The sequence below is a fragment of the Microtus oregoni genome, unplaced genomic scaffold (genome assembly GCF_018167655.1).
Source record: "Microtus oregoni isolate MIOR12 unplaced genomic scaffold, Mior012 000015F_ref0000493, whole genome shotgun sequence".
In the NCBI taxonomy this organism is placed as follows: Eukaryota; Metazoa; Chordata; class Mammalia; order Rodentia; family Cricetidae; genus Microtus; species Microtus oregoni.
The window spans coordinates 3,180,644-3,232,143 of NW_024543074.1; the positions used below are offsets into that span (position 1 = coordinate 3,180,644).

Genomic DNA, 51,500 nt, shown 5'->3' on the forward strand with positions numbered 1-51,500 from the left:
AAGGCATGGGGCAGGGGAGCCCTCATCCCAATCTTTAGCCCAAACTACAGGAGGAAGAGAAGAAAGGTCAGGGGTGGGGCCCTTCTAGAAGGAACAAATGCCCTCTGGAGTCTCAGGGCATTGCAGGCTACCTGCTCAGCTGTAAAACTTTCTCCAGGTGGTGTCATCCTCCCTACCTCCAACTCTACATTCTTCCTGGCCACATTGCCCAGTGGTGGCTGCTCCCCGTGTCCCTCTACCCCTTGCCCCACCATAAGCAAAGGCAGGAAGGTGGAGAAGGCAGTTGGAGGACAGGGTGGGAAGCAGGATTGAGAATGGACTCAGTGTGTATTTTTTTTTCTTCAGCATCTTTACTCATTTTATGTCTAAGAGGAGGTAAACGTGGGTCGCCTGGGTATTCCAGCACACTAGGGCCTGGCTGAGGAGGGACAGGAAGAAAGGGGCGGATGTTCTGGGCCATCAGCTTATTACACAAGTGCCTCTCTCCTTGAAGGGATTCTTGTCTTCTGGGACGCCTCGGAGAAGAGGGTCGGCCCCTGCTTGGGCCTGAACATAATCCTTGATTTCCTTTCCTGTCTTGGAAATCTGTAAGATGACAGACAAAACATGGTCACAGCTCTTGTTTGTGTCTCATAATCTACGACTCGGCGATCTTAGAAAAATGGTAGGGTAGGGCTGAGGTCAAAGAGGAAGAAGGTGGCAGAGAAAGGCGGGCAGAAAGGCGAGTCCCTTGACGGGATGCGTGGCCAGCACAGCCTGGAGACAGGGCTGGACACATTGGGCTCCCCAGAGCTCTCAGCCTTTCCTCTGTGCCGAGGAATGTGAGTGGGGACCCCAGCTGTCTTCTAGATCCCACCCCAGTCCAGAGATAAGTCCTGGGCCTAGCGTCTCCTCCGCATTCCCAACAGAAAGAGATAAAGAAGCGGAGAGGAGGCGTGGCTGGAGGCTCACCGGGTCGCGAGGGTTCTTCACTTCCTTCTTCAGCTGTGCCACCTCCATCCGCAGCAGCTCTTTCTCGCTGAGATCCTGGGCCATCCTGCCCTAGAGGGAGAGCTGTGCCCTGACAGGATCCCGCAGTCACCAGCACTTCCCCTCCAGGCTTCCAGTGCCACACTCTTCCTGACCACACCCCCCAATCAAGGCCCCTCATTGGCTAACATTTCCCTCCACCCTTTGTTCTGTCTAAACAAAGGCTTAGAAGAAGTGACCAGTCAGGTAGGGATAGCTCAGTCTTTGCCCTTGGAAAAGAACTTTTCTAAGGAGGAAACAGAAAAGGAAGGGGAAAATGGAGTTTCAATGGGGAAATTTGGGACGAAGAGTGAACAGGTGATGCTTAGTCTCTAGTTCTGACAAGGGACAGTCAGTATGCCTCATATTAAGACTATGGGTCAGCCAGAGGCCAGCTATGACCCCCAGCTCTGCTGCTCCCTCCTAGTATGACCTAAGACAAGTCACTTGGCTTTTCTGAATCTTAGTTCCTCATCAACAAATGAGTACATAATAGGAATGTTGCTTTTATTCTTTTGAGACAGCGTCTCATGTAGCCCAGGCTGGCTTCAAACTCTCTATGTAGCTGAGGTTGACTTTGAACTCCTGATCCTTCTGCCTCGACCTCCTGAGTTCTGGGATTTCAGCAAGCACCATAGCACCTGGAGTGTGTGCTGCTGAGACTGGAACCTGGCTTTGGGCATGCTAGGCAAGAATCCTATCAACTGATCTACACCCCTAACCCCACTATTACTGTGAGAACTAAGAAGACAATGCATGGCGGTTGCTGGAGAGATGGCTCGCCATGTTGGAGCACTTATTGCCATCGCAGAGGACGAGGATTCCCAGCACCCACCTGGTGGCTCACAACCATCCATAGCCCTAGTTCCAGGGGATCCAACGCCTGCTTCTGACCTCTGTAAGAACCAGGCATGCCTGTGACACACATATATACATGCAGACAAAACACTCATACACATGAAGTAAATGAGAAAATAATGCACGGGAAACATTGTCACACTGTCTGGTACATACTGGCCAGGGCACATTTCCTATTTTTATTTCTGACAATGGTATCATTGCCATCATCACGCCATGGTAACCAGGAGAACCAGCCTCGTGCTTAACCTTAGTTAACTAAGACTAGATCCCAGACCAGTGCCCCCAAAGCCTCCTTACCTGTTAGCACTCTCTCCAAATCACCAGTCCAGGACCAGACGCGATGGTGTTTGAACCTCCTAGTGCCTCATCAGCTGAAAATCTTCAGATAAAGCAGATGGTCAGCCAAGCCTAATCGCTAATGCCTAAGCTGATCATGGGCTCAAAGGGGGGTAAGTCCTGATCCGCCCAGTTCTTCACTCTTCCACCGCAGACACTGGCGTTCCACCCACAAAGTGAAAAACAGGCCGCTCCATTGTAGGCCCTGGACCGCATTAGCGGCTCTCCTTTGGTGACTCCCGCCATGCCATGCTTGCCTCACAGTCTCCCTCCACATGCTCCCATTGCCTGCCTTTCTCCATCTCAGAGCCTGCTCCAAGCCTGTTTCTCCCCAAACGGATCCAGAAGCTCTGTGTCTTCCATTAGGGGGTTCCATAATTTCACCTTACAAGGGTCTGTGGGCTCAGTCTTCATTTGCTCCGTAAAATCATACCCTCACCTCCAATGCTCACTGTTTGATTCCAGGGCCTGTATCACCCTGATGCCATGTCCTGTCTTCTGGGCCTCAAGCCCTCCCTGGCATGTGTGCTGGACTCCCTTGTCTTCAGCTCCCAACACTCACAGACAACCTGCTCTTCCCCTCTGCCTCTCCCAGGGCTACCTGACGACTGTGACATTTATCAGAGCCAAGCTCCTGCTCTGGCTGACATTTGTCCAATAGCAAGGGATCTCTTGAGGGAATGTTAAGGAACCAATGTGGTCAGTGTGAGGGTTCCTCTTCTGCCGGGAGGATGACAAACTGGGAGGGGGAGGGGCTGTAGGAGGCCATCTTTGCCTCAGGATCAAGTCCCACTCACAGCTGGGTGCCCCAAGAATTCAAGTTTAGGACAGAACATCAACCCATCCAACGCCTTGTTAATACAACGAGCCCCACTCAGCACTCTGTCCACCAGTGATGCCTCAAATCCTACACATCCATCTAGATGGTGTTATCCCGCATCCAGGGCCTCCCTGTCGCTCATCTGAGCTCCTCATACTTCTCATTGGGTCCATTTCATCTTCTCCTACCCACACCAGGCACAAAACATGGGTCACAGGACTTCCTACCTGGCCCTTCACAGGCTTGCCCACAGTTCTCCAGGAACTCTAGACATGTCTTCCTGGTGTCTAACCCTGATACTTCTTGCTGCTGCATGGGTTGTTTTCCATTGTTGCTGCACCGCCAGCCCGGCCGCCCGCCCTGTGTGACTTATCTCCATATCCCATCCACCCTCCACTCCCCCATCACTTGGTGACTCATCCCCAAGCTTCCCAAGGAAGCCCCCACCCTCTGCCCTTTCCTCCCCTCTTCCATGAGTGGAAAATCCACCCCCCATAGCCGGCCAGCCCCTTCCTCCTGTCTCTATTACCCCATCCCCCCATCCGCTAGCTTCCTCTCCAGGACCAGGGAGCAATCACAGATGCCCTGACCTTGGCTTCCTTTGCCTGGTGAGATTGGGAGGCTGAGCCCCCAAAACAGACCCCTGGCTTCCCTCTTCTCCTGAGCACGGGGACAGAAAGGCCCAGGCCCGGGACCCAGGGTCTGACTTCCTCTAGTCCCGGAATGAGCATGCCTACCCTTTGCAGGCAGGTTTGGGTCTCTCACGCAGAGGAAACCAAAAGCCGTGAGAGGGAGGGAAGGCAGAGCGGCCAATCAGGGGCAGGGTGAGGCTCAAAACCAGCAGGCTCCCCAGGGAACCCCACCGAGGCCCGAGCTATGGCGGAGCTGCAGCAGCTGCAGGAGTTTGACATCCCCACGGGCCGAGAGGCTCTTCGGGGCAACCACAGCGCCCTGCTGCGGGTGGCCAACTACTGCGAGGACAACTACGAGCAGGTAAGTGGAGGGAGCGCACGCTAAGGCACCCCTGGACGGGACTTGCCGCCCAGTCCCGCTGGCAGGGTCATCTGACAGGTGTCTGTCCTTGCCTTGGCTGAGCAGTCTTCAGGCGTCAGCTTCATCCCTGTTTCCCAAGCGCAGCCACTGCACTTGGTCTCTCTGACATAACCTCGGCGGTAGAAGATTGTGTACACATCACGGTATATACACTCTGCTCTCCCACCTTGTTCCTCTGACTTTTACAAAGACCTACAAGACCCTTTCCTCTCACAGGTGCCGCTACCATCTGCAGGCTGGCTTTAGTGGAGTCGTCAGGAAACTTACTTCACACACACACACACACACACACACACGCGCACACACACACACACACACACACACACACACGAGTTTGTTCCTTGATGTTTGAGGGGGAACAGAGGAGAGTCAGAGCAGGTCAGAATGAGGGAAGAGATCTGGTGCAGAGGCAGGGGACTTACAGTCTGACTGCTGAGAAGTGAGGACGGAGGGAGGCACTACAGAGCAGTCTAAAATTTTTATTTAGCTGGGGTTTTTGAGACAGGGTTTCACTGCATGGCCCAGGCTGTTCTTCAGTTCTCTGTAGCTCAGGCTAGCCCTCTCGGTCGTCCCTCGGCGCTGGGTTTACAGGCTCCCACCACCTCACCTGGCTGTTATTTGTGTCTTGTCATTTTGTTCAGGATGCATTGCGAAGGGCGCCCGGGGCTGTCTGGGAAGTGCTTTTTTGCTGAACTAAGCCCCAGTCCACCCTGGAGTAACCTTGCTGATCTCCTGCTGGTTCCATTGCATTGGTTCCTGGGGAAGGAACAGGGGCAGGGTATGGAGTAACTGCCCACCTGTTTTTTGTCCGCCCTCAGAGCCACCTTGTGAGACAACGGCTAGAATTCTGGGTTTAGAATGTGAAAAGAGCCACTCACTGAGGGAAGTGACTTGTCTAGGGTCACCCGGTTGGAGACTAGCAGAGCCAAGCGTGGCCTCCCTGCCTGCTCACCTGAACTCCTTTCTCTCCATCTTTCTGCCTGTCTGATATAGTGTATGACTTGGGACAGTTTATCTGCACTCTTTGTCCTTGGTTTCCTCTGCTCTAGTAAGAGTGGCAGGCTAGGTCTGTGACCTCTTACCGCTAGCCAAACTGTGAGACAACACGAGGGGCCTCATCCTATAGTAGGCGGGCTGGGAAGAAAAAGAGAGCAAGAGCCTGTGGGAAATGGCAGATGGGGAAGAGGCAATGGTAACTAAGTTTTCTCCATACCTCCCACAGCCTCTTTCTGTCCCTACCCCAGTCCTGTGAGGGGATCACCAGTCCCACTTCACAACGAGGAAGCTGAGGTTTGGAAAGGGTTAAACTGTATTTCCAGAAGCCTCCAAGATAGTCAATGGGACAGGATTCAAACTCAGAATTGTAGTTGGCTGTGGTGTCCTACCTGTGATCTCAGCACTTGGGCAGCTAAGGCAGGGGGATCTCCAAAGCGTAAGTAAGACCTGCCTTATAATCTCTACATAAGTGAGTCCAAGCTGATCAGGATGACAGCAAGACACCACCTCAAGGAGAGCACATCAACAAATCAGAACCCCAAACAAAAAGCAGCCAGAATTCTAACTCAGAGTCCAGTTGCTAACCCTTCTGTGTCATTCTGGTGTGTGTGACGCTGAGTGACCCGCCCGTAGATGAGGTGGCATGTGGTTTCTAAACCAGCTCTGCCCCCCCACAGCACTCAGGCACGCTCCCCTGGCAGGGATGCTGCTTCTGGTGGGTCCAGTCCCAGGTGTACAATTGGTGTGTACGAAGGACCTGAAGCCACAAGGCTGAGTCCTTGGTCTTCCACCTATTGACTTAGGAATCTATGATGAGTTCCCCGTTGGTCTCTCTCTCTCTTTTTTTCCCTTTCTCTCCTTCCTTCCTTCTCTCCTTCCCTTCTTTCTCTCTCTTTCTTCTTTCTTTCCTTCCTTTCTTCTGTCTTTTTTCCTTTCCTTCCATCCTTCCCTCCCTCCTTCCTTCCTTCTCTTCCTCCCTTCTCTCTCTTTCTCTTTCTTTCTTTTTTCTTCCCTCCCTTCCCTCCCTCCCTTCCATCCTTCCCTCCCTTCTTCCTTCCTTCCCTTCTTTCTTCTTGTCCCAGAAGACCGGGATTACAGGCCTGTGCCACCATTTGGGGAAGGGTGGAGTTGCTTCTCCAGGGTGGGTTACAAGTATCACCTGGAACAGGACGAAGTCCTGAAGCATTTGCCGAGGGCCCATCGCCCTGTAAAAGGGGTGGGATGAATGCAGCGATCATTGCTGCTATTACCATTTCAGTAGTGATGGAGCCCACTCTATGGAGGTGACAGCCTTTGCAAACACACTCAGTGTATCAGAAGCCCTGATCTGGGTTGGAATCCCTGGATTCCTTTGTGCAGAGCGTTGGCTCCCAGACCACACAATCAATGACCATCCCTGCCTGTCTACAGAAGAAAGCTTTGGGTGCTGTCTTTAATAAGGTCTCTATCCCATCCTTCCCCCACTAACCAGATGTCAGAAGTCCGTGGGGAATAGCAGCAGGCAGGTGAGTGTAGGGTTCTCAGTCAGGGTTGACTGAGTGTATAATAGGGTCGTTTGCATAACAAACGCTCAGCTTAGATAAAGGATCCCTGATCCTTGCTCCTCCAGACCTGACTGTGGGCCAAGATCAAAGCTAGGTTAGAAACGTCTGGGCTGGAGGTACCCAGAGCTGGACCCAGACAGACACTTCTTGTTTGGGTCGCTAAGTCCTTGTGCTGTGCTGGGGAGGGAACTTTCCAGGAACAGAGGAGCCCTTTCTTCTCACCCTTTAAACAAAGATCTAGAACAAAGCCTGTAATCCTTTCTAGCTTCTTTGCCTGTTCGAGGCTTTGGGTGACATATGCTGATGAAATGTAAATGTTATTGCATATGCAGATGACATGCAAATTGGCACACAAATGAACATCGGTTTCCTGCTGTCAGAACAGAAAAGTGGGGAGGGGAGGACCATGGCATGGGTTTTCCAGAAGGTTCTAGTTCAGGCTACAGGAGAGGACTCCAGAGCTCACCGAGGACACAGCTCTGGTAGTTCCGGTGACAGGGCCTGTGGCATACACAAAGTTCCAAGCCAGGAGGCCATAGGGTGTGCCTCCTCGCCTGTCCCTGTTGGTACACTGCTTCTTCTAATTTTCCTCATCTCTGCCCACCCCTCACCCCTGAGAGGGACAGGCTTTACGGCAGCAAGCTCATGATCAATGGGGAAGGAGGAAGCTGTTTGGGGAACCAAGAGAACCAAGAAGCTTTACCCAGCCCACCCAAGTCTGGTCTGGAACCAAAAAAAGGTCTTGTCTTGAGCCACACTCTGGCTACCTCTTTCCCACCGGCTGGGAGTGTGACACCGGCCAGTGTCTGGCGTATAATAAGAAACCGCTCAGCTACTGTTGGCGTCCCCTTCCACCTGCCAGTCAACAAATGTGTAGCGTATTTATTTACTATCTCCTGTGTGCTGGGGACTGTGTCAGCAGAGACCGCAGGATGGAATGAGCCAGCTCTTTGGTTTTCAGGGTGCTATCTGCCTGGGGGCGTGGTGAAGGGAGAAAAAAAAAAAGAACTGGGCAAGTATGATAAGAAAGATCAGCTGGGTACAAGTTTACGGTGGCGAGAAGAGTGGAGAAGCTGGAATCATCTAGTGAAAAGAACACTGAGAAGTACAAGCACCGCTGGGTGATGGTGGCGCACGCCTTTAATCCCAGCACTCGGGAGGCAGAGGCAGGCGGATCTCTGTGAGTTCGAGGCCAGCCTGGTCTACAAAAGCTAGTTCCAGGACAGGCTCCAAAGCTACAGAGAAACCCTGTCTCAAAAAACAACAACAACAAAAATAAAAGTACAAAACAAGCAAACAAACAAATGCCTCCGAGGTAGGAACGATAATTCTAGCATTTTGGAGACAGAGACAGGAGAATCAGGAGTTTGAGGCCAATCTTGGTTGCACAGAGAGTTTGAGGCCTATACTAACTACATGAAACCCTGTCACAGAAAGAAAGAAAGAAAGAAAGAAAGAAAAGAATCATATTAGAAAGCTGTCGGAGGGAAGGAGAGAATGCAGTCATTTGGTTCTGGAGTCCTTAACTAAGTTCCCACACATCTGCCTGCAGATTGGGACTGAAAAGTTCAGGGTCAGCTAGGGGCTGCGAGACTCCTAGCCTCACTCCAAGGAGACTGGTTTTCAGGTTTAGGGTAAGTGTGTGACGTTTCCTCTCTGCTCCTCACCATCCAGCCTGCAAAGAGGCACTTGCTGAGGTAGGCAGTAGGGTCCCAGCCTCTCAACTCAGGCCTCACCTCAACTCTTGGAGGAGAGGACTCCTCCCCAATCCCTTCAGCCAGTTCTCTCAGGCTCCAGACTCCTTTTCCTGATGTCCCTTACCGCAACATCATCCTTCCAGAAGCTACCTCAAGCGTCTGAGAACCGCAGCCATTCTCCAAGCTGAGCTCTCACCTTAGACTCTCTTCTGGTCCCACCAGACCTTGCCTCGGAAGCAGTGGAATGTGCTGGCCTCAGGCCAAGGCTGTGTGTATTTCAGGCCACAGACAAGCGGAAGGCACTAGAAGAGACCATGGCTTTCACCACCCAGGCCCTGGCCAGTGTGGCCTACCAAGTGGGTAATCTGGCTGGGCACACTCTGCGAATGCTGGACCTTCAGGGTGCTTCCCTGCGGCAGGTAGAGGCCAAGATCAGCACACTGAGCCAGGTAAGGGTCTGGGAAGGGACCCCCCTTTCAGCCCCAGCTCTTCAGTCCCACTCAGATATTCTCTACAACAAAAGTCTCTTGCTTTTCTCCAGAGACACATACCGCCAACTTGACTATAGAATGTTGGCAGTGTCTGAACTCTGGAGACCTCCGTCACGGCTGTGCCTTAGTGGGGTCCTTGCTACCCCATTAGGTGCAAAGTTCTCTGAAAGCAGACTCCCCCCCCCCCGTATTGCCCTTGATATCTAAAAGCTTTATCTGCTGCTCACAGTACCTGACCTGCAGGAAGCAGGAGAGACTAAAGGCCATCATCCTGTTTTCATTGAAACATAGGCAGTGATTAATAAGTGCCCTACACTCGGGCTAGGCAAGCCCCTCTTCAGTCCCAGGGAGTCCCTGCCCTTGGCTCATCAATACTCTCAGCCTTCCTTCCTGGATTCTTGACCCCACAAGGCACATGCATTAGCCAAGTTATGCTTTTGGTCTGACCACAGGTCCCCAAGGGGCAAGTGTATGGGGTGTGTCTTCCTCTTCCTCCTGAAGACCCAAGGTCCCATCCCTCAAGGCCTGAGGGAACATTCCAAGAGGAAGCTAATTTGCACATTTGTCCCCTAAAGGGGAGAGCTGATTAAGTTACAGGTCTCTGCCACCTCCACGCTCTGCCCTCCTGTTCCAAAGGCTGCCCTGTCCTTCAATCCCTTCCCAGCATCCCCAGGGATGTTGTTTTTCCCTTTTCTTCTGTTTCCTGCACAGCTAATAATAGCCCTCATTCTCTTCTACCAGGAAGTTGCTCCCAAGTGGCTCCATCCTCTGCTAGTCTTTTCCCAATTGCTGTATGGCCACAGGGAAAAACTGGCTTTCTCTAGATTTCCCTACTTCCCCTGGTCCCCATTCTTTCCTCCTCCCTTCTTTATTTTGAGACAGGGTCTCAACTATGTAGTCCCAGCTGGCCTAGAACTCATCATATAGACTGAGCTGATCTTGAACTCACAGAGCACTATCTGCCTCTGCCTCCTGAGTGCAAGGTGTCTCCCTCTCTTAAAGGGAGTGGTGCTGGACAGGCTGCCCCTCACTGTCGCCTCCCAACCCTGTCATGCAGATGGTGAACATGCATATGGAAAAGGTGGCCAGAAGGGAGATTGGCACCTTAGCCACTGTCATGCGGCTGCCCCCTAGCCAGAAGGTCATCCCTCCTGAGAGCCTACCGCCCCTCACCCCCTACTACAGAAAACCCCTCAACTTCAGCTGCTTGGATGACATTGGCCATGGCGTCAAGGTAAGGGGAACTTTGCTCTTCCCCACTGCCCACCCTCTCCTGCCATGGGACTCCCTCCTGGCTTCTTTCTGAGCTCTTGGCTCCTGTGTTATCTCACAACCCCTTCCTTTCTCCAACTTCCATTTGGCCAGGAGTCACGGCCTAAGCTCCTCACCCTCCCAAAGTCCCTAGCTGCCCTCCGCCCTGTACTCACTCAGCTTGCGAAGATCACGAGCTGTCCCTGCCCCCCACCCAAGGGTACTGGGTGTGTGTGAGAAGGGGAAGAGGGGGAAGGGAGGGTGTCAGGACATGCATGAGAACCACTTCTCAGCCACATGAGAACAGCAACTTCCTCTGTCTGGGGGTTTGAGGTCACGACTCTAAGAAGTCACCCCAGAATGCTGGCGGTAGGGGCAGGAGGCAGCAACAGAAAGCCGGCTTGGCGGAGGGGACATATCTCATTGTCACTACTGGCACCTATCAGATTAGATTAGAAACTTTCCTGGGTCTTAACCTCTTGATATGATGGCAGCCCCCGGAAGCGAGAATAAAGAATACGTTCCTTCAGTTCCCAGGTCCCGTGAATTCTTTCTGCTGTCCAATATCCTTCTTTTTCTTTTTTTTCTTTCGATGGTACTGTGGATGGAACCCAGGTCTGCTATAAGCCCAGCATAAGCTCCACCCCTGAACTGTACGCCCAGCCTCCACCCTATCCTTTATGCCTCAAGTTCCCTTTATCTTGTCTCTCGTGGGGCAGGGTGAGAGAACATGGGCCCCAGATGCTCATCCTGGGGGAAGTCCCGAAGTTAGAGGTTTCTCTTGCGTTGGGAGTTGCCCCCTATTGTCGACTCTCCTAAGTGTCTTGGGTTCTGCCCTCCCTCTGCCTTGAATTTGGGAAAGTCAGTTCCTTATGTTTATGGAAGCATTGAGTGGAAGGAACGGTTCTGTGTGATGTGTCTCCCCGCACCAGGCGTCTCCTCTGCTTTTGCTGGAGCAGACGTCCTATCAGTTAAGGACCACCAAGCGACACAGATCCTTGCGGGTCTGAGACAGTGTGGGGGGTGCAAGGGTCCATTTAGTCACTGTGGCGATGCAGAGGAAGTGGCACTCAGATAAGCGTTTGTGCTACGGGTTTCTTTCGGTGGGTGGCTTTGTGGGACCTGCTGCAGACTTAAAGATCCTATGGCTCAGGCAATGACACCAGTGTCTGGGGTGGGGGTGGGGGTGTTGGGCGGGAGGAGGGCTGGGAAGTGGAAGTAGGAACTTGCTGAGTCTGGCTAGCCCTCCCAGTTTTCATTCGCCTCCCCCAATTCTTCTTAGGGATGAGGGTGAGGATTGTTCCCCTTGCCTCAGATGTCAACCCTACCCCCTCTAGGACTTGAGCACGCAGCTGTCTCGGACCGGGACCCTGTCTCGCAAGAGCATCAAGGCGCCTGCTGCACCTGCCTCCACCACGCTGGGGTGAGACCTCAAGGCCACTCCTACCAGGCCTGCTCAGCCCCTTGTGGTTCTCAGCTGCTCCCCTACCCCTTGCCCGCAGCACCTGGCGCCCAGCTTCCCTTTTCATGACCCTTTCTCAACCCCACTTCTGCTCAGCAGAGTTTCCCTCTCCTCATGCCACCCTACTTCACCCCAGGAGACCACCCCGGATCCCCGAGCCCGTGCAGCTCCCAGTCGTGCCTGACGGCAAGCTCTCAGCTGCCTCCTCTGTCTCTTCCTTGACCTCGGCGGGGTAAGCCCTTGAGTCTAACGGGTGGGTAGACCGTAGGTGGATTTTTAGAAGGGGCCTCCTGCCACACCTCTGGGGTTGAGAAAACTAAGGACCACTAGATAAGGAAAATAATTTGAGGCCGTATTTTGGGCTGAAGGGCTCCCTTAGGGACTATGAGTGAAAAAGCATCTGTGCCGTGCTCTGGTCTTTAGCAGCGCCGAAGGTGCCAGTGGGATCCCCCAGTCCAAGGGACAGGCAGCATCTGCAACCCCGCCTCCACCTCCAGCACCTGCAACCCCGCCTCCCCCAGTCTCTGCTGAGGTCTTCTTGCCGCCTCCCCCGCTGGAGGTGTCCCAGGCCCCTGCAGGTAAGAAGTGCCCACTTCCTCCACCCCCACCTTGAGATCCTTTTGAACGCCAGCCCTGTGCTCCTCAGGAACCTCAGGGGTACCAGTGGTCCAAGCTTATTTTACACTAGCCCTGTGTTTGAAGCGTCTCATTCAAAGTTAACTTTGACAGGACCTTTACCGGTTTAACCAACCTGCCTAAGGGTTGCCCAGCAGGGTCTGCCTAGCCTGTGCCGAGTACTTCTAAGCCTCACCAATGGGCTGGAGGCATTGTGGGTGATGACACTCAGATCCTAAGGATCCACCTGTCACACACACACACACACACACACACACACACACACACACACATCTTTTCTTCTTCCCAGCAGCAGAGTTGCCCCTGCCCCCACCTCCAGCTCTAGAAGGGGATGACCTGGGACTACTGCCTCCTCCACCACCGGATTTTGGACCAGAAGAACCCAGCTGGGTCCCTGCTGCCTACTTGGAGAAAGGTACTGTCCTCTTGGGACTGAGAAGCACCAGAAACTATTGCCAGGTTTCTGGCCTCTGTGGCTCTGACCTCCACTCTTCATCCCAGAGGCATTCGCTCTCCCTGCCAAGGTGTGACCCTATTTTTGTCCCTTATCCCCTTCATTTCTGATGAACCGGGGTCTGAAGCCTTCTAGGAAAAGAGCAGCTGGCCTGAGTTGGGGGAGGGGGACTGTGAATGCTCAGAAGCTCCCCCTGTGATGGGGGGAACAGAGGGCGCACCTCACAAGATTTCCTTTCCTGCCCCTGCAGTGGTGTCGCTATACCCATACACCCGACAGAAGGACAATGAGCTCTCCTTCTCTGAAGGCACCATCATCTGTGTCACGCGCCGTTACTCGGATGGCTGGTGTGAGGGGGTCAGCTCAGAGGGCTCTGGATTCTTCCCGGGGAACTATGTGGAGCCCAGCTCCTGACAGCCAAATCTGTCCCTGCACCGACCCAGCACTGCCTCAGTGGGCCTCCTGAGCCCCAAGAAGCCAGCGCCACAGTCAAGGCTGACAAAGGACCTGTCTACCTCTTGGGCTGTGAACTGAGTTCAGTCCCTGCTCCACAAAGCAGTGTGTGTGTGTGTGTGTGTGTGTGTATGTGTGTGTGTGTGTGTGTGTGGAGAGGGGGCTAGAGAGAGGTGGTACCCAGGAGATTGCAGCAGATGGGGGAGGGAGCCTACCAAAAACCCAAGAAACTAAAAGCCACGGATTTCAGGCTTCTTGCCCAGAGGACCCCCCCCCCCAGCTCATGAAGAGCAAATTGCCAGCTCTGAATAAAACTGCTGACCTCCTGATACTTGCCCCGCGGGGCTAGAGGGCCAGGGGGCCGTGATGGAAAGGGAGCAAGCTCCAGAACACAGTAGAGCCCTACGGAAGGACCCAGTAGAACCGCTCTCCTCCATCTCAGCCCCTTTTGCTGTTCCCACTAGACCCCGACATCTCAGGCAGCCATTCGCATCTTCTTTCCCCTCTTGCCTGCCTTCAGTCTGGGCTCCTCAACCTCCCCCATTTAAATGCGGCTGAGAGCAAAGGGCACCACTCTCGCCTCTCGCACGCAAGAGATGAGTCACTTGGACCCCCTTCTCCTCCTTTATAGGTCTGAAACACCAGAAGGGGAGGGGCTTGGGTTTCCCTGACTCTGCTTAAAAACATGGCTTTCTGTTCCATAAGGGCGGAGGGGGTTGCGGAGGACGGCTTTGGTGAAGTCCCTAGTCTCTTGCTGCCGTAGTTGAGGACGGAGTGAGAGGATCTGTCACACTCTCCGAGGTCATTGGTTGGTTCTACCTCGTTCCACCAGCAGGAGGCGGCTGCTTCCTCTGGCTTTTTCTTCCTTTGGGGGTAACCGGCATGGGGGTGGGGGGGGGAGAAGGAAGCCAGGCGCAGCCAGCGCAGCGGTAGTGTAGGACTGCGGTGGCTGAAGCGAGATCAAGGATGCCTAGGAGCTGTCTTCCTAGAGCATCACGGGTCTGCGTGAGGAACCCGGTGCTGGCATGCAAATTGGGGGATCCTGAGTCCTGAGAGAAGACCGAGCAGGGGAGGTTACGCAGCCGAAGCAGCAGCTAAAGTAGTGGGAGATGCTCTTTCTCTCAACTGCCAGGAGCCCCTTCCTCTCAGTTCGAGGGACACTGCCTGCCTTCCAAGGGGTGCACACCACTCCCTGGAGGGGAGGCAGCTGAGCTATGATAACTGCATAGATAGGGACGGCTCTTAACCTCCGCTCCCAGCCCACAAGAGAACAAAATTCCAAAACTGCCCAGAGGAGCATAGCGAAGAGGGGGGAAGAAGTAAAACCAGGTGGTCTTAACCAATTCCCAGTCCTGTCCCCGCTCTGCCGATTCTCCCTGGGGACCTCTTGCAGGCGATGGTCTTCAACACATCTTCAGCACCTGTTGTAGATGTTGGCGCACGTCGGTCGCTGTTTCCCAGGGCACCACGTGAGCTCGGAAGGAGCTGGACTCGGCCTTCTGTGCCTCTTGGATGAGGCGGTGCATGGGGTAGCCGCGGCGCGGGAAGGCCACGTCCCCGCCCGCCAGCAGCCCCATGGGGCAGAAATCATTTGCACCGTCACCCACGTAGAAGAGGCGCTCGAAGTGCACGCCTTCGCGGGCCCGCTCACGCAGGTATTCACTGAGCACCTTATGCTTGCACATGTTGGCGGGGCAGCGGGAGCAACTGTGCGTGTGGAAGGGCCGCAGCGTCAGCAGTCCCCGCGCATCCGGCCCGGACGGGTTGCTGAGGATGCGGCGGAATAAGCTGTGGTGGCCAGCGGCACGCAGGGCACTCTCCACGCCGAAGGTGTTGGCATCCGAAATGAGAATAACCTCGAAGCAGGAGCCCTGTTTGGCTACGAACTGCAGCAAATCACCCATGCCCGGCGACAGGGGGATGGTCTCGTAGACAGCACGCAGGTCCCGGGGCCGCACACCCTGCTCACCCAAGTACTTGAAGACACGTTGCATGTACTCATTGTAGTAGCCTTCGCGGTAGGTGGCACGCAGGCTCTCAGGTAGCTGCTGACCTGGCGCAGCGCGCACGATCGAGTCGTCGCTGTTTTCGTCCACGATGGTCTCATCGAAGTCGAAGGTCAGGAGGAAGCGAGGCGCGCCGGGCGCAGCCATCCTACCGTCCTGGGAGCAGGGGGAAGAGGAGCAGGAGGAGGGGGCAAACGAGAGGCGGCGCGGCGGGAGCCGGCCGGGAAGAGCCTGGTTAGCGGGCCACAGCCAGGGTCGCTGGCACATCCAAGACCTGAGGAGGACCCAAGGCTGGTTAAGTTGGAGACGGAACCAATGTGTGGCGCATACCCCGCCGTCCCTTGCCTGTCTCTCACTTAATCGTGCGGGGCCTGACGCAAGGGGGGGGGGCATACTAGTCATGAAGTCAAAGACTTGCTTGGTTTCCATTTCTGCTGCTCTTATGGGGTCCCTGGGGCTTAGCAAGGTCAGCTTAGGAGGAGGGAAGAGTCATTCCTGAACTAGGTTGGAGATTTCTGGTGGCCTGTGTGTTGGGTGCAAGCAATCTGCTGTTCTAACTCAGCAGAGTAGAAACAGAGAGAATCATTCGAGTGCCTGGGGGAGCAGCCTCCCTTCCCTTTGTGGCATCGAGGTCTAATGGAGCAGCCAGGCTCCAGGAAAAGCCATTGGCATCACGAAGGCAGGTGGGCAATGAGTGTCAGGCCTTCCCCGGGCCCTGGATGTCAGCTATAAGTGCTTGGGAGGCCAGGTTCTGGACCTTCCTAGGTCCTGGCCAGAGAACTAGATTTTAACCCTTGAAGTTACCAGGTAAGTATGCAGACCACACAAGACCCAGGGAGGCTCTTTGGGAGTTTCCAGCCAGATGGCACTGGGCAGGGGGCTAGGGATGAGACGTAGCTCCTCCAAGGAGTTTAGAGCTCATCACTAATCACTTGCCAATTCCCTGGGAAGAACGTGTCAGCGGGTGGGGTTTCTGCCAGAGTCCGAAGCAAGCAGGCAGCAGGAGAAGCAATGGGGCTTAGGGAGGTGGGAGCCCCCCTCGCCAGGCCACGGCATACCTGGGAGACAGGTAGGGGAAAGGAAAGAGAGCAGCAGTGGCTAAAAAGGCAGAGGGAGGAAGGGACTGGCAGCTAGCTGGAGGGGATTGTTTGGGAGGAAGTCAGGCAGGGGAGGGTAGACTACTGGAGTAAGAGCTCTAGGAAGTGAGACTTTGGGCAAAGGGGGAACAGCATGAGAGAGGATGGGGGTACAACGGGAGTATTGGGGCACAAAGAAAGGCAAGCACACCACACGGACACAGCAGGAGCCCCCATCTACACGTCCCTGACCCCTTTGTTTGCCAGTAGAGTGACCGGTATCCACCATCCTGCCTGCCTCTCTGCCTGGGCTTCCTGTCCCAACTCGCCCGCATGGAACCTGGTTTGCTGTCACACACTGGCACCCACTTCTTTCTTTTTAAAGAGAGGGTCTCATGTAGCTCAGGCTGACCTCAAACTTGCTGTGTAGCTGAGGATGAACTTGAACTCATGATCCTCCCAGTGCGGAGAGAACAGCTACACCCCAAGCCCTCCCCCACTATTCCTTCCCATGGCTTTGTAAGACAACCACGGTTTAAGTCATTTCAGAACTGGGACTGGAACACGCTCCCTGACTCCCTAAGGGAACTGTCCCTTCCACTTTATCCCCCCGCCCCCCAGTAGTTGCCTGGAGTTTACCATCAACCTATGGGGGTGTCAGTGGCACCAGGACCCACACCAGGGAAATGTCCAGGGATTCACCAGTGGAGAGAGAGCAGATCTAAAAGGGACTGGAAGGGGCTCCTCCTATCTCAGGGTGGAAAAGTTGGGGCTGGAGGCCTCATCCTGAAGGACCCCACTTACCCTAGACAGGCATCGCAGGCCAACAGCTGGAAAACACCCACTCATTGTCCGTAAATTACCCTGGGCTCCACGTCTAGAACCTTGGTTGATCTTAAGCTGTCATCCAGAACTCCTGGGAAAACAAAAAGAAAACCGAGTAAACCCCACCAAAGTCCGCAGCTGCCCTTTTGGAGCGGGTTGTCTATCTTCCGCCTCGGCATTTGGGAGGGGAGGCGGAAGCAGGCGCATCTCTTGAGTGTGAGGCCAGCCTGATCTACATCGTGGTTCCAGGACAGCCAGGGATATGTAGAGAGACCCTGACTCTGTTCCATCAAGCACACGAGCCATTCCCACGTTCTCAGCAAGAGCAAGATCTTAAAAGCACACTCAAGCCATGCTCCTTGCTTTTAACACCCCTGGCCAGTTCCCAGACTTAATCAGAGAGGTGGCAAAGAGCATTCCTGCAATCCAGACAGGCTAAGGGACTTGCTCAAAAAGTGGCTAAGACTTTTCAAAACCAGACTCAGAGGCTGGTCTAGGCCTTCTTTCTCCAGTCTGACCTTTGCCCACACACGAGCAGGGCATGCCATAGTTTACCAATCACCTTTGTTTCCAATCAGACTCACGGTTCATGGGACCCACGAAGGCAGAGAACAGGGATTAACTCACTTCCTAGAGGCTGTATTGTTTAAGCAATGTGGCCCTTGGCTCACAAATGCTTTCACCACTTTCTAGAGGTTGAGGGCCTGGGCTCTACATGAGATATGAGACTTACTTCTGGCACTACCTTGCTCAGGGGTCTCAGCAACCGGACAGGCTGAACTCTCTAGAAGAGTTTAGGTGGCCGGGTCTGATCTTTTGATTGGAGCCTTCATCAGTGCAGCTACACAAGAAACCATCTACGGCTTCCGGTGCCTCCCTACTCCCCTACCTCTCCACCCCCAGACTGAGATACTAGAGAGGCCAGCCCCTTAAACTTAGATATAGCTTGGAATTGGAAAGAATACCAGAGAAAAGATAGCAAAGATCTGGCTGGTTGCTGCCCTCTAGTGGCTATAACGGGTAGCACGGTTAACCCCGACTGTCAAGGTGAAGCTCCCTGACCATTCAAGAGCAGCAGAGAGGCAACTGCCTCCAGAATAAACTAGGGAAGGACCGGGGAGACACAGACTCTGGGACCATCTTTATAGAGATGAGTCACAGGCTACTCTCGCTTTCTCACAGCAAAGATTTTCAGCAGAGATGGGAAGTAACTTTCAGTGCCAGCCGCCCCCCACCCATAGCTGGTAATTGGAAGGGGGCTAAAGATCTCTAGCAAAAGTGGCAGTGTCTGTCGTGGGGGGGGGGAATTCAAATTCAAATCCTGCTGAGATAGTGGAAGAAGGGGATGGGATAAGGGAATGGCATGCAAAGGATGTTAGGGGAACTGTCATGGTGCCTGTCACGGAACCCTGGCTGATATAACCTTTGTCCCAGGACAAGAAGTAGAAAGGTCAGGGGTGCCCCACCCATTGTAAAAAGCAGTCTCAAAGAGAGGGACAGCATCAGGCATGGAGAGGAGCAAGGGGAAGATACAAAGATACAAACAGCAGCCACACAGACCAGCTTTCTTCTCTCTCATTCCATTTCTCCTTTCCCTCCCTCCTTTCCATAACCAGGATTGGGCGTTGACCTTTACAGCATGCCCTTAATCCAGTGTTTTGTTTTTGTTTTTTAATTTTGAGACAGGGTCGTCCAATATGGACTTGAACTCAGGCTCCTGAGTACAGGAACTGTAGGCATGTAATAAACACCCTGCCCTGCTAAGATAAATTTTCATCTCTTGGGGGAGGAGGGATGGTCAATTACTTGCTTGTCTTCTTTTTAAAAAACTATAGCAATCTTATGCTCCAAACCTCTCATGTCTCATAGTAATAGACACAGTTATGTTTTTACCTAACACTAGCGAGCATTTATGGAAATCTTCAATTTTGTTTTTGAGACAGGGTTTCACTACCTAACCCTTGGCAGGTCTGCAACTCTCTATGTAGACCAGACTGGCCTCAAACTCAGATCCGCCTGCCTCTACTTCCCAAGAGCTGGGATTAGAATCCAGCACTGCCTCTCCTGGTAATCTTGTTTATTTTTCTATCTGCAGCGCAGACAGCCAGGCATCCTGGGTTTCTCCCCCAAAAACTAAGGCAGCCTCACAGTGTCACCCCATCCCTGGCCTATGGCAAGGGAAGTACATATATCTAGTTATTATTTGGCTTCATGATGTTTGACAAGGCCACGGGCAGTTGCCTGGTGATGCAGGAGAATCTGAGTTAAAGACAAAACAACCACACACAAAAGTCACTCACGATGATAAAATCTGGGCAATGGTAACCCCAGCACTCAGGAGGCGGAAGCAGCAGCGGATCTCTGTGAGTTCAACGCTAGCCTGGTCTACAGAGCGAGTTGTAGGACAGACTCCAAAGCTACAGAGAAACTCTGTCTTAAAAAAAAAAAAATCCTGTTAGGTGCCGGACAGTGGTGCTGTTCACCTTTAATCCCAGCACTCGGGAGGCAGAGGCAGGCGGATCTCTGTGAGTTCGAGACCAGCCTGGTCTACAGAGCTAGTTCCAGGACAGGCTCCAAAACCACAGAGAAACCCTGTCTCGAAAAAACGAAAAAAACAAAAAAAAAACAAAACCTAAAAACAAACAAACAAACAAACAAACAAAAAGTGCAAAACCAGTGTGGCCAGCAGGGTCCCTTGTGGAGAAAGGGGACAGAATCCAAGTTTCTTCAGCATGCTAGGGCAGGGAGAGGAGGCAGATTTTCTGGGGCAGAAGGTAGTTCTTTTCTAGTCCCATCTAAGATCAACGTTTGTGGCCCTGATTCCACAGATCACAGGCTCCCAGCCTGCACCCTCCCTCCGCTGACACAAATACTCTTAAGTTAAATCTGTGGGAAGGTGGGACAGGTGTGTGTTGGCTTAATCTCTAAGCTTAAACTTCTCCTAACTGGGGAGAGGATAGAGCCCATAGGAAAGTTTGGGGAGTTTTCCACAAGAAACATGAAGGCTGAGAATGGGGGTGAGGACTTCAGAAATATCACGTTAACAACCCCCCTCTGCTTGAAGAATAAATATGTCTATCACTAGGAATCAGATCCGACAATTAAGCTGGGATTTCTGCCCCCAACACTCTCAACTTCACAAACCTCTTTCTTGTCCATTAACCCTTTATAGGGGGATAAAGAGGCCCAGAGAAGTTCGGCTAACATCATGGACCATCACACAGCATCAAAAACAGGACTAGAACTCAGGGGTCTCTACTGCCTCGTGGAGAAACTATCTGAACCTCCCCGTTTGCTCCAGAGACTCTGTAATGGTCCCTGTTCTAACTAGCTAGGGAGTAATGATCTATGCCCTGGTGCCAGTGAGGAATCTGGGACTAGGTATCGCCTCTGGGGTCCCCTGCCTGGGTAGACAAGTAGAGTTTGATCTTCACTGGGTAGGGGCAGGGAGATGGCAGCTGCCGGTGGGGTAGCAGGAGAGATATTTTTAGAGGTGACTGGAAAGCAGGCACTCTGGCACACCCCCAGCTGGCGGGCACTTCGCTCTAATGCGGGCGGGGGGGGGGTGCGCAGCTCGGGGAGAAGGAGGACTTGTGGGTGGCGGGGAGCGATGATAGTCCCCGGAGATGAAGGGACACTGGGCACCATGAACCTGGGAGAGAACGGGGCTCAGTTCTCTGCCCCAGGGATTGCCCCACCACCAAGCGCATGAAACACCCTCAAACTCTACACGGCCCCCACCCCAACATTGAGATCGCGGTCCTCCCGAAGCCCAGGACTCAAGCGGGACAGCGGCGGCTGCGCTGTCCGTCCCGGTTGAGTTCGGAGTGAAAGTAGTGGGAAGGGGGCTAGTTAAGGGATTTGAGGGCAAGATGGAGCAAGGGGTGCTTACGGGAATTGGGGGGACGCGGTCTTATCCACCCCCGGATTTCTGAGCTCCGGCTCACGCGTCCCTCCTGTCCCGAGGGACCATGGATGATCTGCTTCTGTTCCGTCCCTTCCACCTGCCCCCCATCCCCGGGGCCGCCGCCGCGTCCCCTTTAAATGCCGGGGAGCCGGAGCTCGAGCCGCGCCGGGCGCTGCGGCAGCCGCAGCACCCGGGCCCACCGCAGTCCCCGCACGTCACAAGCGCCGAGCCAATCACCGCGGTGCCGGCGCACATCAAAAGGGCGGGCTCCCCGCAGGTCACGCCTCCCGGCTGTCCCCCGTGGCCGCGCGAGCGGCGGTGTGACTGGGCGGGCTGGTCGGGTGGAGCGTGGCGCGTCCCGTCCGAGGAGCGTGGGTGCGGGGCACCCTCTGCGTGCGCGTGGCACGTGCGTGAGTCGCTGTCACACTGCCCGCCTCCTGCCGGGCTCGGCGTGGGGAATCTGCACGCAGTCCCTCCCTCCACCGGCCGCCGATCCGCCCGGTCGCAGAGCTCCGCGGGACAAGCTTGGTGGCCAGAACCGCAGAGCAGCACGCCGTCCACGTGCACCGAGCTTGGTGTCCTCTGACCTTCCGGGAGGAGCCACAGCATCCCGCCGAGTCCTCGGTACCCTGTCCCCAGATTACCGGGTACTCGTGCTTGCCGGCGGAGGGGTTCTACCACCCAGCCCCGCGCGTAAACACGGAGTTGGAGAGCCAACACTGCATAGCGGTGCAGATAAAAAACCCGCTCACTCCTAAATCCTGAAAGTGTTTTCCCGTCCCCATTCCGCTGTCGCCCTCTGGGGAGCTTTCCCATCTTTCCCTACCCTCAGGTGACAACGATCCAGAGAGAAGAGGTGAAACCTGGATTTCTAGAGTCCGTGCTATGTGAACCCCAGCAATTGACCCACGAGAAACGATTAGTCCAAGAATTCAAACACAAGAACACCTACCTCACTTGAGCCATAAAACAGGCTCTGTGGGTGAGAAGCAGGTGCTCCCAGACCTGGGTCTAGCCAGCCCTTCCTAATTCCCCCTGCTCCTGCAACAAAGCCAGTCAACAAATTTCGGTGAACTCTGTGCAGGACAGGCTGGATACCTGAATACCAGCGCTCCGTGCGTCCACTGGTATAACAGCAGCTCGGCAGAAAAGTTGCCGACCTGATTTACCACCCCCTACCTTCAAACCCCGATGATGACTTCTCCAGCACCCCCTCACCTTCTCTATCCCTGATGCTTGCTGAGGTCAGAGGACAACGAACAGGTACCACTGTATTCCTTCCACCTTACCTTGCCAGTCCTTGTTTGGCTTTTTTTGTTTGTTTTGTTTTTTGTTTGGTTGGCTGGATTTGAGACAGGGTTTCTCTGTAGTTTTGGCTATCCTGGAACTAATCTGTAGACCAGGCTGGTCTTGAACTCACAGAGATCCACCTGCCTCTGCCTTCCAAGTTTTTTTTTTCCCGAGACAGTGTTTCTCTGTGGTTTTGGAGCCTGTCCTGGAACTAGCTCTTGTAGACCAGGCTGGTCTCGAACTCACAGAGATCCTCCTGCCTCTGCCTCCCGAGTGCTGTGATTAAAAACGTGCGCCACCACTGCCCGGCCTTCCAAGGGTTTAAAGGCATGTGCCACCCACCCGGTTTTTGGCTTTTTTTATTTTTAGTCAGGATCTCTTATAACTTGTGCTGACCTCACCTACTTATTATACTAGGCCTGGCCCCGAACTCCCAATCCTCTTGCCTTCACTTCTTTGCTGGATTAAAGGCCCGAGTCACCACACCTTGCAATCCTTCCTCTTGCAGAAGCAGTTTCAGCCCCACAGTCTGCCTAAGACCCGCTCACACAGGGTTCAGCATGTGTTCTCTGCACGGCAGTGCCCCTACCCTTTGACACTTTCTTGGAGCCCAGGCTGGTCTGGAACTTTGCTATCGAGTCCAGAGTGACTTTCAACTCCTGATCTCCTGCCTCCACTTCCTGAGTGTTGGGATTTAAAGGCATGGGGTACTATACCAGTCCCACGGGTACTCACAGATCAGTAGGTAGGTGCTGGAAAGATCTGAACGTATTGAGCCACGATCCAATCCAAAATGGTTGCCAGTCAGGCCTATGAGGAAATCAAGGCATGATGGAGTAACTGAGCTTGCTCGGGGCCATGCTGTTGAGAGATGATAGTGCTAGGGTCCCAAACTGCCTTAGCCATGACCTCATACTGTGCCTCTCTCCTGGTGTCAGTCACCCTCTCTTTTAAGTTCTCGCTCTGTATCCGTTTCACTGTGGGACTTTGGTCACCTGACTTGGCAACGATCTCGTGGGGTGAGAGTCATCTGAGGTGACAGAGCTTGCTCAAGTCTCTGGTGACCCTTGACTCGGGTGGCTAGAGTCTCCAAACAGGTCCTCACGCAGAGGTTGAGTCACCGGCGCAAGGTTCCAGTGGTAGAGCCAAGAAGCCAGGACTCCAAGGTCACAACCTGTTCTTCAGGTGACCTCGCAGGAGGGGCAAAGGTAACAGGAAGGAAGGCCCACCTGGGAGAAGAGGACCACTAATCTTTCCAGGAACCGGCTGGGTGTTGGTGTTAGTGTTTCCAGTTTTACAGAGGCAGAAACCTGGGGACATTAAGAAAGTGCCTCGCCTGAGGGCACTATGTGCTCATGTAATTCTGCAATGCAATGACCCAAAGAGGAAAAAGATGGATGGGACCCTCAGGGACCTGGGGGCAGGTGATAGTGGGCTTAGGTGGGAGGTGTGACCAAGTGTGTCCCATTCAGGCATTTCAACAGTAAAGCAGTTGTGACCAGGACCGAAAGCCTCCCTTCCTAACCCCCATAGTCAAGCCTGGACAAAGTGGTTCATTCTGAAATTCTCAGCTCTTCCTTCCCACAGCAGTCCCTCTGTGCCACTAGCTGCTTCCAATTCACACATGGCAAAATATGTCACTTGCCCCAAGTCACAGAGCTAAGAAGTGGCCAAAGACAAGAATTGAAACCTGCTGGTTTTTTACATTTATGTTTTCATTCAGGTGATTCTCACTATGTAGTCGAGGTGGCCTGGAATTCCCAGTCCTTACCAAGTCCAGCTGGGAGCCAAGCCACCCCTCCCCCTCCCCCCCCCCCCCCCCCCCCCCGGCACACTTTGGACAGGATTTCATGAAGCTTAGGCTAGTCTTAAACATGCTATTAGCTGAGTATGACCTCCCTCTCCCTGCCTCCCCAACCTGAGTGCTAGGGCGGCTCTGTGGTCTGCCACACTGGGCTATGTAGTGGTGGGGGCCAGGGCTTTGTGTATGTTAAATAACCAACCCCTCTTCCAGCCGAGCCTCATGCCTAGCCCTGCTCTCATTTTTTGATTTGTTTTTATTTTATGCGCATTGGTGTTTTGTCTACATGTATCCTCCCGTGCTGGAGTCATAGACAGTTGTGAGCTGCGTGTGGGTGCTGGGAATTGAACTCTGGTCCTCTGGAGGAGCACCCAGTGCTCTTAACTGCTGAGCCATCTCTCCAGTCCCATCACCAGCTGCATTTTTAGAAGGAAGTGCCCTCTTCTGGCACAAGAAAAAACATACCAGCCCTAGAGACAGGGAGGCTCATTGTGTTTTTTCTTTTTGTTGTTTTTCTGAGGCAGGGTCTTACTATGTAGCCCTGGCTGGGCTGGAACCCAGCCCTACATTCTTTTTGTCTTTCTCTCCCTCTCTGTCTTTCTTACCCTCTCTCTGTATGTGTAGAGACCAGGGTCTCTTGTAGGCTAAGCCAGACTTCAACTCACTTTTCAGTTGAGACTGACTTAGGTCTCATGCTGGAACAACAGCACTAAGTCTGCCAGGAGGAGGCTCATGTTCTTGAATAAAATACTTCCTTTTCTAAGCACACTGGACCTAGTTTTGTTGTTTGCTTTTTTTTTTTTAACTCTCTATAGAGCAGGCTGGTCTCAAACTCTCTGTGTATCGGACTGTCCTGTAACTCTCTGTAAATCAGGCTGGCTTTGAACTCACAGAGATCCACCTACCTCTGCCTCCCAAGTGCTGAGATTAAAGGCTTGTGCCACCATGCCCAATTAGTTTTGTTTTTGTTTTGAGACAAAAATGTCTCTACAGAGGCCTGGCTGTCCTGGAATGCACTATGTAGACCAGGCTGGCCTGGAATTCCTAGAGATAACCCTGTTTCCACCTCTGGAGTGCTGGGATTAAAGGCATGTGCCACCATGCCTGGCTCCTATTCGTTATTAGGTTGAACACTGTGAGGTTGGACATCCTTAAATTCTGGCTTCTAGAACAGCCTGGCAGAATAAGGACGTCTGCTTTCGAATTTGTGGATCTCTTTGGCCCTTCTTTTTACAACCTGGAAGGATTATCGAGATCTTACAGGTTTTGAGGATTCGCTGTTATTTAATGGAGACCTCCTCTAGCTGCCTGGAGACTACATAGTTCCCTGGAACCCTCAGATTCCAGTCAGGTCCAGAGGACATATGGGTAGGAGCAGAGCAGGGGTGGGTGGGGCGCTCTCCTGGGCACAGGCACCGGCCTGCCTAGTCACCTAGGTCCACAGCCCCAAGAGGGCATGGCAAAGAGCATTTCTGCAATATTCTGGCCTGAGTCCCTGGGCTCACCCAAACACGCAGAAGCCTGTCTGCTGCCCCAGGGCACTTGGGGCATTCCATGAGTCTGCCCTCTACCTCTACCCCCACGGAGACAACGCTGCATTTTCATCCTCTGATCGTGGCTTGTGCAGGCTTCTACACTGTGTGCTTCTCACTAACTTGGTGAACCCGTCTTATTTTGAATGGCCCATCTATGGATCCAAAGAGGCTGTCCCACCCCACTGGTCCACAGAGGAACGGGGCAACAGCATAGCACAGGTCAGGGCTCTAATCTTCAGAGCCAGACACTTCAGAAGCTGGGAACAGTGTGTATTCTTTTGCTATCCGTGCATCATAGCCAAGTTACGCTCGTTTGGTTGTGGTCTAATTTTTTTTTTTTTTAAAACAAAAACTCTTAAGAGCCCTGCATGTTCTTTCAGAGGGCACGGGTTTGATTCCTAGCATCCGCATAATCATCTGTCACTCCAGTTCTGGTCTTCACAGGCACCAGGCTTTCCATGGCACACAGATACACATGTAGGCAAAACATCCATGCTCATAAAAATAGACACATATTTACTGTGTAGGGCGCTTGGGAAGAGGTTTTCAATAGGATATGACCCTGTCCTACAGTCTGAAGGAGACTGGACAGGAAAACAGGCCTTCCAAAGGAGCGTCAGGGAAAGCTAAACCTAGTGGCACAGACCTGTAAGGCTGAGGCAGGATGGTGGCAAGTTCAAGGCCCAGCTGGGCTGTACAGTAAACTTAAGACTAGTCTGGGTAAATTAGCAATAAATAAATTTGTAATTTCTAGGAAGCTGGATGTGGTAGTTTGTGTCTAATCCCAGCCCTTGGGATGTGGCTGGAATGTCTTTTAAGACGTTTTCTCAGCCGGACGGTGGTGGCACACACCTTTAATCCCAGCACTCGGAATGCAGAGGCAGGTGGATCTCTGGGAGTTCGAGGCCAGCCTGGTCTACAAGAGCTAGTTCAGGGACAGGCACCAAAGCTACAGAGAAACCCTGTCTCAAAAAACAAAACAATAACAACAACAACAAAAAAGACGGTTTCTTTGTGTAACACCCCTGTCCATCTCGGAACTCACTTTGTAGATCAGGCTGGCCTCCGACTCACAGATCGCCTGTCTCTGCCTCCCGAGTGCTGGGATTAAAGGCAGCAGCACCGCCACTGGACTAGGAATTAGCAACGCTCCTTCTGCCTGATTTAAAACCGGGGACCTTTCATGCGTGAGGCAAATGTGATAACCACCACACTACAGAAAACAGCTGAGGCACAATTAATAAAAACCCAGGGACAGATTTTGGGGTTTAGCCAGAAAATTAAAGCAGCCAGCCACTGGCTCTCTTACCTTTATCTCAGTCTGAAAATGGCGATCCTTCACCGGCGAATCCTCAGCATGAGACTGAGCCTGAGAGCTGTCTCTTCCCTCTTTATATTCCTCTCTAGTGCTGGGATTAAAGGTGTGTACTAATACCGTCCCGTTTCTATGGCAAACTAGTGTGACTCGGGATTAAAGGTGTGTGTCACCACTGCCTGATCTGTATGGCTGATCAGTGTGGCTGTTTTACTCTCTGACCCTCAGACAAGCTTTATCTATTAAAATACAAATGAAATATCACTACAGTGGAGGGTTAGAAGGTCAAGGTCATTTTGCAGAACTATCTTTTTTCTTTTGTTTGAGACAAGGCCTCACTATGTAGATCAAGATGGCCTTGAACTCACAGAAATCTGCTTGCCTCAGTTTATGAGTCCCCAGCTTAAAGACGGGCTGGTGGTGGCTAATGTCTTTGTGTCTGGCACTAGGGAGTCAGAGGCACGTGGATCTGTCCTCAGGGAGCTGCAGTGGTGGGAGAAAAGGATTGGAGGGGTGGGAGGCTGGCAGATCATCCAGGGAAGGCAGATCCAGGCAGGGGCACTCCTCCCAGGCTGTGCAGCCTTAGCTGTCTTTCCCCATTCTGGGCTTCAGATGGAAATGGATGTACCGCTGTGAACCGGGTCTGCTGCTACCCAGCTCACTTGACAGGCAGGCTGTAAGATGATGTGAGAGAACTGGTGTGGAAGGATAACACCCAACAGTACCACATTTCCCTGGAGAGGCTGCGCTAAGGGACAATGCTTGTTCATACATTCTCCACTAATCAAAGTAGACGTTATTGTTCAAGGGTTGCCTCTCCTGGGCTGACTACAGGCAAGGGCTAGAGATACGCAGGGGAAACTTTGATATTTATTTATTTATTTATTTGGTTTTTCGAGACAGGCTTTCTCTGTAGCTTTGGAGCCTGTCCTGGAACTCGCTCTTGTAGACCAGGCTGGCCTCGAACTCACAGAGATCTGCTTGCCTCTGCCTCCTGTGCGCCACCACCAACCAGCTTTTTTATTTTTATTTTATTTTATTTATTTATTTATTTGGTTTTTCGAGACAGAGTTTCTCTGTGGTTTTGGAGCCTGTCCTGGAGCTAGCTCTTGTAGACCAGGCTGGTCTTGAACTCACAGAGATCCACCTGCCTCTGCCTCCCAAGTGCTGGGATTAAAGGCATGCGCCAGCACCGCCTGGCTATTTTTTATTTTTTTTTTATTTTTATTTTTTTATTTATTTTTTTTTTTGTAGTTTTTCAAGACAGGGTTTCTCTGTAGCTTTGGAGCCTGTCCTGGAACTAGCTCTTGTAGACCAGGCTGGTCTCGAACTTTTTTTTTTTTTTTTTTGATTAAAAAATTTTTTTTTGCTTTTTTTTTTTTTTTTTTTTTTTTTGTCTTTTGGCTGGGTGGTGGTGGCTGCCAGGCCTTTGCATGTGCTATAGCCTCTCTCTGGGGTTAGGACCCCTCACTGAGTTCAAGCTTTAGCTCTTGTAACATCTGTGAGGAAGCTCTCATCCCACTCAGTTCCAAGATCAGCACCTTGTATGTATCCCTACAGCCCCTGTGTTTTCCTGGTGAGTGATACCAAACTGCCCCTAAACAGTCAACCTCGCAGCATGCAAGACCCTTCACAGTCCTACTCTTGGGGTATCTGACAGGCCTAACAGAAGCTTTGATCTATAATAGCCGCTCGATAAATGTTGGGCCGGTAAGATGACTCAGTGGTAAAAGTGCCCACTGAGCAAGTCTGGCCTCCTGCATTAGACCCCCTGAAGCCCCAGCTGAAGCAGGGAACTGCCTCCCACAAGTTCTCTGACCTCCACATATGTACATTGGTGTGTACACAAGCACTGTGCACCCGAAAGTAGACACAATTAAGCAATTCAAACAGGGTCAGCCTTAAGTTCCAGCACTTGGGGGGTGCAGAGATAGGCGGGTTTCTTTTTTCTTTTTTTGGTTTTTCGAGACAGGGTTTTTCTGTGGCTTTGGAGCCTGTCCTGGAACTAGCTCTGTAGACCAGGCTGGTCTCGAACTCACAGAGATCCGCCTGTCTCTGCCTCCCGAGTGCTGGGATTAAAGGCGTGCGCCACCACTGCCTGGCGATAGGCGGGTTTCTGTGAGTTCAAACCCCGCTTGATCTACAAAGTGAGTTCCAGGCCAGCCAAGGCTACACAGTGAGATATTGTTTCAAAACAACAATAAAGTAAAATAAATAATAAAAAGATAAGAAATTATCAAAATAACAAAATCAATAAAAAGAAAATTAAGCCTCCTTCCTTGAAAATTAGAAATAACTATTGCTTGGACTGGGTGGTGGTGGTGCACATGTTTAATCCCAGCACTCGGGAGGCAGAGTCAGGCGGATCTCTGTGAGTTCGAGGCCAGCCTGGTCTACAAGAGCTCGTTCCAGGACAAGCTCCAAAGCTATAGAGAAACCCTGTCTCGAGAAACCAAAAAACTATTGCCAAAAAACTATTTACCCTACACAAGCGGACTAGATGAACAACTGGAAGATTCATTTAGTCTGCTTGTGTAGGGTAAATGAGACCGAAACAAATGTTCTGGCCTCAGTCCCGTTGCAGCCAGTCATTTAACTGGTTGTGCTCACCCAGGGAAGGGCTGGCTGAGCCCTTTTCACACCTTCCCCCGAGCCAGGGGCTCTTCCAGGAATCATCCCTCCCCAAGGCTGGGCAGAATAGATGTTGGTGGTAACCAGGAACCAGCCTTACTGGTGGCTTGGAACCTTGAGGCCTAATTCCAGGTGTGCACCTGTGGCTTGGAAACTTCAGGTCTAATTCCAGACAAAGTAAGAGTATTTTGTATTTTAGGAGGCTTTGTTGCTACCAAATACCTTGTTTTCCCGATGAGGAAAATGAGGCTGAGAGGTGAAGTATTGAGTCCAAGGTCAGGCAGTAAGGAAGGCATACAGGCAGAGTCGGGATGAAAGTGTCAGGGAATCAGCTGATATTCTGGAAGAAGCTACCCAAGAAAAGGGATATGCCGATCAGCAAAGATTCTGGCTTTGTAATGACTTTCTTCTTTGCTCTCACCCGTTCATTTGCTCATTCATTCTTTTTCTTAAACACTTCATCATGATCATATATCCACATCGTACTTTGATTTAATGATTTATTTATTTTTATTCCATGTGCATTGGTGGTTTGGCTACATATATGTCAGTGAGGGTGTCAGATCCCCTGGAACTGGAGTTGCAGACAGTTGTGAGCTGCCATATGGGTACTGGGAATTGAACCTGGGTCCTCTGGAAGAGCAACCAGTGCTCTTAACCACTGAGCCATCTCTCCAGTCCCCATCATTCATTATTTCATTCATTCAAGAGACACAGGTTTCAGCCATTGGAGACCACAGCTCTGCACTGTCATTGAATCTAAGGCTTAGAAATGAGCTGAGGGTGTTAGAGATAACTTTAAAAAATTTAGTGTTGCCCAGGTGGTGGTGGCACATGCCTTTAACCCCAGGACTCAGGAGGCAGAGGCAGGTGGATCTCTGTGAGTTCGAGGTCAGCCTGGTCTACAAAAGCGAGTTCCAGGACAGGCTCCAAAGCTACAGAGAAACCCTGTCTCAAAAAACCAAAAACCAAGCCGGGCGGTGGTGGCGCACGCCTTTAATCCCAGCACTCAGGAGGCAGAGGCAGGCGGATCTCTGTGAGTTCGAGACCAGCCTGGTCTAGAAGAGCTAGTTCCAGGACAGGCTCCAAACCACAAAACCACAGAGAAACCCTGTCTCGAAAAACAAAAACAAAACAAAACAAAACAAAACAAAAAAAACAAAAAAAAAAACCAAAACCAAAACCAAACCAAACCCAAACAACAAAACAACCTTAGTGCTGAAGCCAGGTGTGGTGGTGGCGACATAATTATTCCTCTTACGCTGGATCTGGAAGCAGGAAGATGAGGAGTTCAATAACAGCCTTGGCCGTAGGAGACCATGTTTCAAAGGAAAAAGAAATCATACAGGGGCTGAGGTGATTGTTCAGTGGTTAAGAACGTGTGGTGGAGCCTGATGGTGGTGGCGCACACCTTTAATTCCAGCATGGGGGGGGGCAGAGGTAGAACTCTGTGAGTTCAAGGCCAGCCTGGTCTACAGAGTAGGTTCCAGTACAGCCAGGACTGTTTCACAGAGATACAGTCTTGGGGGGAAAAAGCCTTGCCTGCTTCTTTCTCCAAGCTAGGTGAAGCTCAGAGGGTGTGGTGGTTTTAATGTGATTGGCTTCATAGGCTCATCTATTTGAATGCTTGGTCACAGTTTGTGGAATGGTTTGGTAAGTATTAGGAGGTGTGGCCTTATTGAAGAAAGTGGGGGTGGACTTAAAGGTTTCAAAACCCTATGCCAGGCCCAGTGTCTCTCTCTCTCTCTCTCTCTCTCTCTCTCTCTCTCTCTCTCTCTCTCCTTTGTCTGCCCTGTACTTGTGGATCGAGATATAAGCTCTCAACCACTGGTCCAGCACCATGCTTGCCTGTTGCCAAGCTCTCCACCACAATTATCATAGATGGGCTCACCCTCTGAAACAGTAAACAAACCCCAATTAAATGTCACTCCATGTCAGAGCCTTGCAAACACTCTGCTATCAGGGAGCTGCGTGGGGCATCCCCAGGGAATGAATACACAACTGTGTATCATGGCTCCGCCTGGAGGTGGGTGGAGCCTGCACGGCGGGCTTGTTTACATCTGTATGTATTTTCATCTGCACAATAGGCCAGTGTGTTTAGGAATGTGCCCACAATCACAGTTTGCTGGCTGGGGGTGGCGGTGGTTTAAGGTCCTTCTGGGATAAGTTAATGGTCAAGGCTCCTAAGTCCCCAAGAGAACTAAAGACTAAACTACACATGATGATGCTAAAATGCCTGTCTATACTCTTTTCAATTTAATTAATTAATTTATTTATTAGACAAAGTCTTAAGTAGCCACAGCTAACATCGAATTATCTGTGCTGCCCAGACTTTGACCTCCTCATTCTCCTGCATCAGCCTTCTGAATCCTGGGGTAACAGATACGAGTTACAGTGACAATTCCTATTTTTCATTTTCTCTCTACAGCTGTTTCCTGAGAACCCTCTACGTGCCAGGGATATGTCAGCGACAATGGTGCCAGTCTCTAAGGGGCCCTGACGCGCCCACCTCCTGATGTCCATTCTACCATGAAGTGAAGGGCCATCACCTCCAAGGCTGAGTTACAAGGCTCTAGGGCAAGCAGCTGCTGGGTTGAAGCAGCCCTGAGAGAAGCCCCAGGAGAAGGAACCAAGCCCTGAGGCTGGGGATCCCTAAGCCTAGCTGTTTTGGGGCAACCTAAAAGACCCTGTCAGATGAAAAGAACAAGGAAAAAGGAAGAAAGTAAGGGGGAAAAGGAAGGAAAGAGGGGAGGGAGGGAAGACTGGAGAGGTCAGGAGAAGAGCATGCTGGTGTTAGAAAGAGCAAGTGCTTGAGTCCCAAGGTGCAGACATGGCTGAATCACATGACTCTTCTGACCTTATATATTTTGCCGCCAAGTTTATTGTCCTGGCTGGGCTTAGCTCTGGTCACCTCCAGAAGTGGGAGTAGGTGGGGTGTGGAGGTCTCGTTGTTCTTGTGAGGTCCCCCTAAAAGGCTGAGTGGCTACTCCTCGGCTCCTTGACTTTGTCCCTAGGAGTGGGCTCACGGTCTCCAGAGATGCAAGCTGCTGCAGGAGCATGTCTTCCCAGCCGGTCTGGAACCCATTCAGGGGAAGCTGCAGTAGGACACGAAGCAAATGCGCTGTGGGCTAGGAAATCTAAGAGGTCAGAGCCCTCCAATAATCTACAGGGACAACAGGCACAACAGCCCAACCATAACCTGGTGACTGCCTCACCTCTCTATAGCATCTCTCCAGAAACCCCGGGGTTCCCTTGAGCAAGCCCATGGCCAGGGTAGCTCTGTTTGGCAGGTGCAGATGGACAAAGCGTGTGACGAACCTACAGTTAACACTTCAAGGGCAAAGGGGCAGAACACTGAGGATGGAGGAGGCCAGAGGTGGGCCCTAGAGATGTAGTCCGGTTGGTAAGTCATAGGTTCGGGGCCCTGGGATCACGATCAGCATCACATAAACCGAGGATCGCGGTGCATACCTGTAATCCCAGCACTCAAGCGGATGCAGGAGGACCAGAAGTTTCAGGTCGTCATACTTTTCAGGGCAAAGCAAATTGGAGGTTAGCCTGAGCAAAGTGAGACCTTATGTCATGAAAGAAACAGAACGGAATATAAACACTGAAGCTCAGGCTTTCCTAGAAAATGGAGGGTACAAAGTGACCAAGTACCACTCTAAGCTCCCATCCCTAAGAACCTCCCAAGAGACCCACACATCCCAGAGTGGCCAGAGGAACCATTCATATATATATAAATAATATATATAAGTGAATATATATATATATATATTCTTTCAAGGTATTTCCTCGAACACCTATGATATGCCAAGTGCCAGGGAAACAAAACTAAACACAAAGGAGGGACCATTCTGGGAGGCTCTTAGACAACCAGGGCCCAGACAAGGCCACTGTGCCTCTGGGGGACCTAGAAGGGATGCCCATCCCAGGTCTGGATGGATGGGCGTATGCCCTATGACGCCTGGGAAGGCTTTCGTGAGAAGTAGCTTCTAAGCTGTGACCCAAAGAATAAGTGGGAGGAGAGCTGAGGAGAGGAAGAGCTTGAGAAAGGTCGTGAGGTGGCAGAGAAGGACAACACACACACACACACACTTTTCGTGACTCCATGGCTAAGTAAGTAGCATCTCTAGAACATGGCTAGGATGAATGACCCCGTTCCCAGGGTGTGCATGTGTGCTGGGGAAGGAGGGTAGGTAATAACAGGCTCTCCATTTTTCTGCACCCCACCCAGCCCAGAAGACTTCAGGGTTAGACTTTGAGGGTACTATCCCTGTTTCTTGTGGGTAAGGGCTCCTTCTCTCTGCTGTCCACTCCCTGGGATCCTCCCAGGGTGGCCGTCCTCCTCCCAGAACCCAAGCGTCCCAGATAACAGGGCAGCTTAGGAGCTGTTTATGAAAGGCCAGTTAGCTGGGGATGGGCAGAGCCCTTGGGACCTGTGACTGTTGCCACAGATAGCGAATAGGGTGGGGAGCGTGTGTAAATTACAGCTCCCAGAATAGAGGGGCCCCGCAGGGAGTGGCGGGGCCTCCTACCAAGGAAGCCCTGGCAGCTTGCCTAGCTTGTCTGGGCTCCAGGCACTGCTAGAGGCTTAGTCCAGCGACCACATGACGGACTTGTGGGGTGTCTGAAGTGTGCTGTCCACTCTATCCAGCCAGGCTGACGCAGGGAGACTCATCAGGGTAACGAGACCTGCCAGGTGTGAGCTTCTAAGAGGGGGATGAGAGGCAGGAGATGGACGGTTTACGATGAGTGCAGGATGACATCTTGCCACCCCTGGAGAGGAGGAGACTCTGCCTTAAATGTCCCTGTGGATATTTCATATGAGTGTGAGATCCTCTAAAAATAACAGGAATGACAGGCAGACTAATAGCAGCCACGTGCCAGGTCGTTCTAAGCAGTAGCACATGTTGCTTCCGTTCACCTGCACAGTGAACTGAAGTATTATCCTGACTGATGTAAGCGTTTCTTGGCCTCGCTTACAGACCTGGAAACCAAGGCTCTAGAAGTCAAAAAATGAATCAGGTGACCTAGGGCTGCTAACTCAGACCTGAACCCAGGTGTGACAGCCATTTGCCATTGCCAGTCTGTTTTTCAGCTATCCCAGAGGGTCATGGTCACTCCCTCACATGGGCTGTGGTAGATGGAATGAGAATGGCCCCCATGGGCTCATCTAGTGGAATGCTTGGTCACCAGGGAGAAGGGTTTGAGAGGATTAGAAGGATTAGGAGGTGTGGCCTTGGTGAAGGAAGTGTGCCACTGGGGGTGGGCCCGCGCCAGCCCCAGAGTCTTCCTGCCTGCTGCCTGTGAGTGGGTCAGGATGTAGTTCCACGGCTCCAGTGCCACGTGTGCTGCCACGCTTCCCTCCACGATGATAATGGACTAATCCTCTGAACCTGCAAGTAAGCCCCCAATTAAATGTTTTCTTGTATAAGAGTTGCTGTGGTCATGGTGTCCCTTCACAGCAATAGAACCATGACTAAACCATTGGCCCTCCAGAGCTGTGGCCACATCACAACGTAGCAAGTTCTGGAGGGCTCCATGTCTGAACAGGAATCTAAGCCTCGTGTCTCATCCGGTCCAAGCTTGTTTCCTCACTGTAAACTGGAAATTGTGGGTCTGCATAGGATCCTCTGGGAGTACCGTGTCACGCACATGTGAACTTCTTTGTTTGAGACAGGGTCTCATGTCACTCAGGCTAGCCTCACATTTATAACATAGCCAAGGATAACCTCGAACTCTCAGTCCTTCTGCCTGTTCTCAGAGTGCTGGTGTGAACCCCTGCACCTGGTTGATGCGGTACTGGGGCTTGACCCAAAGACTTCATGCCTGCTGAGTGAGCCCTGTGCCAACCTAGCCACACCCTTAGCCAAAGAGCTGGAGTCTTTGGAAGTGGTGTATGCACCAGAGATCTCCACAATGCAATTTACGTGGAAGCTAAGTAGTTTACGTATCGTTTGTGTTGTCTGCATGTGTCTGTACTGCATACCACACGTGTCCCTGATGCCTGTGGCGATCAGAAGAGGACAAGCCCCCAGAACTAGAGTTACAGATGGTTGTGAGCTGCTATATGGGTGCTGGGAATCGAACCCAGGTCCTCTGGGAGAGCAGTCAGTGCTCTTAACTGTAGAGCCATGTCTCTGTCCATGGAAGTTGAATATTAAAATGGGCAGTGATGCCAAGCTCACCAGGGGAGCTCACCTACATTCCCGAGCAGCATCTTCTTCAAAATGAGGAATTTTTGCCTTTGTGTATCCTTTGGAACATTTTTATTTTGTATATATATTTAGTGTGTGTGTGTCTGTGTGTGTGTGTGTGTGTGTGTGTGTGCAAATGGACTATAGTGCACAGTATCTGTGCAGGAGTTGGTTCACTCCTACTATGTGGGTCCCAGAGACTGAACTCAGGTTGTCTCGGTTTGGCAGCAAGCACCTTTAACCACTAAAGCATCTTGAGCCTTCCATTGTTTCTGGGAGATACTTGGTTTTCATCCAAGGGGTCCTTTTAAAGCAGGGTACACACCCATTTTCATTCTCTTCGAGGTTTTTCTGCTTTCAGACCGACTTTCTACAATTGCCTGTAGCCAAGCTGCCGGCTTCCAGCTGAGCCTGGGGAGCTCAGCTGGGGAGCCCCACATTCCCTGCTTTGGTTGTTTCCTAGGCTGGAGGCCTCCCAGAGGCAGACTGAGCCCCGGGTGCCCCTTTACCCAGGCTGCTGGTGGCTTTAGCGCCTCCTGGCCTCCCACACGATATTTCTTAAAGTCATAGATGAGTCGCTCAACTTCCCCTAGGGGTGTGCTACAAGAAACCCTAGGGGCTGGAACTTGCTGATTCATCTGGGGAGCCAAGGGCAGGTTAAGGGCACGGAGCCTGGAAGTGGGAGGGGACACCAGGCTCGAGGCTTTACAGACACTGGATTTCGACAGCGACAGCGGCTGGGTACTCTCTAATCCTCAGCTTGGTTTCTACAGTGAGTTGGTGTCAGCAGAGGGCAGGGAACCACACCCTCTACCTGCTCCCCAGGAGCCCTGTGGCGTACTCCCTTTCTGCAGCAGGACCTCCCTTCCCCCAGGTTCCCTCTCAGCCCCACGGTGAGGTGAAGAGCTGTTTCCACCAGGCACCTGACACCATCCTGTTGAGATTTTGCTGTGCTGTTGTAACTGCCCGAGGCCAGTAAAATATACCAGAATCGCCGAGGTCCGGCGACCAAGTCGCTAGACAGCGAGTGCTCGGGAAGTCATTGGAGGGCTGTTAAAAGGAAGTCTCTCAGGCTCTTTTGCACCGCGTGAACCAGCTGTGTCTGGTTCTGTCCCAGACGCCAGGGAGCTCCGGTCCAATGGGAGAGACCAGCAGTAGCAAAGTGCGTAGTTATCGTGTGATCACAGACACCCTGGGAAACGTGGAACAACCCAGGTCACCGGGAGAGACACTTATCTACTGGGAAGTAGAAGAGCCCGCACGGACTGGATGTTGAGCTCAGTTAGGGGCAAGTGGGAGGCCACCTGTAAGGAAATGGCTTCCTGCCAAAGAAACTGCCTGGACTAAGGCAGGAACCTTCCTAGGTGTTCCAAGAGCCACGGGGATCCCGCCGCAGCGTGCAGGGAGCCACGGGGACCCAGCCACAGTGTGCGGTCAGCCGTGGGACCACGGGAAGGGGAGAGTTGTCACTTAGAGGGAAACAGATTTGATGGGTGACGGATGGAAAGTTTTGGTGTGAGATCATTGTGAACTCTTCCAGTTTGCCCCTCAAACCTCACTGGGGTAAGGGTTTAGACTCCAGTCTGAGGCCCTTTGGCCTTCATGCTAGAGGGGCTGGGTCACACCGTTCCTGCCCACTCTGCTCATCTCCCCCAGCCTCTCTCCTGGTGTCCTCTTCTGGCCGGCAGGGAGACGTGCAGGCACTTCCCGGTGAAGAGTGGGGGAAGGGAGGTGCAGTGAGGACCCTATGCACCCTGCTCGCTGCAACGGAATAGACTCCGCTCTGTTTAATTCTACACAGGTGTTGTATGTTACCACGTCAAATCTGTTTGGACGAAGGGTTTATTATAAGGACACACAGGAACACATTCACATACGCGGGATCTGCGCAACACTGGTGAAATCCTGTGTCAGCAACTTGTGTTCTAGAACACACATGATTATGTGGGCTTCAGTCTCCTCAAGTACAAACAGGGACCTCCAGGGAATTTCTCTAATTCTTCAGAGAAGTCTCCGCTCTAGTGTTTGTGATATGGGTGCGTTGGACTCTGGAGTTCTGTAAACCAAATCTTTATTTATTTATTTATTTATTTTTGGTTTTTCGAGACAGGGTTTCTCTGTGGCTTTGGAGTCTGTCCTGGAACTAGCTCTGTAGAGCAGGCTAGGTGGATCTCTGTGAGTTTAAGGTCAGCCTGCTCTACAGAGTGAATTCCAGGACAGTCAGAGCTACACAGAGAAAACCTGTCTCAAAAACAAATCAAAACAAAAACTGAAGAAAAAAAAAAGGAAAGAAAGAAAGAAATCTCTAAAAACAGGCCAGGGAGATGGCCCAAGAGATAAAAATACTTGTTATCAAACCTGCAATCCCTGGGACCCACAGGATGAGAGAGAACAGATTTCCAGAAGTTGTCAAAAGACCTACACAAGCATGCTGTGGCTTATGTGCACACACACACACACACACAAAATAATGTAATTTTTGTTTTGTTTGAGATAGGGTCTCTCTTTGTAGCCCTGGCTGTCTTGGAACTCACTCCATAGATCAGGCTGGCCTCAAACTCAGAGATCCACCTGCCTCCACCTCCCAAGTGCTGGGATTAAAGGCATGTGTCACCACCACCCAGCATAAATGCAATTTTTTATATTTATTTATTATGTATACAATATTCTGTCTGTGTGTATGCCTGCAGGCCAGAAGAGGGCACCAGACCTCATTACAGATGGTTGTCAGCCACCATGTGGTTGCTGAGAATTGAACTCAGGACCTTTGGAAGAGCAGCCAGTGCTCTTAACCACTGAGCCATCTCTCTAGCCCCATAAATGCAATTTTTAAAAAAGATTTCTCTTCAGCCCAATAAGCATCTTCCCCCCCCTCCCCCGAAGACAGGGTTTCTCTGTAACTTTGGCGCCTGTCCTGGAACTCTCTCTGTAGACCAGACTGGCCTGGAACTCACAGAAATCTGCCTGTCTCTGTCTCCCGAGAGCTGGGATTAAAAGCATGTGCCACCACCGTTCATAAATGTAATTTTTTAAAACTTCATTTAATTTTATGAATGAGAGCTCTGCATGTGCTCCTGCGTGCTGGAAGAAGGCATCAGATCCTGTTGTACATGTCGTGAGCCACCATGTGGGTGCTGGGAATTGAACCCAGGACCTGTGGAAGAGCAGCCAGTGCTCTCAACCCCTGAGCCCTCTCTTCAGCCCCTCATAAATGTAATTTTTAAACTTAAAAAAACAAACAAACAAACAAACAACAACCAAGGACTGGAGAGATGGTTCAGAGGTTAAGAGCACTGACTGCTCTTCCAGAGGTCCTGAGTTCAATGCCCAGCAACCACATGGTGGCTCACAGCCATCTGTAATGAGATCTGGTGCCCTCTTCTGGCCAGCAAGCACACACACAGACAGAACACTCTATACATAATAAATAAAAAAATCTTAAAGAAAAAAGAAAAGAAAAAGGAAAGCAGAATACTGTAAAAAAAAAAAAACAAAAATAATCAAAACTCTAAAACAGAGCATTTAGTTCTGCAAGGACATTTTAGAAACCAAGAGCAACAGAGTGGTGTGGGGAGGCACAACCAAGAGGCTGAAGTGAGGGGATTAACTTCAGTGTATTTATCCTTTCAGCCGTCAAGGTTTTCTCTCTTGTATCTCTATTTTTGCCAATAATAAGGACAGGAATTAGGGCTGGGGAGCTAGACGAACAGTTAAGAACCCTGCCATCTTCCACAGGACCCTGGTTTGGCTCCCAGCACCCACATTGGGCCGTTCGCACCTGCCTGTGACTCCAGCGCCAGGGGATCTGGCGCCCTCCTCTGGCCTCCTCAGGCAATGCACAAACATGGTGCACAGACATAAACACAGAAAAGAAGCAACCCCTTAAAAGTGTAAATTTCTGTCAATAATACATTTGACACTTTAAAATAGATAGTTTTGGACTGACTGGATGGCTCAGCAGGTAAGAGCACTTGTCAACCAGTCCAGTGACCCAAGTTCAATTCCAGGGACTTGTACGGTAGAAGGGGAGAACTAACTCCTGAAAATTGTCTCTGACTTCTCTGACTTCCATGTGCACACTGGCACGTGCCATTTAGCAGGCACAGCTCCTCCTCCTCCTCCTTCTTCCCCTTAGTTTTTTTTTTTTTTTTTTTTTTTTTTTTGAGACAAGGTTTCTCTGTAGCTTTAGAGCCTGTCCTGGAACCAGCTCTTGTAGACCAGGCTGGCCTCGAACTCACAGAGATCCACCTGCCTCTGCCTCCCGAGTGCTGGGATTAAAGGTGTGCGCTGCCACCACCCGGCTAGCAGGCACAGCTTCTTATTTATTTAAATAGGGTATCAAGTAGTCCTGACTGGCCTCTGATTAGCTATATAACAGAGAACTCTTGATCCTCTGACCTCCACTACTCAAGTTCTGGGATTTGTGGGTATATAACTTTATGTCTGGTTTATACAGATTGAACCCAGAGCTTCACACAAGTTAGCAAACGCTCTACCAGTGAAGCTCCATTCCAGGCCTCAGCTTTAATTTTATTTTACATTTCACTTTTATTTCTTGGTTCAGAGTCTCGTTGTGTAGCTCTGGCTGTCCTGGAGCTTGCTGTGCAGACCAGGTTGGCCTCAAACACAAAGATCCAGCATCCTCCGCCTCCTAAGTGCTGGGATTAAGGCCTGCATCACTGTGCCCAGCACCTCTGTCTCAGTTGTTAAAATTTGTTAATTGGTTGGTCTTACTATCTAGCCTAGTCTGACCTGAAGCTTACTATGTAACTTAGGCTGACCTCAAACTCATAGCAATCCTCCTGCCCCAAACGCTAGAGTGCAGGGATTATAGGTGTACACTCCGGCACTGACCTTATTTGAAACACGTACAGCTTTGTCCCTGTCCAAAGTGCTCGGCTGCTCTCAGACAAGCGCTTTATTTTCTTATTTATTTTTAACCTCTGCACACAGACAGAAGCTGAAATACAGGAGAGCTGGCGAGCCTGCTCCTTAGACACGCCCTGAGCCATGCAGAGTCACCCGCTACTCAAGGAGAAGAAGCCGGGGCTGTCACCCAGTTGGCCATGGTCTCCCTTACATTGTGTTATCTAACAGATGCAAGCCATTGTTTCTGATCATTGTTCTAACAAATTAGGAACAAGAAAGAACCAGGATTTCAAACGGCTGCGGTGAGGCAATGAAGGAGGAACTGAGAGAGTCTGCTGCCCACCAGCTTCAGGAAGCAGGATTCTACTATCCACCCCCCCCCCACCACCACACATACAAGTTACTCACAGAAGTCCCCACCCCTGTGACTCACAGGGATTTTTCTTTTCTTTTCTTTTTTCTTTCTCTCTCTCTCTTTTTTTTTTTTTTGGTTTTTTGAGACAGGGTTTTTCTGTAGCTTTGATGCCTGTCCCAGAACCAGCTCTTGTAGACCAGGCTGGCCTCAAACTCCCAGAGATAGAGATCCGCCTGCCTCTAGGATTAAAGGCGTGTGCCACCACCGCCCGGCCAGGGATTTTTCATGTGGTTGATAAACCCAGTCTTTTTCTGGGCGGGGGGATTGGGGAGTGGAGTATGATCTCACTTTGTAGCCCTGGCCTCAAACTCACTCACAGAGATCCACCTGCCTCTGCTTCCCAAATACTGGGATTAAAGGTGTGTGCCGCCAAGACTCACTCACTTTTTTTTTCTCTTTTTTAATCTTGTTTTTGGTCATTGCTGACAGAGAAGTGATGACCCAAGGTCCCTTTATCCTTCATTAATTGACTTTTATGAAGTTGGGCTTTGTGGTGCAGGCCTGTAACATAGCTGTTCAGAAAACCAAGGCAAGAGGACAGGAAGTCCGAGGTTGGTCTGGGAAATGTAGTGGTGAGACCCCGTCCCTAAAAAAAAGTGTGCAAACCCACAGGCTGTTCTTCCAGGGTTCTGAGTTCAATTCCCAGCACCCACATGCTGGCTCACAACCATCTGTAGTGAGATCTGGCGCCCTCTTTTGGTCTGCAGGTGTACATTCAGGCAGAATAGTGTATACATAATAAATAAATCGGGCTGGAGAGATGGCTCAGAGGTTAAGAGCATTGCCTGCTCTTCCAAAGGTCCTGAGTTCAATTCCCAGCAACCACATGGTGGCTCATAACCATCTGTAATGAGGTCTGGTGCCTTCTTCTGGCCTGCAGTCACACACACAGAATATTATATACATAATAAATAAATAAATATTTAAAATAAATAAATAAATAAAACTTTTAAAATAACCGTGAAAACCCAAAACAGAACAAAAACGGTTTAAATCTCAGCAGAGGCAGGCAAATCTCTGAGTTTGAGGCCAACCTGATCTACAGAGCTAGTCCCGGGACAGTCACGGCTGCACAGAGAAACTTTCTAGAAAAAACAAAACACACACACACACATTGCTCTTCCAGAGGACCTGGATTCCAGCCCCAGCACCCACATAGCAGCTCACAACCTTCTGTAACTGTAGTTCTAGGGGATCCGATGCCCTCCTCTGGTCTCCACAGGCCCAGATGTGCACAGATACACAAGCAAACAAAAAGTCTATACACGTTGGGTGTGGTGGCACACTCCTTTAATCCCAGGACTCTAATCCCATTTCTGTGAGTTCAAAGCCAGCCTGGTCTACAGAATGAATTCCAGGAGAGTCAGAGAGTGTAACATAGTGAGTGAGACCCTGTCTTAAAAATCAAAAGGCAAGTGGCACATGCCTTTAATCCCAGCACTCGGGAGGCAGAGGCAGGCAGATCTCTGGGAGTTCGAGGCCAGCCTGGTCTACAAAGGGAGTTCCAGAACAGGCTCCAAAGCTACAGAGAAACCCTGTCTCGAAAAACAAAAACAAAAACAAAAAAAAAATCAAAAGGCAAACAACAACAAATTCATGCATATAAAATAAAATAGTAAAATACAAAAAATACAGAAAGCACTGGGGAGACAGCTCAGGGTTAGGTACTTGCCTTGCATGGAAAAAGCCCTAGGTTCAGTCTCCAGCATCCACATAATCTTCGTGTGTGTGCTCATGTATGTGTGTGTAGGTGCACACGTGGGGGCCGGACATGGGCACACTGCACACCAAAGGACAACCTCTGGTGGGGGTCCTCAGGTGTCCACTGTTTGTAGTATTTATTTATCTATCATTTTTTAGATTGTTTATTTTATTTTATGCATATGAGTGTTTTGCTTGCAAGTATGTGTATTACTACGAGGTCAGAAGATCGCTTTGAATCCCCTGGAATTGGAGTAAGATGTGGCTGTGAGCTGTCTCGTGGGAGCTGGGAACAAACCCAGGTCCTCTGCAAGGCTGACAGGTACCCTTAACCTCTGAGCCATCTCTCCAGACCCTTATTTGTCTTTTTGATACAGGCTCTCCCCTTGGCCTGGAACTCACTAAGAATGCTAGGCTGGGGCTGGAGAGATGGCTCAACAGTTAAGGGCACCGACTGTTCTTTACAGGGGACTGGGTTCAATTCCCAGCACCCCCACGGCAGCCCTTGACTGTCTGTAACTCCAGTTCCAGGGGACCCGGCACCATCACACAGACATGCATGCCGACAAAACAACAATGCACATCAAAAATAAATTATTAGCCGGGCGATGGAGGCGCATGCCTTTAATCCCAGCACTCGGGAGGCAGAGGCAGGCGGATCTCTGTGAGTTCGAGACCAGCCTGGTCTACAAGAGCTAGTTCCAGGACAGGCTCCAGAGCCACAGAGAAATCCTGTCGCGAAAAACCAATAATAATAATAATAATAATAATAATAATAATAATAATAATAATAAATTATTAAAAAAAAAACATAGCCAGGTAGCTGGGCAGTGGTGACACACACATTTAATCCCAGCACTTGGGAGGTAGAGGGCTAGGCAGCCTGATAAACCTGCTTGCCCCAGGGATCCACCTGTCTCCACCTCACCAGGACAGGGATCACACATGTTAGGTGGGCGTATTCCCAGGACTCTGGAGGCAGAGGGTGGCAGATCTCTGTGAGCTGTGGGTCATTTTAGCGAATTTCAGCTAGATAGTGAAACCCTGTAAAAAAAAAAAAAAAAGAGGGGGTTTGAAACTGTTCAGTGATTAAGAACATTTAATTGCCCTTGAGGACCTAGATTTCATTGCTTATAGTCTCATGGTGGCTCACAACTGCCTGCTCCAGAGAATCTAACATGTCCTCTGGTCTCTCAAGCTCTTGCTCTCAGGGCATGGTGCACACACACTCAGGCACGTGAACACACACAAGAAAATTTTAAAATAATTTTTTAAAAGAAAAAAGCACACATGTGTATGCTACCCCCTAGTCTCTCTCCACACTTGCCTTTTTTACATTGGTTTGGGACATGAGCTTTTTACAGACCGAGCCCTTTCCCAGCCCCCCAAATCTTTTCTTGCGTTTTCACGCACACTGTGGACTTATTATGTCATGTGTGGAGGTCGGAGGACAACCTGTGGGAGCCAGTTCTCTCCTCACACCATTGGGTCCTGTGACTTGAGCTTAGCTGGGTTTGGTGCCCATGGCCTTTACTTGCTGAGCCCCCCAAATCTTTTCTTGGTACACTGGATGCGCAGCGCTGGGGAGGCGAGCCCAATTGCGACGGTGCGAAAGGAAAAGAAAACCCTTGCTTAGGCCTGCAGAGGAACTTTGTGAAGGCGAGCATCTCAGAATAACAGCGTTGGGAGGCATCAGAGGGGCTAATTTAGCCCCTAAGTAGAGAGGGAAATTGAGGCCTAAACTAGGGAAAGGACGCTCAGAGATACAACACTCGCTGGAGATGTGTGAGCGCCAAAAACAAAAGGGGCAAAAGAGGGAGGGGGCTTGCTCAGTGTACGCTCTGAAACTCAAATGGTTCTTAACTGAACTTATTAAGGAGAACACAGAAAATTTGGTGCCTAGCTTCCAATTCTGGCGGAGTGAAAGGGGGAAACTGAGATTCAGGTCTTAACTATAAGCTATGGACGCCCATCACCACCACCACCACCACTGTCACCACCACGAGCCCAGGGATGTTGAGAAGCCCTGCGCTCTGAGGAGATGGGGAGAAGCCAGGGCAGGGACGGTGGAGTCTTTCCTAAGGCAGAAAGGGAACCCAGAAGGGGCTCCCCTGCCTCTTCAGTCTACTCCAACAGGGGTCAGAGACCCTTGAAGCCTGGCCTCCCGCCCCCAGAGGCTGCAGCCAGGTGGAGCGATTGGAATCTACCTGTCTGAGGTTAGAGGGCCTCCCCGGGGCCCTGCTACTGTGAGCCCTCGACTTTGCAGTCTGTGAAATGGGCTGCCCCTGCTGCCCTTGCAGGTCAGCGCAGTTTTGGAGCACCCAAAGAATAAAGCACAGATTCCTCCTCTCCTCCCCCAGGACCACGGAGGCGTCTGGAAGTTGAACAGAGCCAGTCAGTCTCGGCGCTGAACAATCAGCCGCCTCGACTCGGGACTCCACCGAGACAGCGGCAGACGCGGGGGTGGCTCGGGGGCCGGGCGGTGCGCGCTGGTGTTGCCATGGCCCCGGCCTCTCTGCAAGCGCCGCGGCGCCCAGGGCGTTCCCGCTGCGGTCGCTGTGAGCCGGCGACAGCCGAGCTCGGCTTGTCCCAGAAGGACCCTAGCTCGGTGGCAGGGACCCTCGTTCCTCGGACAGCGCCTCCGCCCAGCCCCGGCCACGCCTCGGAAGGCGCCACGTCCCTGCCCGGCGCTCTCAGGGGTCCACCGCGGCTGCCAGGACGCCTGCCGCTTGGGACCGGCCGGGGCGGGGACCCGGACCCCTGAGTCCCTGGGTCCTCTACCGCAGAGGTCTGCGTATGAATATGAGAACTTGCTGTCGGACCTGCATTAAGACTCCCGACACACGATCAACTGAGAGTTGGCAACGAAGGGAATCCCAAAACCCAGCGGGTGAAAGGGCTGTGGCAGCTTAGGCCCTATCCACCGAACTGGGGCGTTTCCAGAGGGTTCATGGAGGCTGGCCTGTCATTCTCCTGTCTCGAGGATGGGTCGTGGAATGATGGGCTCTGTCATCCTGTGTCCAGGAGTACACAAAGCCTAAGGCGCAACCAATTCTTTGTGTCTTGCTGGTGGGGAAACTGAGGCCCAGAGAGTCCCTATTGTAGTTAACGGCATGCTGGACCGGAGTCCTCGCTTTTGTCCCGCAGGACTGTCTCCTTTCTCCAGCACTCCACTGCCCACCTCATATTAAATCAGAATTGCCCCGAGGCTAAGGACATCCAGACTTTTGCCAAGACTAAATTAGAAAAAAAAAATGTCTGAAAAATGAAAGGTTTCTAATAAAACCCATCTTCCTGGGCACCTTGCTTGGCATTTGCAGCCAGGCAGCTCCGGACACACAACGGCACCGTCTGTGGCATCTGGAGTCAGGAATGCCTGGGAACCAGAGGTGACCCCACTCCTCTAGGACCCTTCTTCCTGTCCTCAGAATTGCTGTACTGTCCCGGCTTGGGAGGTTCCTGTGGTGTTCCCTAATGCAGACTTAGTGTCTCTAAAAGGACCCGGTCTTAAAGGTCATTCATCTGTGCTACATTTGTGCGGCAGGTGACTGACTGTGCTCTTGCTTTTTTTTTTCTTTTTTTTTTCTTTTTTCTTTTTTTGGTTTTTCGAGACAGGGTTTCTCTGTAGCTTTGTTACCTGTCCCGGAACTAGCTCTTGTAGACCAGGCTGGCCTCAAACTCCCAGAGATCCACCTGCCTCTGCCTCCTGAGTGCTGGGATTAAAGGCGTGCGCCACGACCGCCCAGCTCCAAAGCTGACTTTTGAACGCTGGAATTAAAAGCGACACCATGCCCAATTTGTGGAATGCTGGGGTTTGAACCCAAGGCTTTGTTCAGTCGGATCATTAACCTCTTTACAGGCCAAAGCCCAAACACCTCTCTATCACTTACAAGTTTACAAGAGTCCTACCTCCCAACTTAACTACAGTCTGTGATTTTCCTCTACCTTAAAAAAATGCCTAACGGGTCTGGTGAGGAGGCTTAGCATGTAAAGACGCTCCCATGTGATGGAAGGAGAGAAGCGACTCCTGGGAGTTGTCCTCCGATCTCCGCATGCATGTGTCATCACACGCCACCCCTGCACACATACACAACATTAACGAACCAATTAAATTAGAAATTCCCAGAGCCGGAAGGTGATGAGACTGATGAGTGAGATTTCCCACTACCGTGTCGTTCGCGCACGCAGGTGACTTCCTTTCATTCCTTCTTTCTTGTTTTAGGATTAAAAAGAAGTTAGCGATGGGTATGCTCCAATGCCTGGGGAGCCCAGGGGCACTGGGAGACTATGGGGCTCCTGCTGTGAGTGCTGGGAATTGAACCCAGGTCCTCTGCAAGAGCAGTACCTGCTCTCTGCCACTGAGCCACATCTCCCACCTGGTGAACTTCCTTATTAACGCTCTGATGGCGCTTACTCTGGCCCATAGGCTGATTTGTTATTTCTCTCCCTGAGTGCGTGTCTATTGTATGTGGTGTAGGCTGAAGACACAGACACTGTCTGCGACAGGGTCCTTCCCGGAGCCATTCTTCAACACAGACAGCTTTTGCAAAGCAGGGTGGGGCGGCTCTGTTTTCTTTGGCAAAGCAAGTCCACCCTGCACGCCTGGAATTGCCATCTTGCTCCTGTCTCCGCTGCACGCGTCCTCCGGTTATATTTAGACGTGGCTTCATTTCCAGTCTTTATGGAGGGCTCATTCAGCCATTATCCAAACACACCGTGGCAGGATTTCAAACCACACCAACAAGGAGCCTCTGAATCAGTGGCCCACATCAAAAGTAGCTCTTCCTAGATCCCTGCTCTGCCCCAAATGGTACCACAGGGGAGGACCACTTGCCCCCACTGTAGCTAATTATAAACCCCAGGGTCCTTAGGGTGACCCAGAGAGCAGCTGAGGTACTGGAGGAGGACTTGGGTCTTCCTCCAACACGTGGGACTGACCGAACTATTGGTCACACTTATTCTTTGCATGATCTATTTTGGGGCATGGGGGTGGGGGCTTAGAGTCTCACATAGGCCATGCTGGCCTCAAACTCTCTGTAGCCGAGGATGACCTAAAACTCAATTCTTCTATTTCCACGCTGGGATATAGGTATCACCACTACATTCAGATGTTTACAGTACTGAAGAATAAATGGAGGACGAACCGGCTGGAGAGAGAGCGCTCTGTGGTTAAGAGTGCTTCTTGTTCTTACAGATCTTACAGAGGACCCAGGTTCAGTTCCCAGTACCCACATAGTGGTTTCCAAACATCTGCAACCCCAGTTCCAGCGTATCTGCTGCCCACTTCTGGACTCCAAAGGCACTAGGCATGAACGTGGTATACAGGCATACACACAGGTCATACATTCATAGACATAGAATAGATACTAACTCCCCCTCTTTTTTTTTTTTTTGAAACAGGGTTTCTGTGTGTAGCCTTAGCTGTCCTGGAACTGGCTCTGTTGATCAGGCTGGACTTGAACTCAGAGATCTACCTGCCCCTGTCTCCTGAATGCTGGGATTAAAGGTGTGCGCCACCAGGCTCAGCTCCCCCCACCTTATTTTGAAAATTGGGAATTTAAGATGGGGGAGGGTGGAGGCATACACCTTTGACCCATTCCTCAGGAGGCAGAGACGACAGTTGGGGCTACATAGTGAGACCTTGTCTCAAAAAGGAAAAAGAGGGCTGGAGAGATGGCTCAGCGGTTAAGAGCATTGCCTGCTCTTCCAAAGGTCCTGAGTTCAATTCCCAGCAACCACATGGTGGCTCACAACCATCTGTAATGAGGTCTGGTGCCCTCTTCTGGCCTGCACACAGACAGAATATTGTATGCATAATAAATAAATAAATATTTTTTAAAAAAAAGGAAAAAGAAAGTCAAAGTAAAAAAGTTGAGGGCTTAGTGTGTACAAGACAAGCACTTTAGCATCGGAGTCATATCCTCGGCCCCCGCCTGTATCTTCTCAGCCAGCAGAGAATTGCCACATCAGGGCACAGTGGGACAGATCACCAAGTGCCTTGAGGTGTCTGGTCTATGCCCACAGAGAGAAGAGAGGTGCATTCAACCTCTAAATTCCTTCCGGACAGCCACGTACCTCTATACGTGATGCCCAGGTGTGATTTCTTTAAGTCCTGCCAAGCAAGAGCTACCAGGTTGGGGCACTTAGGTCAAGCAAGCTTCGTTTGAGGGCTTAGGAACCCTAGGTCTTTCCTGAGCCCCTCTCAGGCATGACTGCCCGGTTGCACAGTGTGACTGGGGGTCGCCAGAGTCTTAGTACTGTCATTTTCTTTGAGACAGGCGCATACTCTTGCAGCTCAGGCTAGCCCAGGACAAGACACCCAATCCTCCCTCTTCCGCATCCTGAGGTGTTCCAAGGAAGAGATCTTCAAAAGAACTTAGTTCACTTGGGAGTCTGAGGCAGGTGGGTTGCTGCAAGTTCCAGGTTAGCCTGGTCTACAGATTAAGTCGTAGGCCTTATTGTGAGACCTCATTTTAAGAAACCAAAAACCAGCAGGGGCGGTGGTGGTGCATGCCTTTAATCCCAGCACTTGGGAGGCATGGGCAGGCAGATCTCTGAGTTCGAGGCCAGCCTGGTCTACAGAGCGAGTGCCAGGACAGGCTCCAAAGCTACAGAGAAACTCTGTCTCGAAAAACAAAAACAAACAAACAAACAAACAAAAAAACCCCAAAAACCAGATAACGTCTATCCCATTTGGAGAGCCTCCTTAAACACTCATTTGCATACTACTGTGACTGTCTATGGCTAGACTGGGGCCACCATGGTGACAATTTTCTTCCTCCGAGGCAAACACAGGACCAGGGAACAAACAAACCTGCTACTAGTAGTAGGTGGAATTAGTTCAACAGGCCATGGTGGAGCATATATGTAATCCCAGTCTCGGGATGCAGAGCTAGGAGGATCAGGAGTTCGAGACCAGCCTGGTCTACATGAGACCCTGTCTCAGACAATTTGCCCAAGGCTGTGACAGTTATATGTAGAGTGTGGGTGGCAGAGGAGGGACTGTCTCTGCTTGGGAAGTCATCCGGCACTTGAGCTGGGTGTGCGAAGATGAATTGTTGACCCAGAAAGATGGGCTGGGGTTCGGATGAAAGCTCCGACTTCTAGACGGCCATTCTTTAGTACATGGTTCAGTACATTGGCTACCTGGTTTTACGTCAATCTGACACAAGCTAGAGACAGCTGAGAGGAGGGAACCTCAGGTAATGAAACGCCTCCGTAAGACTGGGCTGTAGGCAAGCCTGTAAGGCATTTTCTTCATTCGTGATTGATGTGGATTGGCACAGCCCATTGAGGGTGGGGCCACTCCTGGGCTGGTGGTCCTAGGCTTTCTAAGAAAGCAGGCTGAGCAAAGCATGAGGAGCAAGCCAGTAAGCAGCTCCCCTCTACGTAGCTCCTGCCCCCAGGCTCCTGCCCTGTTTGAATTCCTGTCCCAACTTCCGTAGGTGATGAACAGCAATGTGGACGCATATGCTGAATTAACCCTTTCTTCCCCAGCTTGCTTTTTGGTCATGGTGTTTCATCCCCAGCAATAGAAACCCTAAGAAGACATGGTCGCTCCCTAACACTTGGGAAGAAACGGAGCCAGATGGAGAGACTTCAAAGGTGCTGGTAGGACAATAAGAGTCCTGGCCTTGGCATGGCCTGATGGAAACCAGTTGCTCCATTTGCCCCAGCTGAGAGAAGGAGAGGCAGTTTCCACCCAGCCCTCCATCACAGCCTGGGCAGCACCAGAAACATAGTCTGGCGAATCTGAACGTTTGCTTCCTGACTGTGTGAGGCTTACTCATGGGCAGAGAAAGCGCTTTCCAGACTTGCTGGTTCCTGCCATCTGGCACAGGGCGCTCAGAGGAAACCAGTGTCTTAGCACAAGGCAGACCCAACTCGGGAGAGAAGGTGTTGCGTTCAGCATGCAATTACGGGATGATGACTAGCCGCTAAGAAGGCATTTGGAACCGTTTCCTCCCATTTTGGATCGGTCCCTTTTGCAGATGAACAGACAAGAATGTTTTATATTATTTTGAGAGTAGAACAAGAGAGACACCAATATGGAAAGGAAAGGAGACGCGAGGGGTGACTTCCTGAGGGATGTAGACATGGTGCTGCCCTGAACTCAGGCCTTTGTCCTGAAGGGCGTCTGCTTTAAAAAAAAAAAAAAAATTGGTATCCTGACCTGGTGGCACAAGCCTGTAAACCGGCCTACTCGGGAAGCTGAGGCAGTAGGGTCGGAAGTTCAAGGCCAGCCTGGGCAACTCAGTGGCAGTATTTTCAAAATGAAAAGTAAATGAGGACTACGGATGTAACCCTTTCCTAGTGTGAGCAAGGCGCTAGGCTCAACCCCCAATCACAAAAACAGAAATAAAAATAAAAGTAAGGATAGCAGACAGATGTCCCCTGGGGTCAGCCCTCCTCCTCAGTCTAGAACATGGGAGTTGAGGCTCATTCTAAGGCACCGCCGAGCATGTGGGAGATGCCTGGATGGCAGGGACTCTGGACAGACAGAGAGGCCGTCTGTTGAGGGCAGTAGAGGAGGCAGAAAGAGCTGCATGTGGTTCTGCTGGACACGTCCCTTAATTAAGCCTTGAAAGGGGCCAGAAGCCAGTAGAGTAACGAGCGATGCCGCTCAGGGGGTCAGGATCACCGAACAGAAGAAAAGAAAAGAACAGAACTCAACTCGTGGACATCACTTGTCTGCCTTCTTCAGCTGTGAGCTTGCGAAAATCAGACCAGCCGCTGCGCTGCGCTGACGGGTGCGCCGATTTCAGAATGTGGCTTTTCTTCCGTGTTCGCTGGGCCCAGGCAAAGCGCCCCTGTGGAGGCTCTGGGAGAACGCCAGCCCGCAGGCCTGGAGCTGCCGACTTTTCCAG

At 51.4% G+C, this 51,500-nt stretch overlaps 3 protein-coding genes across 15 annotated transcripts; 1 reads left to right on the forward strand and 2 right to left on the reverse strand.

Annotated features, from left to right (window-relative positions):
- Positions 1-358: 358 nt before the first annotated feature.
- On the reverse strand, positions 359-3,780 carry Gngt2 (G protein subunit gamma transducin 2). Of its 6 annotated transcripts, none has more exons than XM_041664667.1 (4): positions 3,763-3,780; positions 2,167-2,248; positions 952-1,060; positions 359-585 (listed from the first exon to the last, which is right to left on the reverse strand). In XM_041664667.1, exons 3-4 carry the CDS (start codon positions 1,033-1,035, stop codon positions 460-462), a joined length of 210 nt encoding a protein of 69 aa, XP_041520601.1. In that variant the 5' UTR covers positions 1,036-1,060; positions 2,167-2,248; positions 3,763-3,780; the 3' UTR covers positions 359-459. The 6 variants fall into 6 exon arrangements, with proteins under 6 accessions (XP_041520601.1, XP_041520602.1, XP_041520599.1 ...); XM_041664668.1 differs by lacking the exon at positions 3,763-3,780 and adding an exon at positions 3,616-3,736 and having other exon boundaries at positions 952-1,036; XM_041664665.1 differs by lacking the exon at positions 3,763-3,780 and adding an exon at positions 3,616-3,736 and having other exon boundaries at positions 952-1,041.
- Positions 3,781-3,860: 80 nt separating this feature from the next.
- On the forward strand, positions 3,861-13,408 carry Abi3 (ABI family member 3). Of its 4 annotated transcripts, none has more exons than XM_041664656.1 (8): positions 3,861-4,018; positions 8,597-8,764; positions 9,864-10,040; positions 11,395-11,480; positions 11,656-11,751; positions 11,943-12,097; positions 12,445-12,570; positions 12,917-13,408. In XM_041664656.1, the coding sequence occupies exons 1-8, from the start codon at positions 3,902-3,904 to the stop codon at positions 13,021-13,023; spliced, it is 1,032 nt and encodes a 343-aa protein (XP_041520590.1). In that variant the 5' UTR covers positions 3,861-3,901; the 3' UTR covers positions 13,024-13,408. The 4 variants fall into 4 exon arrangements, with proteins under 4 accessions (XP_041520590.1, XP_041520589.1, XP_041520588.1 ...); XM_041664655.1 differs by having other exon boundaries at positions 12,448-12,570; positions 12,860-13,408; XM_041664654.1 differs by having other exon boundaries at positions 12,860-13,407.
- Positions 4,517-23,072, reverse strand: Phospho1 (phosphoethanolamine/phosphocholine phosphatase 1). Of its 5 annotated transcripts, none has more exons than XR_005975638.1 (3): positions 20,862-21,081; positions 16,949-17,060; positions 4,517-4,834 (listed from the first exon to the last, which is right to left on the reverse strand). XR_005975638.1 is itself a non-coding variant. In XM_041664662.1 (3 exons), the coding sequence occupies exons 2-3, from the start codon at positions 16,991-16,993 to the stop codon at positions 14,466-14,468; spliced, it is 804 nt and encodes a 267-aa protein (XP_041520596.1). In that variant the 5' UTR covers positions 16,994-17,060; positions 22,902-23,072; the 3' UTR covers positions 13,655-14,465. The 5 variants fall into 5 exon arrangements, 4 of the variants coding, with proteins under 4 accessions (XP_041520596.1, XP_041520593.1, XP_041520595.1 ...); XM_041664662.1 differs by lacking the exons at positions 4,517-4,834; positions 20,862-21,081 and adding exons at positions 13,655-15,224; positions 22,902-23,072; XM_041664659.1 differs by lacking the exon at positions 4,517-4,834 and adding an exon at positions 13,655-15,224.
- Positions 23,073-51,500: the final 28,428 nt, after the last annotated feature.

Bases quoted from the DNA above. Each gene is read 5' to 3' on its own strand.
- Gngt2 (XM_041664667.1), bottom strand. From the start codon at position 1,035: ATGGCCCAGGATCTCAGCGAGAAAGAGCTGCTGCGGATGGAGGTGGCA. The intron at 586-951 runs GTGAGCCTCCAG...GTCATCTTACAG, and splicing joins TGAAGAACCCTCGCGACCCG to ATTTCCAAGACAGGAAAGGA.
- Abi3 (XM_041664654.1), top strand. From the start codon at position 3,902: ATGGCGGAGCTGCAGCAGCTGCAGGAGTTTGACATCCCCACGGGCCGA. The intron at 4,019-8,596 runs GTAAGTGGAGGG...TGTGTATTTCAG, and splicing joins GCGAGGACAACTACGAGCAG to GCCACAGACAAGCGGAAGGC. The intron at 12,571-12,859 runs GTACTGTCCTCT...CTGCCCCTGCAG, and splicing joins TGCTGCCTACTTGGAGAAAG to TGGTGTCGCTATACCCATAC.
- Phospho1 (XM_041664658.1), bottom strand. From the start codon at position 15,335: ATGTGCCAGCGACCCTGGCTGTGGCCCGCTAACCAGGCTCTTCCCGGC.